At 37.2% G+C, this 60,948-nt stretch overlaps 2 protein-coding genes and 1 long non-coding RNA gene across 4 annotated transcripts in view; all 3 read left to right on the plus strand.

Annotated features, from left to right (window-relative positions):
* LOC129263235 (cytochrome P450 2D14-like) overlaps positions 1 to 13,284 on the plus strand; it is an 18,972-nt gene extending 5,688 nt beyond the window's left edge. The window contains exons 2-5 of the mRNA XM_054901155.2: positions 2,147 to 2,570; positions 3,186 to 3,703; positions 10,623 to 11,091; positions 12,099 to 13,284. Of these exons, the coding sequence (XP_054757130.1) occupies positions 2,183 to 2,570; positions 3,186 to 3,703; positions 10,623 to 11,091; positions 12,099 to 12,271 (1,548 nt within the window). The 5' untranslated portion in view covers positions 2,147 to 2,182 and the 3' untranslated portion in view covers positions 12,272 to 13,284. The remainder of the gene's footprint in view (positions 1 to 2,146; positions 2,571 to 3,185; positions 3,704 to 10,622; positions 11,092 to 12,098) is intronic.
* Positions 13,285 to 19,091: 5,807 nt separating this feature from the next.
* Positions 19,092 to 45,358, plus strand: LOC129263236 (uncharacterized). Of its 2 annotated transcripts, none has more exons than XM_064101036.1 (12): positions 19,092 to 20,295; positions 29,216 to 29,272; positions 32,838 to 33,155; positions 33,986 to 34,294; positions 34,723 to 35,055; positions 35,315 to 35,623; positions 36,393 to 36,725; positions 37,028 to 37,336; positions 38,106 to 38,438; positions 39,299 to 39,634; positions 40,880 to 41,041; positions 41,893 to 45,358. In XM_064101036.1, exons 1-11 carry the CDS (start codon positions 20,160 to 20,162, stop codon positions 41,026 to 41,028), a joined length of 2,922 nt encoding a protein of 973 aa, XP_063957106.1. In that variant the 5' UTR covers positions 19,092 to 20,159; the 3' UTR covers positions 41,029 to 41,041; positions 41,893 to 45,358. The 2 variants fall into 2 exon arrangements, with proteins under 2 accessions (XP_063957106.1, XP_063957107.1); XM_064101037.1 differs by having other exon boundaries at positions 40,883 to 41,041.
* Positions 45,359 to 54,538: 9,180 nt separating this feature from the next.
* Positions 54,539 to 57,963, plus strand: LOC135154421 (uncharacterized). Its single transcript, XR_010293814.1, has 3 exons — positions 54,539 to 54,982; positions 56,672 to 56,798; positions 57,342 to 57,963. It is a non-coding gene; the product is annotated as an uncharacterized LOC135154421 (long non-coding RNA).
* Positions 57,964 to 60,948: the final 2,985 nt, after the last annotated feature.

Raw genomic sequence — 60,948 nt, forward strand, 5'->3', positions numbered from 1 at the left:
GCAGGTGGCCCACATCTATACCGCTTGTAAACTGCCAAGTGGCCCACCAGCATAAGCATCTGCAAGCCCGGCTGCGGCCCACCAGAAGCCCTCTCACGTGGGCCGCAGAAACAGCCACCTTTAGGACGCTGGTGGGCCACCTGGAATGGCTAGCTGGGTTTTCTTTCCAGTCATTGGTATGCCATTCGAAATAATGTAATAAGTAGGCCTAATATCCTGCCTTATGTTCATTTGATTTTTTCTTAACAACCGGGGTCGTCTCCTATCCAGTTAAACATGCTAATCAAATCCTTATCTCTTTTAAAAACTCACCTGTTTCATATAGTAAACGGTAAACGCATGATTTGTACACAGTGGCGTAGCTAGGATTTTTTTCCTGGGGGGGCACTGGGGGGTCCTTGCTTTTTCAGGGGGGGGCACCATTTTTTCGGTGTGTGTGTGTATGTGTCACAAGGGCGGATCCGACTTTCGCCAATAGGGGACGGTGCCCGAAATTATCTTCACCTATATTTTCCCCAATCAGTCACTTCTTAGTTTTATTCTTATAAAACAACATTAACATGAAATAAGCCTTATAAAAAGTGCGAGCGCGAAGCGCGAGCGATTTTTTTTTTTTACTTTTATGTATTTTGTCCTGAAAATTTAATATTCTGGGCAATGTTATGTGTGATCCTGAACAAGATTCGTATGTAACTAGATGGTTACTGCGAACGCCAAGCGCGAGCAGAAATTTTTATTAACTGTTCTAGCATTATCGAAAAGGGACCTGTTAAGGACTGCTTACAGTTACCCACGAAGACGGTATATATTTCAAAAATGCGAGCGCGAAGCACTTTTTGTATTAATAAATGGGATAGGTATGTAACTAAACAATTGATGCGAGCGCGAAGCGCCAGAGGTTAGAAAATTGAGATTTCAGACCTAAAAGCGGGACACTCTATTCATATTTTGTAAATCATAAATAGGATATAGTTAATTGGGTATCATTAATAATGCGATCATGAAGCGTGAGCAGACAAGTATTGATATTCTGACGTGAAACTGGATAATTTAAGTACATTTTAAATAAAGAACATGTAGGCCATCGCGCATGTTTTAGATTTAGACCTAGAATCTGGGCATTCTGAATACATTTGTTTAATGAAACATAATGGAATACACCTAGACAATATGAAATTGGCAAATCAAACAATGTGACCACGCAGCGTGAGCTTAAAATGCTGATATGTAGACCATAAAAACAAACATTTTACAGAGCACTTAAATTTGTAAATGAAAAAAAAACAATGAAAGCTCGATGTCCGAGCTAAAATATGTTTTGTATATAGACTTCAAAACTTGCTCCATATCAGCCTATTGAGCAAGATATGAATCTCATCGAACAGGCAATTCTGGCGCGAAGCGCAAGCAAAAATTTTATATGGTAACATGAAAGATTTGTTTTTTTGCAAGTCTTCCCCTCACATTATTTCATTCACTCGTCTTCCTCCTCTTATCTTCCTCTTCCTTTTTGTTCTTCTGTCTTTCTTCTTTTTTCTTTTTTTTCTTTTCTTCTTTCTCCCTTTTTTTTGTTGCTCTGCCAATTTTTTCAGGGGGGGCACCTGGGGGGGCACACCAAATCTCAGGGGGGGGGGGGCACGTGCCCCCCATGCCCCCCCCCGTAGCTACGCCATTGTTTGTACAACGCTTCCGTCCGGCTGTTATTACTCAAGCATATCTTTTGCTTAAATCGTTTGCCGCTGCATTTTCTTATGCTTACATGTTGCATTTATGTCTAAATGTTTATATTGCTTCTGTGTTCTAGTTGTGTCACATTGCAATGTATTTTATTGCCATATTACGTATTACGATTATGTATTGTAAATTAATTTTTACTTTACAATAAATGCAAAAACTCAAGTGGGGTGTGTGTGTGGGGGGTGCGGTAGGATCGTTACCGGTTAAGGATCGGTCCCACTGCACTTGCAGATGCAAAAAGGATGTAAAACGTAAAAAATTTGTTCACAATTTGTCAATTGATGATAAGTGAGTCCCGACTGACTGTATGTGTGTGTCTGTGGGTAGGGTGAGTGTGGATGGTGTGTATATATGTGAGTCTGAGTAATGGTGCTTGGTTAGCTCGTCACCATTTTTGTTGTCTTTATAGAACTATATAGGTGGTAAACGATCCGTGGGCTTAATTATGGATTCCCCATTACCATCAGCAACAACCTCCTCCTCCTGGACGAATGGTTCTATTCCACTCTACGCAGTCACACTGGCCATCCTTCTGCTGTTCTTCTTGAAACGAACTTCCGGCAAAACGAAAGGGCGCCCTCTTCCTGGTCCAAGAGGTCTTCCAATCATAGGAAGCACTCTCGAGTTTCTCTTCTCTAAACTGGACCCGAGGGAGATCCACGAGAAATGGGCGAAGGAATACGGCGAAATATTCATGTACAAGCTGTTGGGATCTCGTTTTGTTTTCCTGAACAACCCTGATATCATCCGCGAGGTTTATGCAGCTGGGAATCATGTCCACGACCGAATCCCTATCCTTCTCTGCAACAAAGCCCTTGGAAGATCCAACACAGGTAATGGTGTAGTTACATACATGGCATTTTCTCCTGTGATAGTTGCTCCCACTGAAAATAGACACCTCAAGCCACGCATAATCCAGAGATACAAAACCAACCCTCACATGACTCACCCTTTGGTAATCTTAATCCTCACATAATTCTGAACCAAAAACCCTCTCACATCAACTCTAACCCTTCCCTTATACATACATAGATATATGCGGAGGAGCATTTTTCATGTGAGAAAATGCGGTGTCACCGCGCAATCACAGATGCAAACCGTCTGCGAATCAGTCATTGGTATGCCATTCGAAATAACGTATGCTGTGTGTTCAGGTTCACAAAATTCTTAGGGTTCAGTATATATATATATATATAATAGCCACTTTCCGTTTGGAGGAACGAAATGTGATGACTGACGTGAACAGCATGCGTTGCCAACGCATCACGGTCCCCACTTGTGCTTGGTGATCTCACATTCGCACTAGATTGTGGTTTGTAGTGTAGATTTAGTTTTCAGGATATGCCATATCAAGGTTTGTCCTTTGGACCTTGGTATTGTTGGATACAACACCGAAGGAAAAAACCCGCCATAACTCTTACCCTATAACACGAACTCTATTTTTTCAGATCTTGGTATAGTTGGATGCAAAGCCGATCTCGACTGGAAGAATCTGCGAAAGTTCGTCCAACACGTCCTGCGGAACTTCAAGAGCTACTACTCAAGCTTTGAACCTGTTGTGGCATCTCAGGCAACGCGCCTCGTTGATGAATTCTCCAGTCACAAAGGCAAGCCCTTTGAACCGCAGGGAAACATCTACGCCACTGTCGCTAACATCACCACCACTATTGTAATGGGGAAGACATACGAGTACGAAGATCAAGAGTTTGTGGCTCTGGTAAAGACTTCACAGGACATCTTTGACTATCTTGGCGCACTCACAAACAACTACCATATCCCGTTGGTTGCTTCGGTTCCCGTTAAATCAAATAGGAATGGCTACCGGTCTATTTCTAAATTGTTCCGCTTCATAAGGGACACGGTGGATGAAACCCGTAGGTCTTTGGACATCAGGAAGAAGACGACAGAAAGCGAACAGAACATCGTACAGTCCTTCCTAGAGCAGCAGAAACTCAGGGAAAAGGAGGTGAGTCCGAAAACCCGAAAAAAACAATGAGCGTGTTTTAGAAGACACTCATTTTCTCGTCTTTGGTTGAGCATTATGACAACACACGAAAAATCTTCCCAACTGGTCGGAAGAACTGTTTCTCACGGTGTATTCAAAGCGTGTTCACATAGTGGACTGAGTAAAGTTGTGATTTACATTTACAGGTATACGTAGAGTGTGCTTACATAGTGGACTATGTGAAAAAAAAAGATTCACACTGTGAAAAAAGCTCAAATTTGAGAGTGTGAAGATGAGATCACACTCTGTACCACTGTACACTTTGAACACACTGTAATTGGACACGGTTCTTTCCAGCATGAGTAGGGCCGAGCGAGATGAAAATAATGAACACAAATTATATACGGCCACCAGAAGAGGCGATTGGAACTATGGGTCCCGAGGCAACCCCAGAATGCGACTATTTTCTTGAGGGGATCAGACCCAAAGGAAAATGGTCACATTCGCCTCACTAAGCGGGCCATAGTTTCGCCACACCTCCGATCGAAGGCCGTATATATTTGGTTTATATCTGTCATCAGTATTAAACGAAAAATGTGAAATATAATCGAATGAATGACAATAAGGAATCGGTCTTCCATTGAGATATATATGTAGGCGATTGATCACAATGTGTCTACGCGCACTGTTTGCCATGCGTTTGATTCAACCCCCGCCCATCAAGCCATATACTTTTGTACTATTTACGACTCGCGGTACGTACCGTTCCCGTCTTATGACATCAGATGTCAGGATTTGCGGCACATTTGCCGAAATTGGTGACGTTGGTTGGAACTATCTTTGGCCACATGAATGTGTTTAGACCAAACACCTATTCAGAATGATATACCGGACCTTTCGTTGCGCCACGCGAACGGACCTTTACGACTGTAGTTGCTCTTGAAGAGACATTTGGGCCCGTCGTAAAAGACTGTCCTGCAAATGCAAGGACGACAGGGCCGGTATTCAAACGTACATGACGGTGTATTTGGCTAAGTGTATTACTCAGTATAGAATTTCCTCCTCAGGAGAGCTTACCCAGGTAACAATACAGCGTTGGACAAACGTTGGGAATTTTTTCCCAACGTTGCCTCAACGTTGGTAAGCAACGTTGCATCATCGATAGAAGTGCACGTCCATGCATCGTCAGACCAACAACATTTCCAACGTCAGTTCAACGTTGTCCACCATCAATGCTCCAACGTTGGTATAATGTCGGCTGAGTCATTAATAACAGCGTTGCTGCAACGTTGATGGGCGACGTTGAAGCAGCGATGGACGTGCACATACATACATCGTCAGTCCAACTATGTTTACAACGTTGGTTCAACGCTGTCCAGCAACAATGCTCCAACGTTGTCTGGCAACATTGCTCCAACATTGTTATAAAGTTGTCACAACGTTGCTCCAACATTGCTCCAACGTATGGCAGTAATTAACAAAACATTAATTGGTTTCAAGGTGAAGTCCACCATTACAACTCTACACTCTAATCTTTATCATCATGTCTTATCCTATCCTAAAATCCTACATCCTAATCCTTCATCCTATTCCTATCATCCTACACCTATCCACTGAATCCTGTCAGTGACTCCTATATATAGAGCAACTTTGCTATACTTGGCAGAATACAGTTAATATCATTTTCCACACTTAACCTTGAAAATTTCACTTAGAGTAATATGTTTTGATTATAAATGATATGGTAATGGAGCCACATACTTTTCTGAAACTTTTCATGGTGGAAATATTGAATAAACGTAAATACTCTCATTATTATAGCAATATTACCTAAAATTTTGGTCATTTACTGATGTAATGAATATTCATGAGTGCTTAATCATTATGTCCAGATGAGGCAGGTATGGCAGCGTTTGTCCAATGTTGGTCCAACGTTGGGTGACGTTAATCCAACGTTGGTCTAATGTTGGTCCAATGTTGATGGAAAGTTGATTCAACGTTAGTCCAATGTTAGTCCAACGCTGGCGTAATGTTCCAATGTTTCAATGTTTGTCTAATATCGGTTAAATGTTGTTGTAACGTTGATTCTTTGTTGGTCTAATTTTAAACAAATCCAACGATGCGCCATCTCCATCAAACAGTTTTCAACACTGTGCCATCATCATCTGTAACCTGTTCATGATTCTGTCAAAAAAACATTACAACTATTATTACAACTATTCATTTCTTTTCGTTCTTTCTGTTACAAGTCTCTTCACATAATTAAGAGGAATCAAGAGAATTACATGTGATATTTATCGAGGCCTTTGTAGCATTCAAACTTTTTTGACATCCTCTTTTTCTCAAACAAGACTAATACCCCAAAAACATATGCATATGTATTAAGAATTAAGATGTATTACATTTTCTTGCGAGTTGCAATCTCTGTTTCTGTCTACAATTGTTTAATGACTCGGTATGCAATGCCAATTGCAACGTCAGTAATCATCACAAAAACTCACATGTGTAATTGCAGTCTCTCAGTATTAACAAAATCTAAAAAGGAGGTCGCGTAACTTGGCCTCACTCAGAGTAACGTAGCTACTGCCTACTGTAACTAAAGAGCGCCTCTTTTTTTATTAAGATAGAGGTCAACTGATATCTCAATATGCATGGCCATGGCCTAGTCTCGCTCCTGCCATAACTCTTAAATGATATTTCAGCGTCAAATGTAAGCATGCCTCACGTAGCAACTACAGGTTTGACTGCAGTTGGAAAACACTCGGTCCTGGCTAGGCCATGCAGGACCGACCAGGTCAATTCCAGGCAGCGTATAATAAATAAGGCAGGAATGCCAGGTAGCAAGTCATTGGGTGATTTCAAGTACGGTGTACGGTGTTGAGAGCGCGAAAGGGCCGCTGCTGAACTGAGCTCCAACACCAAGCGTAAAATTATTTTTCATTGAAATGTATTAAAACTCTAATGATTTGCTCTTATCTTAAATGTAAAAGATAATTTTACGGAGATGGTTCGTCGTGTTCGCCCCCTGTTCGTGAGCTACAGTTCATCAACACCAACACTGAACTTTAATTTAAAAAAATCACGATTCTCCCAATCCCTGGGGGTCGGTGTTGCTGAATGAGGAAATTGCATGTAGATCATCAACACCATGCAGCCGCAGTGCAGTGTTCAACACAAACTGCCGGAAATACATCATATTTTCCGAGGTCAATCTCAACACCAGCCTGATTCAAGTAGGTGTTGTCACAACACCAACACCAGATTTCAACACTGTACTTGAAATTATTGAAATCTCCCAATGACTGTTGCCTTGCCCTTGGTATCGCATACTCGTTCCCACTCACGTATTGCGAGGTTAGTATTAGTCACTCACACAAGTACGAGGTCGAGGTTAGTTATATGTTTACTGTGCAGTGACTGTTGTTAAGTAATTACACGAAAATACTAGCGTCGGACTGTACGCGCACATAAGCTGACTCCGGGATCTTTCGGAGGGGATCAACGGTTGCAGTTACCGATTATCTGCAAGTGCAAAGAAAATTCCACTGTAGATTGTAGGTCCTAAATATGCAACTTAGAGGTACTGTTCCAGATCACTAGATATTCAGGAATTTAATTGTCTATATCCAGTCCAAATTCTGCCAGATTCTTCAAGTTCAAAATTGAAGGAAGCAGACTACACAGAAGAAGGAGTCTGACGTCGACGCGTCGCGACTAATTCTGCGCATCAGAATAGTATGGTATTCTTAAATAGGCACATTTGATGCTTGTATTTCCTTCTTCAATTTCTTCTAGCTATGTGACGGTAGGCCTATATATATCTCGTACTTGCTGTGAGAGGCCTAGCCAGCTGCAAAGGACGATGGCGTTTCTGGAAATTCTGGTCTTGAACTACATTTGTTTTCTTGTTTTTCTCCTTTATTTTCTATATTAATCGACATTTGCATCCCCCGGTGCATGCAGCCTCTCTATTGATCGACCAAATCTTTATTTATGTTTTCCCCTTAGTTTTAGTTCCTCTTTCCCTTCCCATTATTTTCCTTCTCTCTCCATTTCTTTTCCCCTTATTGCTGGGGGATACCAAGGGTGACATGGATAGAAGAGCAAACTTACTTGATCGACCCCTTGGCCCCATTGGAAATTATGCGAGTAGTCGTCTATATACCAATTCTCCAATGAGCCAGTTTCTAACATTCTCAACACTGTGTATATTATGCCGGGATATTATGTTGACTGTCAAACAAATATCCAACAAACTATAGTTTCCAACATTGTGTCAATGTTAACTGTCAACAACTCTCCAATAAACTATTCCAATTCCGCTGTCCACTTTGTGCCATTGTCCGTTGTTCAACAACTCTCCATCAAACTAGTTTCCAACTTTGTCAACGTTGTGCCATTGTCGACTGTCCAACAAATCTCCAAGAAAATAGTTTCCAACGTTGTTCCGTTATCGGTTGTTCAGCAACTCTCCATCGAACTAGTTTCCGACGTAGTCAACGCTGTGCCTTTGTTGGCTGTTCAACAACTATCCAATCAAACACGTTTCCAACGTTGTGACATTGTTGGCTGTCCAACAAATCTCCAACACACTAGTTTCGAATGTTGTGCCATTGTCTGTTGTTCAACAACTTTCCAACGTTGCCAACGTTGTGTCATCGTCGACTATCCTACTGATCTCCAACCTACCAGTTTCCAACGTTGTGCCAGTGTCAGTTGTTCAACAACTTTCCATCTAACTAGTTTCAAGCTTTATCAACGTTGTGTCATTGTCTACTATCTAACTAATCTCCAATCTACCAGTTTCCAACGTTGTGCCATCGTCGACTATCCAACAAATCTCCATCGAACTAGTTTCTAGCTTTGAGTGTGTATGTGTATATTTGAGTTTTATCAGACGTGTATCAATCAGATATGATTATTTACGTCTGGGACCGACCTTTAACGTCACCATCCGAAAGACGTGACCAGGGCTCGAACCTCGAACCTCTGCATCAATTTGTAACTTCCCCACGTAGCTTGGATTACAGGCGCACGCCACAACGCCCAGTCAACGTTGTGCCAACAACCAACTATGGCACAACGTTGTGCCATAGTTGGTTGTTCAACAACTTTCCATCGGACTAGTTTCCAACGTTGCCAACCTTGTGTTATCGTCGACTATCCAACTAATCTCCAACCTACTACTAGTTCCCAACGTTTTGCCATTGTCGACCGTCCAACAAATCTCCAACAAACTAGTTTCCAACTTTGTCAACGTTGTCTCATTGTCGGTTGATCAACAACTTTCCATCGAACTGGTTTCTAACGTTGCCAACGTTGTGTTATTGTTGGCTGTTCAGCAACTATCCAATTAAACATGTTTCATCGTTATGCCATTGTCAACTGTCCAACAACTCTCCAACTAACAAGTTTCCAACGTTGCCAACGTCGTGTCATTGTTGATTGTTCAACAACTTTCCAGCGAACTAGTTTCCAACGTTGCCAACGTTGCAAACGTTGTGCCTTTGCTGGCTGTTCAACAACTATCCAATCAAACGTGTCTCCAACGTTGTGACATTGTCGACTGTCCAACAACTCTTCAACTTTCTTGTTTCCAACGTTGTGCCATTGTCGACCGTCCAACAAATCTCCAACAAACTAGTTTCCATCTTTGTCAACGTTGTGCCATTGTCGGTTGTTCAACAACTTTCCAGCGAACTAGTTTCCAACGTTGCCAACGTTGTACCTTTGCTGGCTGTTCAACAACTATCCAATCAAACGTGTTTCCAACGTTATGACATTGTCGACTCTGTCCAACAACTCTCCAACTAACAAGTTTCCAACGTTGCCAACGTCATGTCATTGTTGATTGTCCATCATCTTTCCATCAAACTAGTTTCCAACGTCGATTCAACGTTAATCCATCAGGTTTTTCCAACGTCCAACGACTTTCAAGTTTTCAACGTAGAGCCAACGTTGGCTTGTTACCTGGGTAAGGTACACCTTGTGGTTTCCGTAGGTCTGAGTCATAGAGAGGTGTATAGAATTGAAGTGGAGAGGGCAAGAAGGTGGTAGATTGTAAAGCAGAGTTTCTTTCGGCAATGGGTATAGTCCTTATAGAGGACGATAGTCCTTAAAAAGAGTGAAAATCAGCAGAGCTTTAAAGGACAAGTCCACCCTAACAAAAATTTGATTTGAATAAAAAGAGAAAAATCCAACAAGCACAACACTGAAAATTTCATCAAAATCGGATGTAAAATAAGAAAGTTATGACATTTTAAAGTTTCGGTTAATTTCACAAAACAGTAATATGCACATCCTGGTCGGTATGCAAATGAGGAGACTGATGATGTCACCCACTCACTATTTCTTTTGTATTTTGTTATATGAAATGTGAAATATTCTAATTTTCTCCTCATTGCCAAGTGAAATAACGATTAATTTTTCCCTGTACATGTGGAATTAGCATTGTTTAATACTATATGGTTTAGTCAAGTTGGTCCTTATTGTCAAATCTGTAAAAAGTTAAATATTGTAAAATTCGAACAATAAAAAGCAAAAGAAATAGTGAGTGAAGGACATCATCGTCTGTTTCATTTGCATGTCACTGAGTTGTGCATATCACTTTTTTGTGAAAAAATAAGCGAAACTTTAAAATGGCATAACTTTCTTATTTTACATCCGATTATGATGAAATTTTTAGCGTTCTGCTATTTTGATTTTTCTCTATCTATTCAAAACAATATTCTTCTGGGGTGAACTTGACCTTTAAGGTTGAAAGTTGAGAAACTAGTTGGAGAGATGAGGGAAGGTTGCAGTAACTTGAGTTGGCGAATGTATAGCAGAGCAGGAAAAAAGACTCGAGAGAAGAAATTCTTATAGTCTCTTTCAGTTAGAACTATATGTCTAACTCTCTTTAGTTGATTCTGAAAGTCTTTGAATGATTTCCCCCAAACAGGGCAAGAATCACGTCTTCACGGATCCTAACCTCTTTCAGACTGTATTCGATCTCTGCTTCGCGGGATTCGACACCGTGAGCTGCAGCATATGTTGGATCATTCGACTCCTCTCCCACCACCGGGACGTCCAGGAGAAGCTCCAAGCCGAACTCGACGACGTCGTAGGACGTGATCGCATGCCACTCCTGAGCGACGGCGACGACCTCCCTTTCGTGATGGCAACCATAGCTGAGTGTTATCGAATCTCCCGGATGATTTCCACCCAGCTACCCCATGTCGTTGACAGCGACTGCGAGGTCAGAGGATACCACGTTCCAAAAGGGAGCTTCGTGTCAGTAAACGCCTCGTGGCTGGCGTGCAATGAGGCGACCTGGGAAGACCCGGAAGTGTTCCGTCCTGAGCGATTCATCGACGACACAGGATCATTTGACGTGAACTTGGAAAACAAGATGATGAAATTTGGTGTCGGTGAGTGGCCAAATGTATTACTAAATATTGTTTTAAACGAATGGTAGCTACGATTAAGGCCGGTGCCATGTTCAGATGGGGAACTAACTTTGGTGGTGGTGGTGGAAGTGAGGGGGGGGGGGGTAAATAATTTTTAACTGAACATGCGCGAGACAATTTACACCTTAATCATCATCATACAAGCTTTGAAATCTATGTCAAACCAACTCGCTTTCAGTAAAGTAAATTAAGGCTTGATTTTTTTATTAATAATTTATTTGCAGTTTCGAATCGTTCATATAGCTTCGAATCCGTCAATAAACCTCACTCTAGTTAAAGGTCAAGTCCACCTCATTAAATTTTTGATTTGAATCAATAGAGAAAAATCAGACAAGCAAAATGCTGAAAATTTCATCAAAATCAGAAAATTATGACATTTTAAAGTTTCGCTTATTTTTCACAAAATAGTTATATACACAATTTGGCCACATGCAAAAGAAAGAATCGATGATGTCCCTCACTATTTCTTTTGTTTTTTACTGTTTGAATTATACAATATTTCAATTTTTACAGATTTGACAATTAGGACCAACTTGACTGACCCATAACATGTTAAACAACGGTAATGCTACATGTTCAGGGAGAATTAAAACTTTGTTTCACAGGACAATGATAAGAAAATTAGAATATTTCATATTTTATATAATAAAATACAAAAGAAATAAGTGAGTGAGTGATGTCATCAGTTCCCTCATTTGCATACCGACCAGATGTGCAATAACTATTTTGTAAAATTAAGCAAAACTTCAAAATGTCATAACTTTCTTATTTTACATCCGATTTGGATGAAATTTTCAATGTTATGCTTGTTGGATTTTTCTCTTTTTATTCGAATCAACGTGGTGTTGGGATGGACTTGTCCTTTAATAAGTGAATTTTAATTCAAATTCCATATATATGTTCGTCATGCAGTGATACGCCATTACAAATTGAAAAGTTTGTTCTCCGATGTCACATTGTTATCACAGGTCGACGGATTTGCGTGGGAGAGCATTTAGCCCGGACAGAGCTCTTCGTTATCATGACGCATCTTCTCCATCGCTTTATTTACGAAGAGGTCACGCCCTTCTCCATGGGTTGTACTGGAACCTTGGTGTTACACCCGTTACCCTTCGAGATCCGCGCCATACCCCGGGGGTAGGAGGGTAATCCATTAAGGTTGGACGGCGAGGCCACTCGACCGATGCAGACAAGATATGAGTTTAAAAGCGCTACAACGCACAATAAGCCAGTTCGTAGTTCCTTTCTGTGCATGATCAAAAGGTTCTACGCATGATCAGAGGAAGGTCATTTGTACTTAAGTGACATGGTGGTTTAAAATCTAATGAGATGAGCTCCAACTTTGATGTCTTGATCATTCATATATTCTTTTGAATTGTGGTTTTCATTTACATCCACAAAAAACAACAACGCGTCCACGAACGACTGGTTTTCACAGTTTGCCAAGTACATTGTGCAACATGCTATGATATGCATTCAAAGTAGGAATGCAACAAATACCTTCATAAAGTGTTCATTGGTGTGCTATTCTAGTCACCTGGTCTATTCAATTTCTTCATCCTACTATGTAAGGCAAGCTTACCTAATATTTTGCTTTGAAATCTGCCTATCATAATGAAAGAAATGAAAGGTCATTTGACCGAAAATTGTCCATGAGTAACTACGAACTGGTCTATTGCATTATAGGTCACACGGCCACTTACGGTAGCTTTCTCCGTTTTCCTATTTTTCTTCTTTTTAACATTAATGTTTTACATATATATCGATTAGTAATCGTATGTTTGCGTTTTATTTTTATTTGAATTGAAAATAATGTCTGTTTTTAGTTATATAGTTCAGTATTTCATTGAAATCGTACGTTTGAAGGGTCATTATTTTGAAGGTATAAAGTTATTTTGTCATACACTGTTTGGGCAGGGGATGTTCCGAGCCTTGTTCATAATTTTTTTAAACAATCCGTATTCCGTAACCATCCTTAACCTTCCGCATCAATTCGCAAGATTCCCGACCTTTCGTTGGAAGAACGCGAACGCCTATTTACGACGTTAGTTGATTTTAGAAGAGACTTTTTGGCCCGTAGTCATGGTCTTAAAACTCTGTCCTGCAATGCAAATTGTGTGACATGAGATTTTTTTTCGTTTCGCATCTGGAACGGAAACAGAGCTCGAGAGGCCGCAAGGGGGGGGGGGCCCAATTTCATTGAAGAGTGGATACCAGGCGCAACAACGCGTAAAAAGGGAAAGAGTGGGTAAGTACGTTCCGTATAGGCCTATGTAACGTTATAAAGGTGTCAAAAACGATGATTAAAATACTGAAAAAGGGATATATTTCCAATACTTGTAGGGTTTCACAAGCCAAATAATTGTTAAAAGATGCATTTTCATAATCTGGAAAAGACTTGCTTCCCTTGTTTAGGGTACTTTTCGAAACCCCATGGTCGTGCCTGGTATCCACTCATCAATGGAAGTGGTCCCCCCGGAATTTGAATCTAACCCCCATTTCTGGGGAAAGTAAAACATGATACCCTTTACATCGTGTGCTAGAGGCGTATCGTTTGTGTAGAAGGTGTGAACAAAAGAAACCCGCATGCAAACGTATTGCATACGCTGTGTACATATGCGAAATGGGTTCGGCTAGAGAGTTGATCTGACCCATGGAATCAATTGCCAGTTATCCACCAATAATCCACATTAAATGCAATATCGATTCGATGGACTGTAATGATCTATATCTAAGCCTTAATTTAGTAAGTTTTTTTCTCACTAAATATGTACTCGATTTGTTTGAAAAACCACTTTCTTATCCATGTCATATTCTATTTTAGGTCCTGCATTTCGAATATCTCCAGCCATCAGTCGTAATACATGCATGTATGGCGCGCGGGTGTCGCGGGAAAGAATTTTGCACACGAAAAGCAGATCTGTAGGGCCTGTAACCCCCTGTAACACAAATCTTAGCATTGATTGTAGAGCAGTTTCCTACGTTTGATTCTATTGACTATAATGTACAATCAATCTTAAAAATCAAGTGTATGATTAAGCGTCAACTTTTGTGTTAGGGGACCCTAATATTAGCGTCCGTGATGATTGCGAAAGGTGGCAATTATCTGCAAGTGGACGCAGGAATCTGCATCAACACGTATCTATACGCATCGTCCGCATCTCTTTCAGGAGGTAGGCCTATATGATAAAAAAGTGGTGATGGGAACACTGCAAAAACACTGGTGTTGATTTAAGACCAGCCCGGAATCTATATATGTCTACACCAGAGAAGTGTTAAAGAACACCAGTTTCGTTTTGGTCTAACACCATATAGGTGTTTGTACAACACCAATTAGTATTAAAACAGCATCGGTTTGATTCCAAACTGGTGTTGTTTCAGTACTTCTCTGGTGTGGACATGTATAGATTCCGGGCTGGTGTTAAATCAACACCGGAGTTTTTGCAGTGAAGGGATCCGAGGAGATCCACAGAAAAGTTGATTTTTTGACGCAACCGTTGACGCAGAGCACTTTGTGACTGCGCCTTAACTTTTGCTCAACTGTTGTTATTGCGGGTAAAAATTATGCATTTTTATTATCCAAATATACGCAGGCATCAGCAGGTCCGTAACATGGCCGTACTATCATAAAAATGTTTGGTCAAACATCCTGAAAATGTTTTAGGGAAATGTTAAAATCATATGAAAATGTAGGGTTTTCTCATTGCTATAAAACATTTTCCTAACGTTTAGCTGCAACATCTAAAATCATTTTTAACTTATTTTCCCAATGTATTTTAATAATAATAATAAAATGTTGCAATGATATCTTTATTCTGTTTTAAGTTAATGTTTGAAAACGTTTATAATCATTTCTGATACCATACATTTTAATATAATTTAAACATTTTTTTTTGAAAACAGTGTTGTTTACGTTTAATGTTCTAAAAATTGTTTTTTTTTTAATGTTAAGAAGATCTCGCAAATATGGTTTCTTTTTGACGTTTCAGGTTAATGTTTTCAAAATATCATTTGGTTTCAAGGTCAAGCTGATCTTTACAACTCTATCCCACAAATCATATTATCCTTTTCAGTCCTATCCTAATCTTAAACCTATCATTCTATATCCTACACCTATCCACTAGAATTCTGCCATTAATTCATATTTATGTCACGACTTTTCAACACTTGCCAAATTACGGTTAATTTTCTATATTTAACCTTAAAAATTTCACCTATGAATTATCTATTTTTATTAAAATGATATGGTAATCAAGCTACATACTTTGGTGAAACTTTTCATGGTGAAACAAGTATGTAAATATAATCATGTTAATTGTTATATCTATGTAGGCTGAATTTTTTGGCAATTCACTGTTCTCATGAATATTCATGACTTCTAAATCATGTCCAGAAGACCAAACGTTTTCCCAATGTTGGCATAATGTTTTCCCAACATTGGCGTAGTGTTCCCAAATTGGCATAATGTTCTCCCAACGTAGGCGTAACGTAATTGCTTTTCAAATAACCCAGGAACAAACTAGATTCCAACGTTGTATCATCGTCACAATGACTATTTTCACTATTCATGTGAAAATATATTGCAACTAAATTTTGCAGGTTGGGTCATGTACAAATAAAATGGATGACAATTATATAAGAACGCTATCATAATAAGGTTATCATGATGTCATAAAAACAAAAAAAAAAGATGGTTTTCTTCGACATAATAATTTCCAACAATATTTTTTCCATCACAATTTCCTTATGATATTGTCAAAATATTTCATTTTGACCTTTCTAGAACGTTGGATATAATTTTAATCATATTGTAAATATATTTTAAAAACATTTTGTTTTCATGATGTAATCAATATTTTCAAAGTGAAATAAAGATTTTCTTGCAAATGTCAATATGATGTTATGACAACATCAAAACAATAAACCTCCCAATAAATTATATTAACATTTTTGAAAACGCTAAACATTAAAATAAAAAGCTAATTGAAATATTCTAAACATATTGTGTGGTGACTTTTTTAGAACGTTTGATTTTGACGTCATTACATTTTGAAAACCATTAAAAGCAAATTTTCAACATTGAACAGATTTCATTAAGATATTTCTTTGATTTCTGAAAAAAAATTATAGTGAAAGTGTGATTTTTTTTAAAACATGAATATAGGGTTTTGAAAAACGTAAAAAATAATCTAAAATGGTGTTCAATATAATATCTTTTAACTAATTTCTCGTGACCTTTCTAGAACGTTTAATGTTATTCATGTAATATTCTGATAACATTTTTAAAGAATGTTTTGTTTCTAAAAATCATTATTATGATATTATCAAAACGTTTTAAAGAATGTGTTTAGAAATAATTTTTATCATATTTTCACATCCAATGTAAAACATTATAAAGATGTTAGTAAAATGCTTTTTTGGTTCTCATAAAGTGTTAATACTACATCACAAAAACGTAAATATAAGGATGTTTCTAATATATTTTTGAAATATTTTGGAAAACATTTGAAAAGCATTTTCCAAAAATGTTTTGTTAAAATTTTGTAAAACCATAGTTCATATCATTTCAAGAACGTTTATTATTACTGTCATAATATTCTAACAACGTTTTTAAAATGTTATTTTTACATCGAAGATATGACATTATAATGATGACAGGAAAATGTTGTGTTTCTATTAAAATAATATCACTAAACGTCAAAATTATTATGTTTCTAATACATTTTTGAAATATTTTTAAAGAACATCATCATTTTTTTGAAAAAATGATTTGTTGAAATATTTCGGAAACATATTTTCATGACTTTTTATAACATTATATTTTTTTGCCATAACAAGAACGTTTTAAAAATGTTATTTTACATTAATTAAAAAAAAAAACATTATATAAATATATTTACAAAGATTTCTATTTCACAAAAATGACAATACTCTCATCTTTTTTCGAAGTCTGTATCGCATCTTTTCAAGCATCATTTCAAAGACAATATTATTCAAGAAAAGTCTTATGAAATACTTCCTGATTGTACAGGAATAACGTTAAGGTGTTATTCTTAATAAAGATATAATTTTTTTTCATTTTCAGGTCAACATTTGGGTCTAATTCACTTAGAAATATTGGTGAAATCAACGTCGGGGGAGATAAAATAGCCCCTACCCTCTTTTAAGTTTATTTTATTTTTTCTTCAAAGTAACATGGGCGCAAGCACATCATCCGCGTTGCAATGGCCAGATACGCGATGGGTATGTCTACGCAGGCATTTCTCTTACCGTGTTTACACTTAATCGGCATTTGAATCGGCTCGCGGTTCTGAACCGCGAGCCGATTCAGCATCGGCTTTTTCATAGCGTGTAAACGCGAGCAACTTGAATCGGCTCGCGGTTCAGAACCGGCAATTTGTACCACCAAAGTAGTAGGTTCTGAACAGCGAGCCGATGCAGAATCGGCTTTTTTACTACGTGTAAACAGAAAGCCGATTCTGCACCGGCAATTTGTGCGCATTTCAATTACTTTACCATTGTGACGTAATTGTAAGCGCACTGATCCAGCGTTGTCTTTATTATGACGTATATTGTAGGTATGCGTATCATTTCAGGTTTTTGCATCGGCTCGCAGTTCTGAACCGCGAGCTGTAACAACGTGTAAACGCAATCCAAATGCCGATTCTGCATCGGCATTTGGTTCAGAACCAATTGCCGATTAAGTGTAAACACGGTAACATCTATAGATACGCAAGATAAATTTATACGCAAAATAACATTTAAATTTTTATCTGAGAGATAAAATGTCATCTCAGAATACCAATCTAATGGCCCCAGAATACCGCCCCAGATTCATACTCTACTTTGGTCAAAAAGTAATTTTTAGCATTTTAAAATTTTGACGGGCGCACGCCCATGTCGTGACCTTTGATGACATGAACAGTTGACCTTTGACCTGAAATTGATGTGATGTAAATATGGTTGATATTTGATAATTGATAATGAAGATGAGATTGATAATGTGATTTCACAAAATGGTGCCTAGATGACGTCACAATGACCTTTTGACATTGAACTTGTTTCGTACACATTGCGTGATAAGTCCACATAACTGATAAAATATTCATGAAAATTGATGGAGGAGTTTTGTTGATTCTGGTGGAACAAGAAAGGGTGGAAAAATGAAAATAAATAAAGAAAGAAATAATAAATGAAAAAGAAAATTCGTACGAAATTAATAGTTGATCTGTCGATTGACAGATCACCCAATATGTACAGGGCCCTAGGGTCTCGACCTATTAATGGGTCATCGACAACCCTCCAAATAGCCCGCCTATTCATCTGTATGTCATCCTTTTTACGCTATTTTGCAATGCACCGTATCAGAGACAGGCCCGTATTCTGAAGTCAGGTTTAACTTAAACTTAGGTTTAAATTTGTGGTTTAACTATGGATAGCCAATTGTTACATAAATCACTAACGGTAGAGATATCATATTTCAGCTCATTTGGCTCTCAAATCATTCATAATTGTCCAGGAAGTATAGATAGATGATTGTCTTCACCATCGATGAATCAGGAAAGAGCACAATAAACATAAGAAACATACAACTTAATAAAAATTTTGATACTTTTGCCTTCCCATAATTTTAGCACAGAGTTAGACCATTGTCGAAGTTAAACCTGACTTCAGAATACGGGCCAGAGAGTTTTCATTCCGCAATGATGCATGTACGGATGCAAGAACTCAGTAAATATAGTGGAAGCCGAACGATTTTGGAAGTGGTGGGGGCGGGGGGGGGGGGGGGTGGGTGGGTGGTTACCATGCAAAAAAAATCAGATGAAAATTGTTACATTTTTGTACACAGGGGGGGGGGGGGGCTGAAGCCCACCCAGTCCCCCGCTTCCGCGGCCTTCAAAATGACAAAGAACTGCTAAGAGTCTTTGCCACAAGTTGGTGAACAGCAGTTTCGCCCGAAGTATCGGAGCTGACCTACTATTGCAAATTACGTCGTTTGTCCAGACGATCGAGAGCCAAGGACGAAACCTTTGTTTTGATTCACCAATTTTCGACAAAGACTTCTTTGTTTTTCTTTATCATGACAGTCATTTGACAATACATATTTCAATTCAATTCAATTCTTTATTCCATTTCCATTCAAAACATAAGACAAAGTAATATAAAGTAGTACAATTCAAGTACAATTTTGGACGAGCATTCTTACTTCGTAAAAAAATACAAAAAAAAACCAGTATAGCATTGAGCATTAATGGAAATTAGGGGGGTCCACTAAAAAGCAAAGCTTGTAAAGTGTGCATCCCCTTGGAAATAAAGAAAATGTAGTGGACTTATTCATATATGCGTATATATACAGGAAAAGAAAAAAAAGAGAAGGAACAAAAAGGTCGAAATCATATTGATGTAAACATAATCATCACTGAACAAATGCAAAGCTATTCACACAAAGAGGTCTTCGCTGTGAAGGAAATATGTTGCGCAAGACAGAAGAAAAAGCAGAAAGAGAGAGGTAATGACAAGACATAGAAGACAAGACAAAACAAGAGACAGGACAGTACAAGACCTATCCTCTGTTCTGGAACCCTATATATAGGTACGCCTCTAACATGTGTAAGCAAAAACAAATCCCTATGTATTTTACAGTGCTGTAACGGTTATTACACTGCGTTCCCTTACCCTCCTCCTCATCCTGTCCCTTTTTTTTTCTACTGAAATTTCAATCCATTTGCATCGAATATGTTTATTACCTTAAGAAAAAAATCTCTTACAGAAAACTAGACACCTGGTATGACCTTCTGCTTGGCCGCTACCGCTTTTTACACCATGGGTGGCAATGGGGAATCCCGGCTCCGCGATATCGCAATCCATTGTATCACAATTACTGCAACAATAACGCATCACAATTTCATAATCATTATGTGAATAGCCGTGAGTATGAGTGTATATCAGCGGGTATTGATATAGTACAATTAAACAATTAGAAAAAGATAAAGTTGACTTCGACTGTGGAAGATAATTCACTGAGCAATATGAATTCTGGAAAAGCAGCTGCTGCTGTGTGTCGTGATAAAACTATCACACTATCCCGCTTGGACCGAAGATTATACAAGTATGTAATGAGTTTTGCAGGTGTGGCGTGTGTGGTTTTTGTTATACTTCTAAGCGGTGAGTATACAAATATACCAGGCTTTGAGTAAGGGCCTTTTCACACGTGAATCTTGAATCATCATTGAATTCAATTCAGATCAGTTCGTTATCAATTGTAGACGGGTCAATATACGACCAAAAATACCCTTACCCGGAACAAATTGCAACAAATGATTTTTCAACGGTTTTCTTTTACTATTCGACCTCAGGAATAATATACTAAAAATCTACCGAAATCCGCATCCGGGAAAGTGGTTATTTTCAAGATGGCGTCCAAGATGGCCGCCATTCACTGGAAATGGATACAACTGACTCACTATCCACCCTAGAATCATATTTCGGTTCATATTCCATGGTCTAGGGAAAAAAATCGTTGATACAGGCTAATGTGAATTATAAGCCCTCCAGTGTACCTGGCAAATCCAAGATCCAAGATGGCGCACAAAATGGCTGCCGTTGGCGGGAAATCCACAATTCATCGAAGTGGCTTTAAGTTGGTTTTCATACAATGGTTTTTAGGGTGAAGTATAGTACATTGGATTGGAACAAGTTACAAGGACAGCCAGTGGTCTGGTGTGTCCAAAATCAAAGATGGCTTCCAAAAGTGGAATTTTAAATGGCTGTTGACAATTAAAAGGGACATAGTTCATTTCATATCCGCCTGGGACATAATGGTTTTTGTGTCTATACCATGGTTAAATGGGTCAAATAATACATTGGGGCAAGTTACAAGGACAGTCAGTGATCTGATATGTCAAAAAATCGAAGGTGACTCCAAAAAATTGATCTTAAAAATAGGCTGCTGGTACTTAAAGCAGACAAATCTCATTTCATATCGGCCTGGGAAGTGTAATTTTGGTGTCTAGTCCACTGGTTTCAAGAGTCAATTAATACATTAGGGAAAGTAACAAGGACGGTCAGTCTCCTGATTTGTAAAAAAATCAAAGTTGGCTTCCAAAAATTGATTCTAAATTTACTGCTGTTACTTAAAACGGACATAGCTTATTTCATATCGGCCTGAGGGTGCGATTTTGGTGTCTAACCACTGGTTCCATGGGTCACAATGATATAACTGGGACAAGTTTTAAGGCCAGTCAGTGGCCTGGTATGACCAAAAATCCATTATGGCTTCCAAAAATTGATTCTATAAGATGACCGCTGATAAAAAATGGGGGTCTTAAATTACTCTTCTTACTTAAAAGTGGATATAGACATGGGTGTCGATCGGTATTCTTGGTTGGGGGGGATGATTGACACAAATGTTCTTGTGGATGGGGATCTTTCAACATTACCCCCACTAAAATCACAAGTTAGGACATTTGGGAGTGGTTGATATGCATGGTGTTCTTGCATGCAGTGGCGTACCGTGAGTCACGGCATTGGGGGGGGGGTACCAGCAAAATTTTTGAGTCACTTAGTGAGCGCGCGAAGCGCGCTCAGTTGCCAGGTATACTGACCTAATAGGGATATTTTAAGGACAGTGCCATTAAACGGATATGTATCTCACTGCTCAAATAATGCGAGCGCGAAGCGCGAGCTGAAAATTTTTGATATGCAGACCGAAAAAGGACATTATAAGCAAATTTTTGTAATCATGATACATACCCGTCTCGCTAAACAAACAATGCGAGCGCGAAGCGCGAGCTGAAATTTTTGTAAATATTTACCCCAAACAAGGACATGTTAAGGACTATATTTTAGGAATCCATTAAGAGTATACATATCTCACCATAGTCATCTAATGCGAGTGCAAAGCGCTTGCTGATTTTGCTACATCTAAACACATGAAGCACTTTTTGTAGTCATTGTAATCATGATAATACGCATCTCACTCATCAAATATTGCGAGCGCAAAGCGCGAGCTGAAAATTTAGGATATTCAGACCTGAAGAGAGGCATTCTAAGGCCTGTTTGTAAGAATTCACTAAGACCATACGATACGTATTTCACTAAACAAATGATGCGATCGAAAAATTTTGATATTCAGATCGGAAAAAGGGACATTTTAAGGACTGATTTTTAGGAATTCATGAAGAGCAGTCATATCTCACCAATCTACTAGTGCGAACGTAAGCACGGACAGGAAATGTTTTATATTAACACCTTAAAATGGGGCAAAAAAGAACCATATGTCACTACATAAAACAATAATAAGTCGAAGTGCGAGGAAATATATTTGGTGTATATTGACTTAAAAACGTTAAACAGACAATGCGAGTACCGGGAACAATGAAGAAATCTAGGCCTGAGCAAAATAAAGTTATGAAAAAAATGTTTCTTATGTATTATAACATAACATTATGATAATATAACATTATAATGAACAATAATTTCTTCATTCGCACTACGTTTCTCTTCCTTTCTCCTCTTTCCCGTTTTTTTTTTTGGCCAGCCGATTGGGGGGCATGTGCCCCCATGCCCCCCCCCCCCCCGTAGTTACGCCACTGTGTTCTTGGAAATTCTTTCATTGCAGTGTACTGTACTTAATTTTTTTTTGAAAATTCAATTTGTGTTACAAGTAAGCCTATTCTAAACTCATACGAAAGAAAAAATGACAAAAATTGTCTGGACCATGTACAAAGTGATCTGTTTATTGGACATGATGTATACAACTTCTCTCTTAAATCTAACCCGACTGGCGATATCTTTTTTTTTTCTTAATGCATGATGATAAAATGCAGATTCGGACAAATTAAGACTAGCACAAATTACAAACTGTGTGGCTTCTCGTGCGCCATCGGGCTTACAGTCATTCCTCAGACGATTTTAACCTGGATTTTAACATGATTTAAATGCTTTATAAGTGCATAAAATAAAAACAATCAAAACTCAATTGTCATGTTATGATATTTCTCCAACATTTTCTTGAACCATCAGTGTGTAATATCAGCTAATATATGTGTTAAAATGAAATTTGCGTACCGCATGAGTGTGCTCATATAGAATGCAAAACTGTCATCCCTTTCCAAACTCAAAAGAGATTTCTTTTTGCCAAAATAAGAAAGAGCCAATCAAGTTTAGTTATTCAAGTCCATAACAATAACAAGAATAACATGAAAAAAAAATCCGATGTTCATATCCGAAGATACGCTTTAGAGAGAAATGAATGATTATTCTTTCTGAAACCATTAATTGATCTCACTTATTAAAAAATTGTAAGAATATGATCATATTACCACTGGTGGGATGGAACACCCTATCAACAAAAGTTGTTTTTCGTCGGGGTCCTTTTATGTCATGTGTTACAAAATATCATATACGTAAACATTTCATTCTTTTTCATCTTGAACCTCCACCCATCTGTTTAAAAGTCCTGGAAAAGAATGTTTTTATTTAATAACAATATACACAAATTGCGAGGGAAACAAACTGATTGATGGCATACTATAATCATCATGATCAAACCTTTACATTTTTTCATCATCATTATTATAAATTTTCTACCTTAAATTATTGGGGGGGATGATAATACAGGCCATCCCCCCCACTTGAAATATTGGGGGGGATATATCCCCCCCACCCCCCCCCCCCGTGATCGACACCCATGGATATAGAACATTACAAATACACCTTGGGGATATTATTTTGGTGTCTACACTAGGGTTCCAAGGGTAAAGAATACTTTGGGACTGTTTACCATGATATGCAGAATATGCATTTTGCCTTAAAATCGAAGTTGGCTTTAACAAAATAATGGGTTCTGAAGTGAATGCTGTTACTTAAAATGGATATAGTTCATACAATATCCACCTGTGAGAAATAATATTGGTGCCTACATTCAAATGTACAGTATATGGATAAGTTATCATATTGTTTCATGAGTTGGTAACAACACCCATTTTGATGAAATTTTAGAATCCGCCATGGATTTAAAAAAAAATGGAATACTAACCATTCTTGCTACTTGTCCGAATGTAATATTTGACCCTTCATACCACAATTTAGACATCAACATTATTTCTTACAGATAGATATGGTAGAACTCTGACAATTATTGAGTGATATGAGTCGTTTTAGATGCCTTTTTGAAAACCCTCTCGGATTTTTAAGGCAAACTGGACAACTGCCTATATGTAACCAGTCCAAACGTATTATTTTAACCATGACACCATAGTGTAGACACCAAAATCATATCTCCTTGGTGGATTTTAAATGAACTATGTCCATTTTTAAAGAAACAGCAGTCATTTTAGGCTCCGATTTTTTGGAAGCCATTTTGGATTTTCGACACAATGAACCACTGACTAATTGTAACTAATTTTCTGACTTTTAAAACCATGGTATAGACATCAAAATCATATGCCCTTGACGGATATTACATGAACTGTGTCTATTTGTAAATACCAGCGGCTAATTTATACTATTTTTAGCCACTGTGGACTTTTGGACATACTTGACCACCTATCGTCCTTGTAACCTATCCCAATGTATTATTTTGAACCATTTACCAAGGTATAGGCACAAAACTCATATTCCCGGATATTGAACAAACTATGTTGGGGTTTTTTTTAAATAGCAATAGCATTTTTTATTTCCATTTTTTAAGCCATCTTGTTTTTTTTTTAGCATACTGGACCACTGACTGTCCTTGTTACTTGTCCCAATGTATTATTTGAGCGTTGAAACCATGGTCAAACCAAAATCATATCTCTCAGGTGGATATGATATGAGCTATGTCCATTTTAAATATTAACAGCAATTTTAAACTCCATTTGGAAGCCATCTTCGATTTTTGGACACACCAGACAGTCCTTGTTACTTGTCCCGATGTACCACTTCACCATCAAAACCATTGAACAAAAACCAAATTAAAGCCACTAAAGTAAGTACTAGATGAATTTTGTATTTTTTATCCTACGGCAGCCATTGGGCGCCATCTTGGATATTCCTGGTACACTGGAGTGCTAATATTCACTCTAACTTGCATCAATAAATTCTTTTACCCACTGGACCATGGAATATGAATCTACATAGGATTCTAGGGTGGATAATGATTGAGTTATATCCATTTTCAGTGAATGGCGGCCATCTTGGACGCCATCTTAGAAATAATTACTTTCCCATGTGCGGATTTTGGTAGATTTTTAGTATGTTATTCCTGATGTCAAATACTGCCAGAAACAGTTGAAAAATCATTTGTTGCAATTGTTCCGGGTCAAACCATATATTGACCCGTCTATATTGCGCAAGATTGGCTTCATAAGAAAATATCTCAACAGAGAAAATTGTAAATTCAGTCATTTCTTCACGATTCGGGCCTCCTTTACAACTTACCAGATTCTCAACGAGGGAAATTGCAAAGGTTGCAAAATGCAGGTGCGCGTATTTTAACTCTATCTAGCAAGCACCGCCACATCACCCCTATTGAAACTCTTCACTCGTTGCCCCTTAAGTCTTTAAAATCCTTCTTTGATTTTTCATATAGTCAATGGAACTTCCACCAGTTACAATAAGTCTTTGATGCATAATTACCAACCCTCAAGAAATTTACGATCCTCATCATCCAATCTCTTACAATTCCAGTTTATGCGGGGAACGGATCTTTGCGCATGCAGGGCCCAACCTGTGGAACTATCTTCCATAAAGTTTGAAAACCCAGACTTTAGTGACCACAAGGGCAACCTGAAAAGATACCTGTTTAAGAATACTTTGGATAGACATTGACTTATTGTAAAGACGTGAATTATATGTAAATAGTTTTTGTTGCTCTGCTCTGAAGCGCCTTGAGCATCAAGATGGACAGTGTGCTATACAAATCTCATGTATTATTATTATTCGTCTTTAGAATCATCAGACCTTTCACACGTTCACTCGAAAACCGTGATTTAAATTCGAATTCCCGAGTGAAGGCGGTATGCAGGGACCTGGGAACGATTTTTTCAGTGGGGGTGCTGAAATCTCTCCTCAGAGGTGGGGGGGGGGGGGGGGACAGACACAATTGAGTTTAACATAATTACACACACACACACACACATATATATATATATATATATATATATATATATATATATATATATATATAAATATATATATATATAAATATACATATATATGACAGTCCTTCTATGCATTCTTCTTATAAAAGAACATAAATATATAATTAGATAATTCGAGCGCGAAGCGCGAGCTATTTTTTGTGGAAATTTCATGTATTTTGTCCTGAAAATTGAACATTTTGAGCAATGTTTGTGGTCCAAGATGCGTATGTAACAAATAATAATTGTGAGCGCGAGCAGATATTTTTTTATATACGCTCTGGCCTGATCGAAAGGGACGTGTTATAAGGACTGTTTTGCAGTTACCCATGAAGACGATACATATATCAACAATCAAATAATGCGAGCTGAAAAATTTGACATTCCGACCTAAATACTGGACATTTTAAGCACGTTTTTAATTATGAGCAGGATAGGTATATTTACAATTGATGCGAGCGCGAAGCGCGAGCGGAAACAAAATTGAGATTTCAGACCAAAAAAAACGAGAGATTCTAAGTACTTTTCTAATCATGATGAGTATAAGTATAAAACTATACAATTGATGCAAGCGCGAAGCGCGAGCGGAAATAAAAATGAGATTTCAAACCTAAAAACGAGACATCTTATGCACTTTTCTAATCATGAACAGGATATGTATATAACTATATAATTGATGCGAGCGCAAAGCGCGAGCGGAAACAAAATTGAGATTTCAGACCTGAAAACGGGACATTCCATTCATGTTTTGTAAATCAAGAAAATGATGGGTAATTGGATATATTCTTAAATTAATAATGTGAGCGCGAAGCGCGAGCAGAAAATTTTTGATATTCTGATCTGAAACTCCACACTGAATGTAAAATGGTTTGAACAGATAAAGAAAACTCAGACGAACATAAGAATAAAGATTTGATCAAAATCAGACAAGGAATCACAGTTATTGCATTTTAAAGATTAGCATTATTCCCCACTTGTTCTCTTGTATTTTATTATATAAAATTAGGTTTATTCAATATTTTCCTTTCAAGAACCAAAACAGTTGAATTGACAACTGATTTAGTCCATTAGATATTCTTTGCTGCAACTTATTTCATTATAAGGGAGACATATCATTCATTCTGGTATGAAAAAAATGAAACAATTTTGATTCCACAAGGAACAGCTAGGATAGTGGGGATGTGACAGCATCAGCCCACCTATTAAATATTCATGACGACATGCATATCACCATTTTCATAAAATATTGCTAAACTTTAGAATTAAATAACTTAACTAATCGTTATCAGATTTTGATAAAATGTATTTATTTTAATAAAATGTATTTGATATAAATATTTTCAGCCCGGAGTACCCCCCCCCCCAAAATCAAGCTGGTGAAGCTGCGTATCTGAATAAAACATGCGTGCGCGTGTTTAGAGTTAGACCTATATAGTATCCGGGCATTCTAAATACATTTTTTATGATAAAAATCAATAATGCGAGCGCGAAGCGCAAGCAGAAAACATTTGATATTCCGATCTGAAAGAGAGTGAATTTAAACACTATTTCAAGTAATGTGTCAGAAAATTCTGAAGTGGGGGGGGGGGGGGGTTCTACAAAACGTCGTTCATTTTCATTACATCTCTGTCATTTATCATACCTACCACTAGATTTCCAGGAGGTGCGCTGCCTATATATATAGAAAATAACACACGCAGCACCCCCAAATTTTGGTGTTGCTTCACCCCGAACACCCCCGCTTCCCAGCCCGTAGGGCCATGGGGCAGGGCGAAAAAGACTGTGAAATTTGATTTCTATTACTTGTAATTTTTACTTGTAACTTGTAATTTTTGTATACAATACACGGGCGGTCGGGCGCGCGCTCACTTGATTCGACATAAAACCTGGAAGTTTCAACCACCCCAGTGTGTATCACGTATTGCGCGCGACTTCGTCTGTATCGGAGTGGCTGCCCCGCTGGAGCTTGATTGAGTCGCGTTTAATATAGGAGGGATGTTATTGGAATATGTGAAAGACTATATAAATGATTTGCGATTGTCTGATGTGATAATTATGTACATTATAACATATTTAAAAAAATACAGGGGGAACCTAATTTCGTGGGGGTGCTGCCTATGGAAAATAATACACGCAGCACCCCCAGCACCCCCGCTTCTCAGGTCCCTGGCGGTATGTGACCTTGATGACTTGTCAATCAAAGCATTGCATCGCAAATAAAAACTAGGTGACTGCATGACAATTGCATTATCTACGGAAGTGCTTAAATGGTCATGTAAGCTCCGCCCCCAAAAGATGTTTTGGAGGTCAAGCCTTTCACACGCAAAATTCGCACGGTAATTTGAGTGAAACTTTACTGGAATTCACATCAGGAGTAGAATTTGAATTCGTGATTGTGATTAGCCTTCGTGATTCTAGTTTAGTTTCACACGTGCTAAAAAGTCGTCATTAGCCTCATTTTTCACTGGAATCATCATTCAAATTACGGGATCCAATTCCATGATTTTTCAAGTGCACTGCAAAAACACCGGCGTTGTTTTAACACCAGCCCGGAATCTATATGTCCACACCAGAGAAGTGTTTAACAACACCAGTTTGGTTTTGGTCTAACACCAGATAGGTGTTTATACAACACCAATTAGTATTACAAACAGCATCGGTTTGATTCTAAACTGGTGTTGTTTCAATACTTCTCTGGTGTGGAAATATATTTATAGATTCCGGACCGGTGTTAAATCATGGACCTATTCTAGTAGGTCCATGGTTAAATCAACACCTGAGTTTTTGCAGTGTGCCTTTTGGGGATATTCTTCAGCTTAAACATACTTTATAGACACTATGATTACATACAGTATTTAGTGTTTCTGTGTTAAACTGTGTTTAATAATTTTTTTTTCAATCTGCTAGGTGGTAAGAATAAAAAACAAACAAACCTTTGTCTCATATCTCATTGTTTTCTTTAGTGTACTCGGCTGTGATCTCATATTTCTACTGGAAAGGTAGCAATGATAGCAATCCAAGTGAGTATGTTCATCTTGTTTAGGGTGACATTTATGATAACTGTGCATAATACCTCCAGTTTAGATTTCTATTTTTAGAACCCCCTCCCAAACCCAAGGGCGGAAATCTCTCCCCAAAGGTAGGGAGCTTAGGGGATGGAAAATTTGACAAGCAAAAGAAAGAAAGAAACAAAAAAGGTTATCACGCCAAATGTTAGGTGTTTTTCGACCAAAACAAATTTGACAAGCAAAAAAAAAAGAAAATAAAAGAAGGTTGTCACCCAAAAAGTAAGGTCATGTCGTCCAAAATACATGTATTATTTCCATTTGAAAGATGTTTTTTTTTTATCATAAAAGACACAAAAATAGTAGGGGGACATTTAATATTGTGTCCCCCTACTATTTCGAGCAGAGGGGACACGTACGTCCCCCCTGGGATTTTCGCCCATGCCCAAACCAATATAACTCTTAAGGAAAGGAAATAGATATGGGAATCGTAACTCCCAAGGAACAAGTAATTTTGCTAATGTTGCCACTTAAATCTGTAGTTAATGAATGTTTAGCTGGATATAGAAAGGTCAACTGTAATTTTTTTTTACTGCCCCAGGAAATCGTGGAACATCAAATGGTTCTAATGAATTTTACTGAATAGGCACAGTGGCCAGCAGAGAAAAATATCTTTAAAAATGCATAAAACAAGAGAATGGTCAAGAGAGAGAGAGAGAGAAATATCAAAGGTGATGTAAAAAAATATTGAAAAACATTTTTTTTCTGTATATCAGTATCAATTGCAATAAGGCTATAAACTGATCAAATAAGATAGCTCTATTTTATTTGGCTCTTTTATGGGATTTCCGTCAACATTTCATTGAAGATTGATGACACGCATGCACTTTTAAACAAAATGATCAAAACTTTAACAATAGTTGTTAGACTGACTGGCATAAACATCCCGCTTAGATTTTAAACAGCGTTTTTACAGTTTAATAATGATAATAATAGTTATAATAATGATTATATAGAAGTAGCAAATGTAGCATTATTACTAATAGTATGAAATGATGATAAACCCACGTCTGACGTCATTGGTTTATGTTTATACCAAATCGAAAAAGGTACCCAGCATTACTCCAAAGAGTAATCTATTTCGTCCATTTCGATATTTCAATCGTGATGGTTTTAAGGAGAAAGGTGGACTAACAGACTGGCATAATGTCTTTGCATTTGGAGATATTGATGGCAAATTTACTGTATTTAAAAATATGTTCATTGTGTAAGATTCTACTTTGTTATTTATTGTGTATATTTTAATGTTTTTTATTAATCTGATAGACAGGGCCCCTTGGCAGACCAATACTCGATATTGAAAGGGCATAAAGGGCTACACTGTATAAAAAAGTCCAAATACAAAAAAAATGGAGGGATTCCCCAAATGCTAAAATTACATGTCATGGTGGGGATTCCCCACCGCCTAGATGAAAGAGGGTCAAATGACCGAGAGCTTGATTGATGGGTTCATGTCTTTTTTTTCTGGAAGGTCTGAATAAATGGAAACTCAATAAGCGGGATGCAAGACTTGTAGTGTTTCGAGATATTGATGGAAAATGGAATGTATTTAAAAATATGTTCATTATGTAAGATTCTACTTAGTAATTGATTGTGTATATTTTAATGGTTTTTTTAATCTGTTTAGACAGGGCCCCTTGGCAGAACAATACTTGATATTGGAAGGGCATGAAGGGCTAGCCTGTATAAAAAAAACAAATAAAAAAAAATGGTGGGATTCCCCAAATGCTAAAATTACATGTCATGGTGGGGATTCCCCACCGCCTAGATGAAAGAGGGTCAAATGGCCGAGAGCTTGATAGATGGGTTCACGTCTTTTTTTTTTCTGGAAGGTCTGAATAAATGGAAACTCAATAAACGGGATGCAAGGCTTGTAGTGTTTGGAGATATTGATGGAAAATGGAATGTATTTAAAGATATGTTCATTATGTAAGATTCTACTCAGTAATTTATTGTGTATATTTTAATGTTTTTTAAAATCTTTTTAGACAGGGCCCGTTGGCAGAACAATACTTGATATTGGAAGGGCATGAAGGGCTAGCCTGTATAAAAAAAAACAAAAAAAAAATGTTGGGATTCCCCAAATGCTAAAATTACATGTCATGGTGGGGATTCCCCACCGCCTGGATGAAAGAGGGTCAAATGACCGAGAGCTTGATTGTTGGGTTCACTTCATGTCTTTTTTTTCTGGAAGGTCTGAATAAATGGAAAATCAATAAGCGGGATGCAAGGCTTGTAGTGTTTAACCTTTCTTGGGCATCAACCTTGTATTACCCTTCTCAGGGGTGGATCCAGGATTTTCCAAGGGGGGGGGGCACATTTTCCGAGAACAATTTTGACAAGTAAAAAAAAAGTCTTCACTTTCAAGGGGGGTGGCTAACTTATATTCTAATGGCATTAAGTTGCATTACAAATTTTAATTGTGCCTGTCAAAGAGGGGAGGGGGACACGGGCCTGCTTTGCCCCCCCCTGGATCCACCAGTGATCCTCCTCCCCTCACACTTTCTTACTTTACAACAGTGTTGTGCATGGTGCCGTAATGCCCGGCCTTGGCCTTACGCTTAAGGCGCTTTAATCAAAGCCTTGAACCTTGAAAGGGCCTTGGTCTTGTCATTGAGGATTTGGGGCCTGAAATTTCAAGGCTTTTTCAAGCAATTTTGTACTTTCAATTGTTTTTCATGTAAGTGATTATACATTTTCTAATTGTTGTGTATATTCAAGGACGATAATGGCCTATACTACTAGTCAGCAGCAGCAGCATATAGTTAGTGGATTATAGCAGTGTCACGAATTGTAGTTATCACTGTTATCATCACAGCAAAGAAAACATTAATGAGGAAAAAATGTTGACAATGGCACTGGTAATGTAATAATGACTAATGATTATAATAACAATTGATAATTACATTAATAACAAATATGATAATAATAATGATGATAGTAATAATGATAATGATTATAGGATGAAAATAATAAAAATGAATCTAAACATGATGATGAAAGTAATAATAATGATAGATCTGACTGCGATTTCGACAATAATTATCATAATTTAAAGCATACCTAACTCGAAAGAATTATAGCAAGGTTGCATGATTTTTATACTATTAGGTTTTTCCTTCTTTTATTTCATTTAGAGTCAAAAGGGGCATATTAAGCTTTCGATCCTAGCAGAATCTTCGTCGGAGGCAAAATGACAAACATATAAAGTGGAACAACCATGATATAGACCACAGACATGCAACAGCAACACTCATTTTATTCAGCCAGCAAAGATGATTAAAGTTTTAATGACAATTAAAATTGGATAAACTTAAACACAATCTTCAATTCTGTCGTATTAAAAATGACTATGCCAATAGCATGATGGGCCAAAAATTTCGAGGGGCCAATATTTGCATGTTTTTTTTTTTCAAACAAGACACCCTCGTGACCATGCATTGACATGTTTTCAAATATTTTTCCACAACTCTGAAAAGTAAAAAAAAGGATAAATGACCCGAATTTCTCATTTATTTAGCCTTGCCAACTCTGCCCACTCTGAAGAATGCACCCGAATTAGTCAGCGTTGCGAACTCGTTTATTTCAGTGGGATGGAATCTTAATTACACTGGTGACGGTCCAGTCTGTGGGTCCAACGTCTATGTCCAACATCCTCTGTCGACATCGTGGTTGAGTGTCGGTTTTGTTCCCGTTGAAGAAGATGTATCCTACTACCAATTCGTGATTGACCGACTGGACGCTGGGACCACATATGGTATTAGTGTACGTCTTCTCCATTGCTCGGGGAAAGAAGGGGCAGCAAGCCCCGAACTATCCGCGTCAACACAGAATTATGGTAAGTTGATTTCCCCGCCCCTTGTGCGTATTGGTCCGTATTGCGAAGTTGGATTTGATTTAAACTCTTGTCTAAATTTGTGCAGGCATTTTATCACACAAAACCGCATATACGCTTGCTATAAACAGGATAAATTATTCCAGTAAACGGACGATTGTATAATAAGCATAGTAGCATAAGGACCAGAAAATGCGCTCTTTGAAACTGGCCACTTTAAACCTGTAAACATATGGTATGCCAATGAAAAGATACAGGGGGGGGCGATTGTAATTGAGCAAGGCTGGAAAGCGACCGAGCACGAAAATTCGGTGTTCATTTTCCCCAAATCGGACCAAATCATTTCGAATGAACATGCTATACGACGGGTACGAGTAAAAGTTCGTTTGTATGTTTTTACCAGAGAAACATAATAGGGCGTTTCGACGGATTCGAGAACTTAAAAAAAATGTATTGCCAAACTCCCTTCATGACAAAACATAATCAATCAGTCTTTGTCGAAAACAGAAGAATCAAAACAGTTTCATCCTGGACCCTAGACAAACTACATTATTTTGCAAGTTTTCGTCAGCTCCTTGCCGTTTCACCAATTTTCGACAAGCCTCCCAGCTGTTCTTTATCGTTTGACGTGACGGGCATTTTCAATACATTTACTCTGTCCTTGGATCCGTCCCCGTTACAATTGCGAAAACACCCTATTGTTCTCAAATCAGTGACGAGAAAATAACGAACTAGTATTTTAGCTGTATTTATATCACTTCGATTAAATGCATGTTTTTTTTTAACCAACCACACAAAACTAGATAACTAACCTGAATTTCTCATTCATTTAGGCTTGCCAACTCTGAAAAATGCACCCGAAGTAGTCAACGTTACGAACTCGTATATTCAGGTTCAATGGCATCTTAATTACAATGGTGACGGTCCAGTCTGCGGGTCCAACGTCTATCTCCAATATCCTACGTCGACATCGTGGTCGAGTGTCGGTTTTGTTCACGTGGAAGAAGATGTACCCTACTACCAATTCGTGATTGACCGACTGGACGCTGGGACCACATATAGTATAAGTGTCCATCTTCTCCATTGCTTGGAGAAAGAAGGGGCAGCAAGCCCCACACTATCCGCGTCAACACAGAATTATGGTGAGTATAGTATGTGCATAATGGTCTGTTTTCCGAAATCGGATTTGATTTGGTCTAATGTTGTGTTTTAATTATGGATAGCAAGTTGTGACATAAATATCTAATACAGGTTTGATATATAAGAAAGACACTGACTTCAGAAATAAGGACAGAGCGTAAGAACTATACCAGCTCTCTCCTATCCTGAATGAGATGAGGGCGGACAAGACCGACTGGCCCGTCCAAAATGGCCCAAAACATCGAAGAAAGGTCTACACCGTAAACCTAATCGCACTGGAATGTGACTGAGGTATAACCTTTGAAACATGCCAAAAGCCCTCGGTTATTGTGTTCAATTCTTACTAATGTCTTCAATCATGTCAATGTTATTAGTATAATATTTTGAAAAGGAAGTAAAAATAAATTTTCTTGTTAATTTCATTTACTAGTTTTGCCTAGCTTGTACCAACTGCCTAGTACAAAAGCATCGGGAACAACCTATGCTACTATCCTGTGGCAAGATGAATACGTCGGCGATGGCCCAACGTGCGGCTATGCAATCGACAGGAGGTGTATAGGAGATGATGTCACGCCTTGGAAGACAGCGGGTTTTGTGCCATTGGAACCGGGACGACAGTCAGGAGAACAGCGTGTCTTCAACCTAACTTGCTTAGAACCGTCTATGGACTACCAGGTCTCAGTAAGACCTATCTTTTGCGATGGCGCAAGGACTATTCAAGTTGGAGAAGGGCCATTATTGTTTCTAACGACTTCCACAATCGGTAAGCTTATCAAACATTATCGGCCTATTAGTTACCTCTGCCACAGTTTCGGTAAAAGGCTAATGTGGTCATATTTATTATTGTAACAATAATAATGATAATCTTTTCACCAGTAAAACTGGCCACATTAAAATTAAAGCATGATAGGCCAATACAAAGATACAAAGGTAAAAACGACTGTAATTTAGCAAAGGTGCAAAAAATCTGGAAATAAAGAAAATAAAAATGAATGAATTACCTGAATTTCTCTCTTATTTAGTCTTGCCAACTCTGAAGAATGCATCTGAAGTATTTAACGTTACAAACTCGTATATTTCGGTGGGATGGAATCTTAATTACAATGGCGACGGCCCAGTATGCGGTTCCAACGTCTATCTCCAATATCCTACGTCGACATCGTGGTCGAGTGTCGGTTTTGTTCCCGTGGAAGAAGATAAATCCTACTACCAATTCGTGATTGACAGACTGGACGCAGGGACCAGCTATGGTATAAGTGTCCGTCTTTTCCACTGCTCGGGGAAAGAAGGGGCAGCAAACCCCGAACTGTCCGTGCCAACACAGAATTATGGTAAGTTAGTTGTTCCTTGACAGGCTTAATTAAAACTCTGATCTAAAGCTGTGATTTAATTATAGATAGCCAATTGTGACATGCATCTCTGATAACAGGGGTTCAGTTTATCAGCACATTTGAGTCCCAAATCATTCGTGATTGTGTGGAAACGGCGTCGTCGATATTTAAGAATTAGGAAAGAGCAAAGCAAACATGAGATGTACTAGTAAACAATGTACACAAATTTAACATGTTTGGCTTCCCAAGATATTTCTTGGTTAAACTGACGTCTGAATACGGGCCAATATGTTCCAGTGAACTACCCCCCGTGGGGATTTTCAGTGGTTCCCTAAATTATACACATTACGCAACAAACCATCCACTCCCATCCTCTTCTCCCTCCGACAGAATTTATTGACGACTGCTATTTCCCCCCTGATGGTTTGGGGACATATGCCCGGTTATAAAATTGTTATATGGATCTTGATTGGCTGAAATATATCACATGACTGGTCATTTATTCCAGTTATTAACAAATTTGCTAATGACTGCTACTAATGACCATGATTGACCGGTCATGGTTTTCAGATGAGGATAGTATGAAAAGTAGACACGTAACTTTGCTCGGGTATATGGAATAACTGCTGACTCTTCCTAGCCTTTGAAGAAACAGTCCAAAAGTCCCTCGGCTATGTGTTAAACTCTTTCTGATACCCTCGATCGTGTAAATGACGTGTAGTAATATGGATGATATTAATTTAATTTTACTTTCCATTTCATTTATAAGTTTTGCCCAGCTTGAACCAACACCCTAACACAACAGCATCGGGAACAACCTATGCTACTGTCCTATGGCAAGATGAATACATCGGCGATGGACCTACGTGCGGTTATGCAATCGATAAGAGTGGTCTTGGGGGTAACGCCACGCCTTGGATGACAGCGGGTCTTGTGCCATTGGAACCAGGTCGACAGTCAGGAGAACAGCGTGTCTTCAACCTAACTGGCTTAGAACCGTCTATGGACTACCAGGTCTCAGTAAGACCTATCTTGTGCGATGGTGCAAGGATTATTCAAGTTGGAGAAGGGCCGTTATTGTTTCTAACGACTTCCACAATCGGTAAGCTTATAAAACATTATCGGCCTATTAGTTACCTCTGCCACAGTTTCGGTAAAAGGCTAATGTGATCATATTTATTATTGTAATAATAATAATGATAATAATAATAATAATAATAATGATAATAATAATAATAATAATAATGATAATCTTTTCACCAGTAAAAATGGCCACATTAAACTTCAAAACATGATAGGCCAATGCAAATATACAAAGGTAAAAACGACTGTAACTTAACAAAGGTGCAAAACATCTGGAAATAAAAAATAAGAATGAACTCCCTGAATCTCTCTCTTATTTAGTATTGCCAACTCTGAAGAATGCACCTGAAGAAGTCAACGTTACAAACTCGTATATTCATGTTGAATGGAATCTTGATTACAATGGTGACGGTCCAGTCTGCGGGTCCAACGTCTATCTCAAGTCTCCTTCGTCGACATCGTGGTCGAGTGTCGGTTTTGTCCCCGTGGAAGAAGATGTATCCTACTACCAATTTGTGATTGACCGACTGGACGCAGGGACCAGCTATGGTATAAGTGTCCGTCTTTTCCACTGCTCGGGGAAAGAAGGGGGAACAAACCCCGAACTGTCCGTGCCAACACAGAATTATGGTAAGTTAGTTGTTCCTTGACAGGTTTAATTTAAACTCTGATCTTAAGCTGTGATTTAATTATAGATAGCCAATTGTGACATGCATCTCTGATAACAGGGGTTCAGTTTATATGCACATTTGAGTCCCAAATCATTCGTGATTGTGTGGAAACGGCGTCGTCGCTATTTAAGAATAGGGAAAGAGCAAAGCAAACATGAGATGTACTAGTAAACAATGTACACAAAGTTAACATGTTTGGCTTCCCAAGATATTTCTTAGTTAAACTGACGCCTGAATACGGGCCAATATGTTCCAGTGAACTACCCCCCGTGGGGATTTTCAGTGGTTCCCTAAATTATACACATTACGCAACAAACCATCCACTCCCATCCTCTTCTCCCTCCGACAGAATTTCTTGACGACTGCTATTTCCCCCCTGATGGTTTGGGGACATATGCCCGGTTATAAAATTGTTATATGGATCCTGATTGGCTGAAATATATCACATGACTGGTCATTTATTCCAGTTATTAACAAATTTGCTAATGACTGCTACTAATGACCATGATTGACCGGTCATGGTTTTCAGATGAGGATAGTATGAAAAGTAGACACGTAACTTTGCTCGGGTATATGGAATAACTGCTGACTCTTCCTAACCTTTGAAGAAACAGTCCAAAAGCCCCTCGGCTATGTGTTAAATTCTTTCTGATACCCTCGATCGTGTAATTGACGTGTAGTAATATGGATGATACTAATTCAATTTTACTTTCCATTTCATTTATAAGTTTTGCCCAGCTTGAACCAACACCCTAACACAACAGCATCGGGAACAACCTATGCTACTATCCTATGGCAAGATGAATACATCGGCGATGGACCTACGTGCGGCTATGCAATTGATAAGAGGGGTCTAGGGGATGACGTCACGCCTTGGATGACAGCGGGTCTCGTACCATTGGAACCGGGTCCAGAGTCTGCGGAACAGCGTGTCTTCAACCTAACCGGCTTAAAACCGTCTATGGACTATCAGGTCTCGGTAAGACCTATATTGTGCGATGGTGCAAGGATTATTCAAGTTGGGGAAGGGTCGTTATTATATCTGACGACTTCCACAATTGGTGAGTTTATCAAAAAAATTAGGACTATATAAATTCCTTCCTGCCAAAATCTCGGTAAAATGATATGGTGTTGGTTTAGTAGTGGGTACTAATATTATGCCATCTTTGAAGTTACTTGCGACTTTACGCACAACTTGAACATGTTCTTAGGTTAGGGTACCACGTAGGGATATATCATTTAGCACAAGAGAGGGTCGCCATTCCTTAGATAAGGTTATTCGTAACTGACGAAAAGATTTTTAAAACACCGACCAGAAAATAATGCCAAGGAATTGGCAAAAAAAAAATTACCACTGGTGTATGAAGATGACGGAATTATAGGGGAACTGGTCCGCCAAACACTCTACAACCAAGAAAAGAAAAAGGAGAAAGGTAATGAAAAGGCAAGGCAAATGTTAGGATAAGATTATTTCTTGCTATTTGACAGTATGTCGAAATATATCGCAAAATAATATTTATATTTTCAAATGGCAAAAATCTTAACTCGCTGAACCCTTCGCTGGCTACGTTTTGTCACCATGCGCCGATCTGAAGTGCTACCTCTGATTCTTTTTCCACCATTACGCCACTGAACGTTTTTTTTAAATCGCCATCACCACTCGCAACACGTCCTTCATCATCATTAAGATATCGCTATCATTATCAATGATATCGTTTGGTTAAGTTGCTGTCAGATGCCCCTGTGGAAACCCCTCTCATTGATCTATTTTTGAAATCTTTATTATGAAGTTTGCGACGTGATTTCGTGATGAAATACACGTTCATTTTATCCGAAAATGATTAAAACTTCAAGAATGGAATAAAAATATCGGGCTTTAAAAGCTTCCTATTATTTGCTACCGGTTTCCATCATTTTATAGAACTTCCGACTTTGACGACAGCCCCTATTCTGACCAATCTTTCAACGTCACACGTGGTCTTTGAGTGGAGTAGCGAACACCACGGGGATGGTCCTGTCTGCGGTAACGATATCAACCTCAAGAAGGTCGTCGACGATGACAACGAACTGTGGTTCAGTGTCGGGTTCGTACCGGTTGGCAGCGAGCTCGAGTTTTACATCGGGCACCTCGAGGCGGATACCGATTATCTAGTTGCAGTTTCGGTCATTAATTGCTTATCCGGTGAAGACGGTCCACGACGGCCTGTGTTATCATTCAGGACCATCGGGCCTGTGACGAAGGTGATTTCTCCAGCAGGTACGTGTGTTATGTTTTAATTTGCTTAGCCTTTAGCCAAGGTTCTTGGTGCTGTTATGTCCCTTAACACGGCCTATATGGATTCGCCTGAAAGCGTAGATCAATCGTGCAATGAGCGGGGATGAGCGCCGTGGCTCGGTCTGGCGATCACTGCAATTAGTGCACTCTGCTTTAGTCTATTTTCGAACCATGTTTTGGCATGACAAGCAGAGAACTTGTCCAAAGGCTATATTTTGCTATTTACTCAGTCAACTGAAGCACTTACAAGTATAATAAGCCAAATGTTAACCCACCATTGCATAGAATTCATATGTGCAACAACTGGGTCCCATGACATTCATGCTTTGCCCAATCATCTGTACCAGTATGCTATCAGCCAATCAGAACGATTTTGGTAGTTTTAAACTGTCATAGCAAATTTGATATTATAACAAGATTTGTGAAACGGGCCTCAGATATTTGATTTACAGTTTTACCCGTCGGGATAAAATTAATTTGTAATTCAGTAATGAAATATCAAACTTTAAATAATTCATTAAAAAATATAGTGAGTAATTTTTCTGTTAAAATGCTATAATCACCACGCAGACGAGTGTTTTTTAAAGCCGATAATCTTTTGCCAATATACTTTTAATAACAAAAAACAGCCTTTGTCGAATATCGGTTAATCAAAGTAGCAGTATCGTCCTGTGCCGGCCGCACAAAAACGTTGTTAGCCTAACGGAGCGCTAACAGTAATCCCACTATCCCAGTCACATCTTTCGGATTGTGAAGTCAAAACATTTATTTCAATGTGTAAGTAATGCATTATTGTAACATTAGGCATCGCCGCAACATTACCGATTGTAACATGGCCTCTGTTAGCGCATTGTTAGCTCTAACAACGTTTCTATGCGGTCAGTACTGCATTCTGGACAATCGACATATTTTTAATTTTTCGTCCAGTACGAATCTTCAGAAAATCTTCTTTCCCTTCCCGGTCTACCAACTTTCGACAAAAACCTCTCAGATGTCCATTGTCATTTGACTTGCATTTTCAAAGAAATTGATGCGTTGTAGAAAGCGTCTGCGTATTAATTGCGAAAGTATGCTAATACTTAGCAGCAGGTATAATTGGTAAGGCTAGACTAAGAAGGCACCCAGGTAAAGTTGTACATAAAATGCCTCAAATATTTTATTAATACCATTTCGTGGCTAGATGAGTCAGATCAATACAACTCTCAATATGACCTTGTTTGCCTTCAGCAGTGCCAGACATGCCAGATGGAACTGATATCACTGAAATCCCGCCAGCAACAGCGACATCTGCCTGCCCGAGTGTGAACTGTACAGAATGCGGTGACTGGAAACTGGCCTTTACTGTCGTAACTGCGCTCCTTTTCCTTCTAATTTAGTACTTGTTTTGAGGTAAGTAACACGCATGTTTCATTGGAGGAACTCGGACACCCCCGATTAGCTAGCTGCTTCAGTTCTTAGTTTTGGCCTCAGGCGTCTCGTCCTTAAGCCTTGATCTTGAAGCTCTAAAATACGTCCTTGCCTGATTTTTTAAAGGGGAGCGAACGGAAAAAGAATTGATTATATGTTGTCTCTCATTGATTGAGTGTTAAAGAGAGCTAGGCTTGAAATATACATTTTGAGATAACTAGAGGATAAATTGGCCGATAGTTTTACACGTGTAGAGAAACGAAGATGGTTTTGAGAGAAAAGGTACCTGTTTTGCTACTTGGTAATGCACTCATTGTGATTTGAATGTATTGAGTAGTGGTGTGTTTTCCGGGCCTATATCGTAAGACTCAACTTCCCAGAAGGTTCCATAATTGGTAATGAACCTATCCAGATACGATTTTGATAATTTGAGGTGGCGCTATTAGAAGCTGTTGGTTCGTATGCCCTTTTAATTGATTAGCTTACGCGAAGAGCTGCAACATCAGTAGCAAAAGTAGGCCTATACTGTTTCTGATAAAAAGTAGGCATGTGAATGAACATGAAAAATGGGCTAAATGCCACTGATGCATTTTCATATTAGTTTATTTATGATTAAACATTAGCGAATGCAAAATTTAATACATAATTTAATGAATAAGTGAATGGATATAATTGAATAATACGTGCATGGATCAATTATATCAATGACTTAAATGCATTCTTTGAATAAAGAAGTTAGTGAATAAAGTGATGTTCAATAGTTGTCATCCACTTTGGAAGCTAAAAGATGTCGATACATATATCATAGATTATCATTCGTTTTGTCTTCTCAGTTACATCAAATTTAAGCAGTGAATTAAGGATGACCAACGATCTACGGAAATTAACGTTAGCCCGTGCACCGTTGCTACCATACAAGCACCACACAACATTTATGCTGAATACAATGATATCGAGAACACTTACGAAGAGGCTGGAACAAAAGGCCATCACATTGGTCTGAAGTGGCGGAAATCATATAAATGGTTTACCTAAGAATGTTTCTATCTTGCTTTCTTTCATTCTTTCTTATACCTGTGTAGACATTTTTGGGTAAACACAGAGTATCAACTGGAAGGGGAGGGGTGGTTGCTACATTAAGATTAACATATATTATGTAAGATAGGGAGATTTAGAATGTGAGGAGATTGAACTGATGTGGTTAATAATAAAATGGCACCAAAAGCAGTTCCATTTTTGTTGGAGCATTATATAGAAGACCGCCCAGTGATGTAACATATTTCTTCATTAAACTCGAACAAAATTTTGATTATTTATTTTCTATTACAAACAATGTTGCTGTTTTAGGGGATTTTAATTGCAATATGATGACAAGCAACCGTTTATCAAATAAAGTAAACGAGTTTCGTAATAAGTTTAATAATTATGCGTCAAATCATAAATTATTATACTCGCATTTCACCCCATAGCAAAAAACGTATTTACTTATTATTGGTTTCAGATACAATACCCTGTTTAAAATCAGGAGTTCAAACACTAGGAATCAGTGACTATTCTTTGGTCTATCTTGTATTACATGGAAAGGCTTCACTGTTGAAACCTCTTGTAAGCAAATTATGATTATTCAGAAATTTTGATGAGGAAAAATCCAATGAAAAATTGAATAAATCGATTGGACTGAATCTGAAAATCTTCGGAACAACTTTAAATCTATCTTTATGAAAGTAAGTGATAAACACGCCCCGTACGTTTCAGTTCGTCGTGAACAAACAGCTGCACCATAGCCTAACGCAGCCACAATGCGTAGTCTTTGCCAGATCAGACGCATCGCTTGCGTTCAGCATAACAGCAAAGACAATAACTGCAGCCTCCGCCTAGATTATAGGCTAGGTGTACCATGGATCAATGATGACTTCATCATGTCAGCTAGACAACGGGATTACTCTATAAACCCAAAACCTTCTATGCTGGGAATTATTTTTAACATTCCTGCAATACAGCAAATATTTTATAATCTGAATAAAAGACTAAAAATGAATTTATACCAAAACGAATTGAAGAAATGCGGAACTGATGTTTGCCAAAATTGGCGAATACTAAACATTTTTATCAATTAAAAAAGAAATAGGAGAAGTGAAGATAGTTAAAGATGACGTATTGATTACAGACGAAAATATTATTTTTGAAATTTGAATATAAGTTATTTAATGAATTTGCAACGAACCTAGCACAAGGTATTCAGGTTGCTGCCAAAAAAGTTAATAGTATGAATACGTTGTTCCCAACCGAACGTTTCGTTTTTTAAGAAATAAAATAAGAGTTTGTACTAGAATAACTGCAAAATATTGATATTTAAAAAAAGGCATCTGGGGTTGATGATCTGCATCTAAAATTGTTGAAAATATATGCTCTTCATATCGCCAAACTGCTTACAAAATTATTTAATAAGTCGCTCCGAACCTGTCGAATTCCAAAAGAATTCAAGAAAGCGAAAATAACACCAATTCACAAAGGAGGTACTTTTGAACCAAAGTATTACAGACCAACCGACACTATCTAAAATATTAGAAAAAAAAACAGTCCAGCAACAACTTTATGCTAATCAAAATAAAAAGACCTTCTATGTGATCGTCAGCAGTGGATTCTGGACTCTTCATTCAACATCTACCTGTTTGACAGAAATAGTTGATTTTATTTTTAATAAAATGAACTCTGGTCGAATAATAGGGGTCTGTTCTTAGACCTACAGAAGGCGTTCGATGAAGATTTGATACTTGACAAGATGTATTACTATGGTATAAAAGAATCTGAACTACTATGGTTTAAGATGTATTTGACTGAAAGACAACAATGTGTTATAATGAAAGGAGCAACAAGTTCCTTTTTAAATGTGAAAACAGGTGTCCCTCAAGGGTCCATACTTGGGCCCCTGATTTTTTGTTTATATGTCAACGATTTAGGAACCTTATCCCTATATAAGAACGATACAATTATGTTTGTTTGCAGACGATACTACTCTCTTTAATAGCTAGAATACAATGATTAGCATATTACAAAGAAATTTGCAATACGATCTGGACTTAATTGCGAAATGACTCAATATTGATCGCATCTATTTACACCCACAAAAGACTAAAATTTTGATTCTCAGTAATAAACGTAAATACAAAATAAAACAATCACATTAAAATTTGAGAATACAACTTAGGAGCATGTTGATAATATTAAATACCTAGGAATCATTTTCGACTCTCAATTAAGCTGGTCTTTACATGTACAGTGCATTCCTTGTAAAATATCACGTTCTATTGCTTGCATAAGAAAAATTAAACATTTGATTAAGAGAAGTCATTTGAGACAGTTATACTTTGTACTAATGTTGTCATATATTGACTATTGTTGTACAGCGTGGGGAAATTGTTCGAAAAATAATATAACCTGATTACAAAAATTGCAGAATAGATATGCTCGGTTGGTTTTGAATACTGAATAATCAACTTCACAATATTCTTTGTTAACTACACTTGACTGGCAATCTGTTGAACCGAGGATTAAATACCAACAATACATTCTAGTACTAGTATACAAAATTTGGAATGACTATGCACCAAAATACTTGAAACCATTATCTGTATTAAACGACCCATGATTGTTTATAATACGAGACATTCCGCCCAAAATCGTTTACATATACCATACCCTAAATCCCCTCAAAAAATAATTCTCATTCACTGCAAATTCTATATTCAATAAATTACCATTGTCCGTAAAAAGCTCTTAAGTCCCCAAATAACTTCAAAAACTTTGCAAAACTTTCACCAACATGCTCTCACTTTACAACTTGGCTCAGTTTGGGAGTTGTCTGGTTTTTAACGGCGCTCTCGTAAAAAAAAAAAAAAGAATATATGCGCCAATCAAAATTATTCTAACATATCAAAAGATGTTTTGTATTTTATTATTTTCAGTAGATACGGCCTTATATTTTAAGATTTGAGAAGTATAAGGCCGTTGATTGGAGTGAGGGGGAGGGGTAGTATACCACCTGCACTTAATTACGGTTTATCTTTATGTTTTTGTTTATGTTTTCAGTTTTGATTTATGTTATTTACTTTCGTTTCATTAATGTTCTGTTATCTATTCATTTACCATGTATATAGTCTGCTATTTATTTCATCATGTTTATGTTCTTTCATACGTGGAGGGCTCCATTGTAAAACAGTTGTTTTAACTGAACCGGGCTACCCTCCACTGTTTTATCGATTATGGTAAATAAAACTTCTTTTTCTCTCTCTTTCTTTAGATACGTGTCCCTGTACGTTTTGCTACTGTTCAAGACTTTGGAAATAACATACATGTACATAGATCATGAGGAACATTCTGTTCATAGCTACATTAATAACACATTTGCAAAATATCAATCTTACACCAGTGTTATGTATACCATATATGTGTATAAATCTGCATAATTTATTATGGTATATAATCAATTTGAATTTTTTAACAGTAACTAGAAATGATAGGTCTTTAGATCATAGTTAGTTTATGGGCCTGTTTTTCACATTGTAAATCCTAATCATTTTATTTAACGGTAAGAAAGAGTGGTATGAATAAGGGTTGTTTTAAAACATTTTGTATTTTACCCCCCCCCCCCCTTCATTGTGAAGTTTTTAGATAATGCAATCTAAGCTTTTGTTTTCATTTTCAAGTAAATTTTAATGTTATTACTCCCTCCATTTCCATGATTTTAGCCAGACTGTATACGGTGCAAAAGCATTTCTTCGAATATATATCTCTCGCTTTAGACCTTATGCATTTACGTCATCAGGCCACCATTATCTTGCACGCGTTGGTGATCTGCATCCGGTGGCGCTTCTCTGACAAATCCGTTTATACGCGTATTTCCTATAGTATCCTCCGAGGGAGGGCGCTGTGAGATCATGACATTGTAATATGCATAGGCCCGTATTCTGAAGTCGGGTTTAATTTAAACTCTGGTTTTAAGTTATGGTTTAACTATGGAAAGCCGTTTCTTACATAAATCTCTAACAGTACAGGTTTAATGTATCAGCTCATTTGACTCCCAAAACATCATTAACTGCCTGGGAAGGATAAGTATGACAATTGTCTTCACCATTAAATAATTAGTGAAGAGCGCAGTTAACATGAGAAGCATTCACTGTAAAATAAACTTTGAAACGTTTGGCCTCCCATAATTTTAGCACAGAGTTAGACCATGGTCTAAGTTAAAACCAACTTCAGAATACGGGCCTTAAGGGTTACTCCCTACCAATCACGTCATCAGGGATCTATGTAGAGATCCTGTGTCGCACAGTTTATCCACAGAATGTTCACAGTGTGTGTCCACACACAGCAAAAACTGCGGTGTTAACCGGTGTACATAGAGGACCACACCAGTGATTTTACACCGGTGTTAAATTGACAGTGTTAGTTTAGCACCTATAGGTGTTATTGCAACACCGTTGGTTGTTACATGTACACTCTTTGGTGTTATATTCAATCTCTAGGGTGTAATTTCAACACCAGAGGGTGTGGTCCTCTATTAACACCCACTGGTGTCAGTTTTAACACCACAGTTTTTACAGTGCACGGCATGGTCGTATAGTAGATTTTGAAGATGCTATCCGTTGAAATGCTATTAGATTTTACAGTGTGGAGAAAGTTCCTTACTGTTGACTCCTCCACATTGTAAACATTGTAAATGTTTACAGTGTGTTTACATAGTGACCTCGGTGATTATTAGATTCAGTGTTACCATGGTTACATATGTCTGTCTCTCCGTCTTTGTCCCTCTTATCCCCTCTCCCTTCCCCCTCTCTCTTTCTCTCTTGCCAGTACTTTACAATATGATGCGTATTTAATTCTTATAGTATTTCCTGAAAAAATCATCTAGATGCTGTCTGCACAAAGGCCTAGGTCTCGCTGTGTAGTTGTCTTCTCTCTTTTTGTATTTTATAGATAAGTATATTCTATGTTAATAATCATAAGTATTCCAGGCCCCACTTACAAGCTTTGCTTTTAAGGGGTCCTAAAACGGGCCTAAAACCAATTCGTCTATATGTTATAATCTAATTGATGTGTGTTTATGTACTAATTTACGTTGTATGTATATCTATTTCGATTATGATGTGATGTTTTTGGTTTTAGATAAATAAACTTGAACTTGTTTGTAATTATCCATACTCTGCCATAGCCCCACTAAATCATCAAAGTGAAAGTTATAAGATATTAATTATTATTAATTAGTAATAAATTTGCAATGGTGTAAAACCTAACACAGTAAAAACGATGTTTAAAACTGTTATACAACGCTGTTTGCTATGTGAGTATTATAACTCGTGTTTAAAATCTTAAACAATAAAGTTTATTTTTTTCATATTTAATTCTTTATAAGCAAGGTTGTTTAAAATATTAAAGGACTACTGCATGTGTGGAAAACGAAGTTGTATAAGATTTTAATAAGCGTTTTTACCGTGCCTACTATCATTTTAAAACAGCGTTTTGATTCTAATCGTAATTCATTTTATTTCACATATTGTAATTATTTCATGTATTTCTAATCTATTTGATTTAATTTTTCCCATGTTTTCTATTCAAATGTAATACTTAGCAGAATATTTTTTTTCTAAATGTAATTAGTTGCATGAGATATGTATGTAGTCATTACGACAAAAATAAAACTACCATGTTTATCAAGTTTTACTATGTATTTTGGCAAGCTATGAATTCGATAGTGATGTTTTGTTTCAATCTGCTAGACTGTGCGATGTTTTTCATACTTTAATGACGAGTGAGTGTTTGCCTGTATTTAAATGACATTATAAGAGACTGCCACAAACTTATCAAATGTCAGCAAGACCTGTTTTGTCGCGTCATACCTATAAAGATCATAATTATAGACGAATAAAATATCATTTTAAAATTAACTTAATTTTATTCATCTTTGCAAAATATAAACAAAAGCATGTGCTGGAGCTTCAATTTCTGATTATAACAAAGCTACCATCACGACTTAGGAGTAAATTGAATACATACACTCCGAAAGTGTAGCCAAGATTTCGAAGGACTTACGCAATATACAATTTAACATGTTATCCATTTTATTGTTAAACCCATTGTACATATTTGTAATCTGTCCTTTTTATCTGGTAAGGTTCCTATGAATTTCAAAGTAGGAAAAATTATACCCATATTTAAGAAAGGGGATCCCCATATATTTTCTAACTATCGCCCTATAACTTTGCTCCCTTGTTTTTCTAAAATATTAGAAAAATGGATTTACAATAGGGTTTTTAATCATATAAATAAATATAATCTCCTTGATGACTCTCAGTACGGTTTTAGAAAACAATACTCCTGTGCACATGCTTTAATTGACCTTCATGATTACATCCAAAATAAATTAACAAACAAAGTTCATACATTAGGCTTATTTCTTGATCTATCTAAAGCGTTTGATGTCATCAACCATGATATTCTCCTCTGTAAATTACAGTTTTTTGGTATACGTGGTGTACAGTGGTTTAAGAATTATTTGAGTAATCGTTTCCATTTCACATGTTATAATAATTTTGTTTCCAAAATATGAAGAGGATCCAGTGTGGAGTCCCACAGGGCTCTTTACTGGGTCCTCTCCTTTTCTTGATCTATATAAATAATCTGAGCTCTTCTTCTTGATACCGTGGACCATGAGCTGCTTTTAAAGAAATTAACTTGCATTGGTTGTAGTAAGAGGACTATCACTTGGTTCAAATCATATTTATTTGATCGACAACAAGTGACACAATTTAAAGGAGCCAAATCGCACCCTTCAATCGTCAAATTAGGCGTGCCACAAGGGTCAATTCTAGGTCCCCTTTTATTTTCAATATATGTTAATAGTTTACCTGAATGTATTCATGAAGGTATTATAGATATGTACGCTGACGACACGACACTTACCGTCAGTGCGAATGATGCGACAGTTTTGGAAGAAAAATTAACTGTTGCATTAAACAAGGTCATGGCATGGATTAAAGATAATCAGCTCGTCCTCAACACTGAAAAAACTTGTGTCATGATAATAGGTTCTCGTGCTAATCTCAGGAAAATAGATTCTTTCACGATTTTGTTAAACGGTGATTTGATAAATAGAGTTCAATTCACCAAATGCTTAGGAGTTTTGATAGATGAAGAACTGAAATGGTCAAAACAAATAGAAAATGTATGTAAACTTACTCAGAAAAGCATTGGCATAATAAAGAGAGCGAAAAGTTCTTTGCCTGTGCAGTCCTTAAAGTTGCTTTATAACAGTTTAGTGTTGCCAAGATTTGATTACTGTTCTGCTGTATGGTCGAATAGATTTCAATCCCATACAATTAAGCTGCAAAAAATTCAGAAGAGGGCTGCAAGAATTATATTGAACAAGACATACGACACACCGTCGGCTGATTTGTTCACAAGTCTTAAATGGATGACACTAGACAAACGATTTGAGCTCAGTCGCGTTTTGATGATATTTAAATGTGTCCACAGTTTAGCACCTTCTTACCTTCAGGTAAACTTAACCAATCCAAATGATGTACATGAACATCATACCAGACAGAGAGACAGTGGCTATTTACGCGTGCCCAAGTTTCGCACTGATTGTTATAAGTGTAGTCCAATCGTATCTTCAATATTTAAATGGAATAAGCTTGATAATTCAATTAGAACATCTCCTTCTGTCATTTCATTTAAGAGAATGTTTAAAAGAACTTGTAATTTATAAATAACTTGCGGAACATCCACTGTTGTGCTTATTTTGTGTTAGCATGACCTTGATGATTTGGTGTATATTATCAGTATTTTCAAGATGTCCTTCTTAATTAATTTGATTTATTGATATTTTATTATACGTCAAACGAGTGCCCGTCTGCGTTTTGTTTGCTGCTAAGTTTGTTAATGTTTCGTTTTACATTCAAATCCTAATGTGAATCTTAATGATGTAACATTCTGTACATACGTTATGCATTTTGTAAATATGTTTATTGTTATTCAGGGCCTCATGGAAGACCACTCCTTATTGGTGAATGGGCTACCCTGTCAAAATATCAGAAATAAATAAATAAATAAAATAAAAATCCTTTTTTCGTTTTATACTGTTTGCCGACGATACCAACTTAATTGCATGTCATAAAGATTTCAATAAATTAATATTACAGGTAAATAGAGAATTAGAAAATGTTATACAATGGTTTGATGCTAATGAATTAATTATAAACAATGACAAAACGTGTGTATTATATTTTAATAGAAAATCCCACCCATATAATTGTAATAATATTAGAATACTTATAAACCATGTTAATTTGAATGTGTGCACTTAAGTTAAATTTTTATGAATAATTCTTGATGATACTCTATCTTTCCAGGACCATCGACAATATATTGCAAACAAAATATCTAAAAACATTGGTATCCTCCGTAAATTACGTGTATCCCTACCTCAAAATGTATTATTTATGTTGTATAACTGTTTAATTTTACCATACTTATTTTGTACCATTACCTGGGCAGCAGTGGGGAAAACTAAATTAGAATCTTTATACAAACTGCAAAAGAAAGCCCTTAGAATATGTACAAATTCTCATTTTCAAGCTCACTCTCGTCCTATATTTTTAGGTTACAAACACTTACGATTTATGATATATATATACATTCCAAATTGCCATAATGATGTTTAATGTTAATGATAGTATTGCACCTAAAATAATTTGTCAAATGTTTACTCTTAATAAATCTATCCATTCCCATAATACCCGCTCATGTATAAAATACCATTACCCAAAGGTTTCGTCTCAGTCCTTATTCAACTCCTTTAGACACAATTACGGTCCCCGTATTTGGAACAATTTACCTAATAATTTTATTGAAGAAACATCTCGTTTCTTCCTATTCCTTGTAACTCTATTTTAAGTACCTATGTATCATGCGTGTCATGGTGTGTGTGTGTGTGTGTGTGTGAGTTTGTATTATATCGTAACATGTGTTTCTCTTCCCTGTTTTGGGGACTGACTTACAAGTTTTTTTTAACTTTCATATTAGTCTCCAATTTCATTCATTAGATTAAATCTCGATTGTTGCATGTTACTTTGTATATATTTTATGATTTTATGATTGAAATAAAATTGAATTGAATTGAATTGTGTGAATTTTAAACCCCCGATGATGTCAAAAATAGATATGACTAAAATCCCAATGAGTGTCATTCAAAGTTTGAATGCGTGAGATTGGTGTACATCTTCAGAAATCTAGATGAGGGAGTGGTAAAAATTTAAGGGGCTGTGGCCCCTCTCCGTGTTACAGTTACTTCCATAAAGACCCTGCCGATGTATGTGTTTATACCTCGGTCACATTTGCTCTACGGCGAGTCGAAAACAGCCGTTTTAACATTTTTTGTACCAGCTACACCCGCAGCTACATATAGGTGGTTTGAATAAAAATGAATAAAACGGCTGTTTTCGACTCGCCGTACGGCCGCCGTAGAGCAATGTGTCCGAGGTATTAAGGAGAAATAAGTTAACACTGCTAGTCTTGTAGTTGTTTTTTTAAGAAAATAAATAATTCATCTTAAAAGATAATTGATGTTTTGAATTAGGAAAACTATACGGAATGGGTTTAGGGTTAGGGTTAGTTAATCTACGTAATAGCTTTATACCACATAATTATCCAAATCCATCTACTCTCAATATAGTGTAATTCCGCGATTAGTATAGTTTTCGTCTTATTTTTTATTTATTTTTTTCTTAGTCAAATTGAAAATTAGTCCACAAAGATCTTTCATCTGGCCGTAGGTCAACAGACTGATTAATGTTAGTTAAAGTGGATATAGCTAAATAGAAATTAGATAAACAGAAACAGAAACCCCCGAAATTAGTGTTCTGAGTCTGCTTCTTTATTCATCATGGCTGCCATATTCTGTAACAGGTTTGTTTCTTTTATCCCCTCATCTCCCCCCCCCCCCTCTCGTTCTCATCTGATTTTTGGCTTTCTGTCCTCCTTCACTACCTCTTAACTCTCTCTTTCTTTCCCTCTTTTCAATATTTTCTTTCATTCTCTCTTTATATCTCTATCCCTCTCCAATACCCTGGTTTAAGCAATGTATTAGTTTTTCTATCGTTGAAGAAAAATAAAAACATGATGAGCAAGTTGCGAGCGAGTGAAGGGTCGAGCACAAAATTTGAACTTTTGGATACAAACGTCTTATATGTGATAGGTTTCAATGACATAGTATATTTTAAAAATGATATCATGTTTTACCTTTTTTATTTTTCTCTCCCATTCCTTTCCCCTAGCATTTCAAGCATCGAAATGTAACATGAAAAGATTTTGTCCCCAATTAAAAGACAAAGCTATAATGCTACACTGTAAAAACTGTGGTGTTAAAACTGACACCAATTAGTGTTAATAGAGGACCACACCCTGAGGTGTTAAAATAACACCCTATAGATTGAACATAACACCAAAGAGTGTAAATGTAACAACCATAGGTGTTGTAATAACACCTATAGGTGTAAAACTAACACCACCAATTTAACACCGGTGTAAAATAACTGGTGTGGTCCATGTACACCGGTTAACGGTTAACAAGCAGAATTTGATAGTATTCTCAAGCCTGAAAAGTTTTTTTTCCCATTCTCCCTCTGCTCTCCTTTTCTTCATTTTTTCCTTCCCTTGACCTGTACTTTTTCCTATCTACCTTCCTGGCCTTCCTTCCTTCTTTCCTCCCATCATTACTTCCTTCTTTCCACCTCCCTTCATTCTTAGTTATTTCTTTCCTCCCATCATTACTTCCTTCTTTCCACCTCCCTTCCTTCTTAGTTATTTCTTTCCTTCTTTCTTTCTTCCTTCTCCCACCTTTCCTTCCTTCCTTCCTTCCATCCTCCCTTCGCGGGCGTTCCTTTCATTCCACCCTTCCTTCCTTCTTTTTTCTTTCTTTCTTTGTTTTTTCTTTCATTCAAGGCTTTCCTTTCAAAATTCTTCCGTCCTATTTTTCTTCGTTCCTTCTTTCATACCTCCCTTGTTTGCTTGCTTCCTTCCTCCCTTCCTTCATTCCTTCCTCTTCTTTTATTTATTTTTCTTTCTTTGTTTATTCCTTCTTTCCTTTCTTCTTCCGTCCTATTTTTCTTCGTTCCTTCTTTCATCCCTCCCTTGCTTGCTTGCTTCCTCCCTTCCTTCCGTCCTTCATTCCTTCCTCTTCTTTTATTTTTTCTTTCTTTCTTTGTTTATTCCTTCTTTCCTTTCTTTCTTCCGTCCTCTTTTCTTCGTTCCTTCCTTCCTCCCTCCCTTGCTTCTTTCCCCTTCCTTCCTTCGTTAGTTCGTTCCTTCTTTCTTTCCTCCCTTCTTTCCTTCCTCCCTTCCTTTCTTAATCCTCCCTTCCTTCCTTCCTTCCTCCCTCCCCCTCCCTTCCTTCCTTCCTTCCTGGCTTCCTTCGCATGATCCTTCCTCCCTCAATTTCTTCCTTCTTTTTTTTTCTATTTGCTGTCCATCATTTTGTCGAAAGCTGAGAGTTGCTTTCATATTAATTTATTCATACAGGGTAGCAGTTACAGAACTATATTTTACAACGACCGTGTTCCTATATATCATACAATTATAATGAATATAATTTGATTAGTAATATTTACATGATCAGTAGCACAATTATATAGTTATATTATAGGCTTATACACAATAAGCCAGAAGAATCGAAAAAAAAACATATCTCTTAAGATCTATATAAGCAATGAATCTATTTATTTCGTAAAAATAGTTTAAAAAATGATAAAAAAATAAAACTAATATCAATTAAACTCTCGCATGTAATATTCAGCATTCAATACATCATACACAGGTAAATACAAAGTAAACTTAATATTTTCATAAATGAAAATTGTCGTATTTTTTCCCTGAAAAGTAGGCCTAATAAAAATTTGCATTCAATATACCCCCCCCCCCCAGGGGGGGGGGGGAAGTACTCACGAAATAAGGCATACGGGGAAGTGCCGCTGCATGGAATGGGTCGCTTTTTTAAAGAAATCCCTAAACATGGAGTTTGGTTTTATTCTGGAAAATCCCTTAACATGGCCCAAATTGTTAGATACTGGCCTTAAATATGGGTCCATGGCCCCAATTGTTAGATATACTGGCATTAAACATGGATCCATATTCTCCTCCAAATTTGGGTGACAACCTCTTTTTTTTTTTTGCTTCTCAAATTGTAATAATTATTGATTATTATATTTTTTTAACCTCTAAATAATTAGATCTATTCTGAATTCAGTACATCATACTACAACAGAGGTATAAGTATATAGAAACTTAATATTTTCATAAATTTTACATTGTCGTACGTTTTTCCACAAAATAAATGATATTACCTAATAAATAGGCCTAAATGATTGTATTTTGTATTGCCGCAAACAACAATACAAAAAAACTCAATTATGCCCACAGAGATACGATCTTACGTATACGTAAGCTCCCGAAGGGAGCTAGAGAGGGAACTCTTTCCGCGCGTTTTTATTTCCCATAGGTTTTGTACATAGCCAACATGGCTGCCGGCGGACAATTTGAAGGATGATTTTGGAGGGTCAATGTTTTATTCATGAGAATGACGTCAAAATACGCATAATGCACTTGTATGATTGGATTAAACGCTAATGTTTTATTCATGTACTCATGCATTAAACATTTTTTTCCGTCCCACAATTCCCTACGATATCTGTGCGAAGTGTCGTTCTTTTGGACTCTGCGAATTTGAAGTTTCTGAAACGAAATAGTTAGACTAATTATCTGTTTATAGAATTGATGTTCGAAATCATGGTTTCTGAGTGAACTTCATTGGAGCGGAACATCTTGGAGGGAACATCAATACTATTCTAATGACATTCCATAGGAATAAAAGTAAGTTACGCTCATTTTCATGTTTTGATCTCACTTACAAATTGTAATGTGTTTGCCGGGGTTCGGGGCTCATCCTGTATTACGCACTATGTAAACCTCAATTTCAATATTTCTTTTGCCTGACTTCCAAATAAGTGTGATCATTGAGTTTCTCAAAAATACTATATCTACTCTAGGACTAACTTTAGGGGTCTATACTATAGTTTGTCGTAGATCTAGACATTCATCGGAATGCTTCATGTAGGTCCAAAGTAAACCTTTATTTCAGTTTTATTGTGATTAGACAATTATCAGGGGTAGATGTGGACTTGTTTCCGACCTCCTGTTTTTTAGTAACGACAAACTGTCGATTTTAGGCCAATTCAAATTTAGGTCAATGTAGATTGTAGGGATATGGTCAGAGCGGGATCCGGCCTTTGATATCGCCGGTGCTAGCCGGCTAGCGAGATTGTCGATGTAGTCATGGGGTATGAAAATAGCGGGGACGGACTAGGCCCAAACTTCAAGCTTGAAAGTTGAAGTTTAGGCCTAGTCCGTCCCCTCTATTTCATCTTCATATGAATAAGTATAATTCTCAGCAGGTTCTTTTATTCAGGAACGCTTTACTTCAGAATAATCAGTGTTGAAATACGATTGACTTAGCATTAATGTCTGTTATGTTAAAGGGGAATCCAACCCAAATAAAAACTTGTTTTTAAAGGAAAAAGAAAAATGAGACAAGCTGATAGGTAAAAGTTTGAACAATATCGAACAAACAATAAGAAAGTTATGATTTTTCAAAAGTTGTAAATATTGATAATCACTATACCCATGGAGAATTCAAATTGGCCGCATGTATGATGGCATAGTGATGTAAGGCAAGGACTGCTCTTCCATGTACTCCAATACATAAACTGGCTAAAATATCATTATTTTCAAAAGTTTTACTTCAAACTGTAATTTTCTTTCATGGGGACATAAAACAATATGCTACCTGTGTCATATTTAGATTACTGCTCCAGGGGAATGGGTACTTAGGAGAAAACCACAAATCCCTTATAATTAAGTACATGGCCTATGAGAAAGTTGTCCTTGCCCCTTGTCATAATTTTCTTACTCAGTTGCCAATTTGAAATCTACATAGTATTAAGGATCTCGATTTGAAAACAGCCATAACTTTCTTATTGCTTATTCGATTTCTTTCAAGCTTTCACCATTTTTTTTTATTCATTTTTCTTCTTTCTAATACAACATTTTATGGCCAAGGCTGGATTTCCCTTTAAGTGTTACTTGTCTTAGTCTTAGATTTGAATGAAATGGCGTAGCCTACCCTAGACCTAAATCAAGTCTATTTGAACAGGATACCCTGGGCCCGGCCTGGGGTGGTAATTTGAAAACGTTCTTAGTGTTTACTTCATTCAAATGTGATGTGATTCTTAAGTTATACAGGCCCAGCATAGACCAGATTCAGCTATATACAGATGTAGAAATATGTGGTTGGAATCATTTTACTTTTATAAACAGAGTGAGGTAGGCCTATGCCTCTATGTGATAGAGAATGAAGTTTCGGGTCCAGATAACTTTTTTGTTCTAGTTTGGAATATTCATTCATAGACCTGGGATATGGGCAGCTGGAAATTTCAAAAATATTGTTTAAGAAGAGTAATTTTATTATCTCTAAAACTCTCAAATTTAAATTGTCAATTGCAGATCCAATGGGACCAAGTTCTTAGCAGTTCACACCTAGTCAGAAGTACAAAATTGAGAACCATGCCGATCAGCAAGTGTTAGTTACAATCTAATGAGGAACAGGATATCTGAATGGAAAAATTGCAAGGTATGCTTACTGTTTTGATAATATACAGGCTGTATCTAAGCTCATCACCCCCCCCCCCAAAAAAAAAAAAAAATAAATAAAAAATAAATAAATGAATATTTCCCCTTTTTTGGGAGGGGGTGGGCTATGGCCAATTGTGCTGAAACATGATGCGATATCATGTAATGTTAAAGTTCCATTGTGAGTTAATATTTGTTTGAATTCAGATTCACCAGTATTTCAATTTCTAAAACTGCATACTAATTATCCATATCTCCTGTTTATACATGCATTTGCATAAAAAACTCAAGATATTAACAGTTATCACAAAATTCTGATAAATATTTGAATTAATTTGCACTCTTTATTTTCAAAACATACTGTAGATAGTTATATTGATATATGAATTTATCTGGATGTGGGACGAAAGTGACTGCATGTGCTAAACTTGTTTTATCACTGAAGATATAAAATAGAGTTTACATCTTTTTTTTACTAAACTGGACTAGATGAGTAAAAATAATTTACAGCTTATTATGTTCTTTTCTCTTTTTTACCATGCAGGTTTCCCACTTACTAAGCTGTTTAAGTACTGGTATCACAACATAAGTGCCAAGAAGAGATATGAAACGGTCTCAAATTTTTTGCTGGTGCCCCCCCGATGCCGTGACCCACGGTACGCCACTGCAAGTCTTCATAAATTATGTAGGGTTATTAAGTTGCATTTATTGTTATCTTCATTTAAAAAAAATGTGAAATGGGCTACCACTGCAATAATATATAAATAGACTATATTTCAAAAATAGATTGAATTCTAACCACAGTGACAGTAGACAAATCAAATTTTGTTAATGATTCGCTGATGTATTGATTGGGGAAGGCACTCTTTAGGATTCTGGCATTGTGTCCCACCCCCCCCCCCCTTATGAGGAGTGCTCTCACATCAGTAGACTATTTCTTGTCAGCAAATTTGAAAGGAATTTACCAATTTTTTTGAGTGACAAACTTTTGTGGAAGAAAATAAACGAATATCAAAGGTTTTTATGCTCTTTTATGGAATATTAACTATAGGCTCATCGAGATCCTTTGAATGAAATTTTAACAAACATTGTACAATGTAGAAAAATGTACTTAATCCTATTTTTGTACATTTATATACCCACTCCATACTACTCTTACCCAGTAACAGCCCTTTATAGCTATGCATTGCCTTCATTTTTTTAAATACAATTTAATGCTTGGTAGATGCTAATTATTATTTTTATGTTAATGTCAATGTTTTAGAAAATGGATTCCTTAATAAACATGTTAATTTTGAATTGAATTTTTTTATCTTGGTAATTTTCATTTATCAATTAATTGTGATGATGTATTGCTTCTGAGCTGTTATGCACAAATGGCACAAGATGTTGCACTGTACTGAAATGTGATGATGCCACTGTTACATGAGATCAAACAGCAGTCAATTAAAATATTATTTAAGAAAAATAAGGATAAGAGTGGGAAAGAAAGTAAAATGACAGGAGAATTATTTGCTTGTATGCATATAGTTATGTCAGTTTCTGAGAGAGAGACATACAGAAAGAGAGAGAGATGGGGGGGTGAAAGTTCAGTTTGTTTTGAAAGAAGCAATTATAAGACCTTACTGTTCATGACGGGTAACAGGGGAGTGTTTCATCAACATTTTCATCCGACAAGTTGTCAGGGGACCGTTTCATCAACATTTTTGTCTGACAAGTTGTCAGATCTGACATCTTTCCTTGATTCTGATTGGCTGAGAGGCACTGTTACTATAGTAACTGTCGGATAAAATGGGACTTGTCGGATAAAACGTCCGACAAGTCCTTCATGAAACGCCCCCCGGATCTGACATCTTTCTCTGATGTTGATTGGCTGAGAGGTACTGTTACTATGGTAACTGTCGGATAAAATGGGACTTGTCGGATAAAACGTCCGACAAGTCCTTTCATGAAACGCTCCCGGGGGGGGGGGGGGGCTAATTATTTCTCCAAATTTTTGAAACCTGCATATAAAATGTATTTTTTCTTTCCAAATGAAAATTACACCAGATTCATTTTCAGTTGAAAATAAAAAAGAAATAGCCTACGATCGGTTTGCTCTCTTGCCTATTTAATTTTGAGAACCCCCTCCCCCCTAAAATATAGTATATACCTAGGTCATGATTATTGATGTTTGACATAGAAGTCGCCATTTAAAATTAAGTGCTCCGAGGACTGCTATTCATAATAGGACTTATATTGGAGACTACAATTATGGAAAAGAATTTGATTTGTTATTATCTTTGTTTATATTATGAAAAGAGGTTCATTTCGTTTTCTGCAATAAAAAGAAAAAAGGGCTCCAGAAACTTAAAGAGATGTCATCGTATATGGCAACATTTTCTTTGGGAACCTCCTCTGTAATATTTTTTAGCAAAGATCCTGGCCATTTGCAGCTAAAACAAAGCAAAGATGCAGTAATAATCGTAACAAGCAATAACAAATAGATCATTAAAATAGATGAATAATAAAACTCTGAGGAGGAAAAAAACGAATGATCTGACACGATGTAATCACTGACAGACACCATAAACGATATTAATCAGGTCGCGCATTATGCTAATTAGTGACAAAATACTAATTTACATATTTTTACGCTATGCGCGAAGGACGTTCCGTGACCACGCCTTCATTTCGCTGGTGTACCAAAACAGTGGCGGTGTCCATTGGCTTGTATACGAAAAATGGGAGCAGTGTGCACTTTTGACCCTCCAAAATTTTCTTCAATTCTGACCGGATGCAGAAGCGGAGTTTCACCCCCCTGATTATGCCACATAATGTCGCCATCTGCTGTTTTATTTGAGTGCAATGTTTGATGACGTCTGCCTGTACTGTCACTTTCTTCGTCAAGATTTGTGCTGACGGATCATATTTTCAATCTAATTTCTTTTTATCCCCAGCTTTCAATGCAGTTGAAAAGAAACGTGAGTACCCTTGATATTTGAAATATATGATTAAAGAGGAGCCTCCATTTTTAGCTGTGAATGTGTGGATATTAATGTTAGGTCTGATATTCAGTCCCATCCGTATGTTTCTATGTTAGGTCTAAGTTAGATCGACATGATCGAGGTCCACTCAAGAGTCAAGGGCACTCACATGTATTGCGAGGTTAGTATATATACTAACCTCGCACAACCAACGTGTTTACACGATGCATTTTAGAGTTGTCGTTAACATCGGTTCATAACGTGAATTATTTTAGCCGAAGCCAATTCCGCTACTCTCCAGGGCTTTTTCTGGTGAAAACTAAAGCATTCCATTTTCAATTTTTAACCACTCTGGGGCTACACCGCTATTCCAACGCGTGTTGGAAAAGTCGACGCCAGACGGGTACGTTTTGGCCTTGAATTTCCAGCAAATTCATATAAATTACGGCCTAAATTTAGGTCTAACTTATTCATTATATACTAATTTCTTAATTATAATGTAAAATGGTTACTCACGGGTTCTTTTCTTTCCAAATTTTGTGTTTTCATCGCCTCTTCTGGCCAACTCTTGCGATGGCTGTTGTCGCCATAGGATCCTGTACATGCAAATCCAGGGCGAGTTGTCACATGACGCTCGCGAGTCTCTAGGGGTAATGGCCTTTAATCAAGACGTTCTTTTTGCTATAATTTTATAATGACGCTTAAATATCGAAATCAATGTAGACGAGTCTGTGCAGGGGCATAGCACATGTCGCGTGTGGAAGATAATAGTTACGTAATGTAAGTCCCGAGCACTAGCGTACCTAGGGGGGCAGTCTGCCCCCCCCCCCCGATGAGTCACAAACCCATGCAAATTACGTATCTCTGCCCCCCCCCCTGACGAGCTTGAAGACCTTTTTTTTTTTTTTTTTTTTTTGCTTGTCAAATTTTTTGGCGGCCGATTTTGCCCCCCTGTGGAAAATCCTAGGTACGCCACTGCCCGCACTACATGCATGTTGGTAGCACTGGGACCTCTGGATATTAACTAATCCAATTTAATTACAGATGGCAGATTTTTTTTATTATCTGAGTAGATCCCCCCCCCCCCCGGATTATTTGTTCTCACATGACTTTCCTTCCATTTTACATTTCCTTTCGTTCTTTCTTTCTTTCATTTTTTCTTTCTTTCTTTCTTCCTTCCTTTGC

Source organism: Lytechinus pictus, chromosome 6 (genome assembly GCF_037042905.1).
Source record: "Lytechinus pictus isolate F3 Inbred chromosome 6, Lp3.0, whole genome shotgun sequence".
In the NCBI taxonomy this organism is placed as follows: domain Eukaryota; kingdom Metazoa; phylum Echinodermata; class Echinoidea; order Temnopleuroida; family Toxopneustidae; genus Lytechinus; species Lytechinus pictus.

What these genes read in the sequence shown, in the direction of transcription:
- LOC129263236 (XM_064101036.1), top strand. Translation starts at nt 20,160, where the DNA reads ATGAATTCTGGAAAAGCAGCTGCTGCTGTGTGTCGTGATAAAACTATC. An exon ending in TAGCAATGATAGCAATCCAA is followed by an intron (nt 29,273 to 32,837) that starts GTGAGTATGTTC and finishes TCATTTATTTAG; the next exon opens with CCTTGCCAACTCTGCCCACT. An exon ending in TCTGACGACTTCCACAATTG is followed by an intron (nt 38,439 to 39,298) that starts GTGAGTTTATCA and finishes ATCATTTTATAG; the next exon opens with AACTTCCGACTTTGACGACA.